We start from the raw sequence: 64,269 nt of genomic DNA, 5'->3' as shown, positions 1-64,269 counted from the left end.
ACTCATGAAGCAAAGAGATATTCTGACTTGGTACATAAGTCAAAGATTTCAGAGAAGAGTGTTATTGAGAAGAAAGAAAGGCAAGCACAATATAGGAGGGGTCAATTTGAGGCTAGATCATCTAGACAGAGGTTTCAGGGATCTCAATTGAGCGGAGTTCAGGGTAGGCCACAACAGAATGTTCCATTTGGTGGTCACCAGGGGAGTTCTCAAAAGCAACAACCTAGACAACAAACCAGTGTTTCCTCAGGTAGTGGTACACGAGATATTACTTGTTTCAGTTGTGGAGCGAGTGGGCATATGGCACGAGATTGTAAGGGAAAACAGCAAGAGAGATGTTATCGTTGCAATCAACCTGGGCACAAGATTCGTGATTGTCCTGTGACATCTGTTGTTTCTCCATCGGTGGGTAGTGTGGCTAGTGGCAATACAGCGTCATCCAGGACTCCTCAGAGAGGTGGGGGATCTTCCAGTGGACCTCGCACTCAGGCCAGAGTATTTGCTATGACTCGGCAAGATGCTCAGGCGACACCTGATGTTGTTACAGGTACACTAAATGTTTCTAGTAGGGATGCACATATTTTAATTGATCCCGGCTCTACTCATTCGTATGTGTCCCTATCATTTGGCATGTGTTTAAATCAGCCCCTTACATTATTAGATCATTGTTTATCTGTGTGTACTCCTATTGGGGAAGTGGTGTTGGTAGATGTGACATATAGGGGTTGTGTGGTACGTGTGGGTGAAAAAGAATTACTTGTGAATTTAGTGCCTCTTGACATACATGATTTTGATATAATATTGGGCATGGATTGGTTGGCGTCATATCATGCTTCTATAGATTGTTTCAAGAAAGAGGTAATATTTCGGGTTCCTAATGAAACTGAGGTTAAATTTTGTGGCGAGCGCAATGTTACTCCTACTTGTCTTATATCAGCAATTGAAGCCAGGAAATTGCTCAGGAAGGGTTGTGAATGTTATTTGGCGCATGTGATAGATACAACAAAATTAGAGATTAAATTGGAGGATATTCCAGTGGTGCGGGAATTTACAGATGTGTTTCCAGAGGAGTTGCCGGGAATTGTGCCGGATAGAGAGGTAGAGTTTTCTATTGAGTTACTTTCAGAGACTGCTCCTATATCTATAGCACCGTACCGAATGGCTCCTACCGAGTTGAAAGAATTAAAAATTCAGCTGCAAGATTTGCTTGACCGAGGTTTTATCCAACCTAGTGTGTCACCTTGGGGAGCTCCAGTGTTGTTTGTTAAAAAGAAGGATGGCACATTGAGATTGTGTATTGATTACCGTCAGCTCAACAAGGTAACAGTGCGCAACAAGTATCCCTTACCTCGGATTGATGATTTATTTGATCAGTTGCAGGGAGCTATAGTGTTTTCAAAAATTGATCTTCGATCAGGGTATCACCAAATAAAAGTGAAAGATAGTGATGTTCCAAAGACTGCTTTTCGTACGAGATACGGGCACTATGAATTCCTGGTTATGCCTTTCGGGTTGACTAATGCTCCAGCCGTGTTTATGGACTTAATGAATCGGGTATTTCAGCCTTATCTTGACTCGTTCATTATTGTCTTTATTGATGATATCTTGATATACTCACGAAGCAAGGAGGAACATGTGAAGCACCTACGCATTGCATTGCAGACTCTACGAGAAAAGCGATTGTTTGCAAAGTTTAGCAAATGTGAGTTCTGGTTGGATAGAGTGGTTTTCTTGGGACATGTGATATCTGGAGATGGAATTTGTGTTGATCCTGCGAAGGTGGAAGCTGTAGTTAAATGGGAATGCCCAACGAATGTCTCTGAGATCCGAAGTTTCTTGGGTTTGGCGGGCTATTATCGTCGATTTATTAAAGGTTTCTCAGCGATTGCTAGACCATTGACTAGATTGACTCAGAAAGCAGTGAAGTTTGAGTGGACTGACGCTTGTGAGCAGAGTTTTCAAGAGCTAAAGGCTAGATTGGTTTCAGCTCCAGTTTTGACTATTCCTTCTGGCGCGGGAGACTTTGTTATCTATAGCGATGCTTCACACCAGGGTTTGGGATGCGTGCTGATGCAGCGTGGAAAGGTAATTGCTTATGCTTCAAGACAATTAAAGAACCATGAACGCAATTATCCAACTCATGATTTGGAGTTAGCGGCAGTTGTGTTTGCATTAAAGTTGTGGAGACATTACTTATATGGCGAAGCTTGTGAGATTTTTACCGACCATCAGAGTTTGAAATATTTGTTTACACAGAAGGACTTGAACTTGAGACAAAGACGATGGATAGAGTTAATTAACGATTATGATTGCAGTATTCACTACCATCCTGGAAAAGCAAATGTTGTGGCAGATGCTTTGAACAGAAAATCTTCAGGTAGATTGGCATGTGTTCAATGTACTCGTGTTGATATTTTTACCGAGTTGACTTCGATGGGTGTGCAGTTAGCCATGACAACTACTAACGCTTTGATAGCTCATTTTAGAGTGAGACCTCTATTGATTGATTGGATTCGGGAGACTCAATATCGAGATCGAAAATTGAAGAAGTTTATCGATGGAGTGAGAGATGGGACGCGGACAGACTTTGTTATTCGGGATGGGTTATTGTTATTTGAAAATCGATTGTGTGTACCTAGGGACCAAGCTTTGAAGAGAGAGATTTTGGAAGAGGCACATAGTTCAGCTTATACTATGCATCCGGGTAGTACCAAAATGTATCGTGATCTTAGGGAGCACTATTGGTGGATTGGGATGAAGAGGGAGATAGCTCAGTTTGTGGCTCGATGTTTGGTATGTCAACAAGTAAAGGCCGAGCATCAACGACCCGCAGGTTTATTGCAACCTCTTCCTATTCCTGTATGGAAGTGGGAGCATATTACGATGGACTTTGTGAGTGGACTTCCTCGTTCTCAAAAAGGCTATGATTCTATTTGGGTGATTGTGGATCGATTGACTAAGTCCGCGCATTTTCTACCTGTTAATACCACCTATACAGTTGATAAGTATGCTAAATTGTATGTTGATGAGATTATCCGTTTGCACGGGGCTCCAGTGTCGATTGTTGCTGATCGAGATCCTAGATTTACTTCCAGATTTTGGCCGAGTTTGCAACAAGCAATGGGTACTACTTTGAAGTTTAGTACAGCTTTTCACCCTCAGACCGACGGGCAATCTGAGCGGACTATTCAAATTTTGGAGGATATGTTGCGTGCTTGTGTATTGGACTTCAAAGGCAGTTGGGATGCTTATATGTCGTTGATGGAATTTGCTTATAATAATAGCTATCAGACTAGCATTGGCATGGCACCATACGAGGCTTTATATGGTCGGAGGTGTAGAACTCCTGTATGTTGGAGTGAAGTTGGAGAAAGGTGGTTGTCGAAACCAGAGTTGATTCAAGTCACTGTCGATAAAATTAAAGTGGTTCGTGATCGCTTGAAAATTGCACAAAGTCGCCAGAAAAGTTATGCAGATAAGCGGAGGAGAGACTTAGAATTCGCAGTGGGTGATTGGGTGTTTCTTCGAGTATCACCATGGAAAGGGGTTATGAGGTTCAAAAAGAAAGGCAAGTTGAGTCCACGATATATTGGGCCGTATGAGATCATTGAGCGGATTGGGTCTACGGCGTATCGCTTGGCATTGCCACCGGAGTTGAGCCGACTCCACGATGTGTTTCATGTCTCCATGTTACGAAAATATATTGCAGATCCATCTCATGTGTTGACTTCTGAGCCGATAGAGCTAAAAGAGGATCTAACTTATGTGGAGCAGCCAGTAGAAATTTTAGATCGCAGAGATCAAGTTTTGCGCAATAAGACTATTCCATTGGTGAAGGTCTTGTGGAGGAGTCACGCGATCGAGGAGGCAACTTGGGAGACTGAGGAAAGTATGATAGCTCAATATCCACATCTGTTTCCACAAGGTAAGTGAATTTCGGGGCGAAATTCTTTTAATGGGAGGATAATTGTGAGATCCGACTCTTATTTTATTTTATTATTATTTTTTTTTAAAAAGAAAAGGAAAGAAAAGAAATGAAGTAGGCTTATTAAAAGTGAGTTTTATTTTATTTATGTGGGTTTCCAATGTGATTTCCTAGAACTATTGGGTTTAAGTTGTAAAAAAAAAACAAAATGGGTGTGCTGGTGTGCACGTGTTTGATAATGGAGCTGCTAGGGTGCATGTAACTTATAGATAGAGAGAGCAGAGAAAAAAAAAAAGAAAAGAAAGAAGAACTAAACGGAAAAAAAAAAAAAAAAAAGATCAGGAGGAAGAAATAAGGCGCAGAGGAAGGGAAACGACGAAGGGAGGATTAGCGTTAACGGAAGTTCTAATCTTGATGGGTAACTCTTCGTCTCTTTTGTTTGTTGTTCAGTTAAGGTATCTCGTGGTTCTTGGGATTTCGATTAAAGTTGGTACCCTTGAAACAAAATTGGAGTTGTATTTCAGTATTTTCTCCATGTATGGCTCGAATTGGTGACTGGAAGCACAAAATTAGGCCTTAGGTCATAAAGCTTGTTGTAATTAGGGCTGAATTCCTTGTTACAGGTTGATTAGCTTAGGAAATTGACTGAATCTGTTATCCTATGTATGAATTTTCTTGTTAAAAATTGTACCTATCATGTTATTAGGGCTGGGAATGGTTTTGGGTGCTAAAACTGTGAGAATTGGGTGTTGGAATTTTGTATTAGTTGCTGGAAATTCATGTCCTGTGCTGAAAAATGAATTTTAGATTGCTGAAACTGTGTTAGAATGCTGAAAACGGCTATTTAGGAGCAGGAATTGTGTGCTTGACGCTGGAAATTACCTCTGTAACTGCTGTAGATAATTGATACTTGCTGAATTTCCTGTTAAACTGTCAAGCTTTGAGACGGAATGCTAAAATTAAATGTAAAAGTGCTGAAACAGCTTATAAGTGTTGAAATATTCATTTATGGTTGTTATAGCTTGAAATCATGTGCGACACTTGACTATGGGAAGGAGTATTTGAGTTATTGTTTGTTATTTCCTTTCGATTTGAACTCCATATTCACATGTGTGGATTTGTGTGTTCCACGCCAGGTTCGGAAGCGGCAACGAGTACCGTGGCTCCACGTAGGGAGTGAGCTCGTGTTGGTACCTTTTTGACTGGACCTCGAGGTGGGTGTTCTTATTTTTAATAGCGGAAGATGAGACACGGTGTAAAGTTATTTTTCGTATTGAAATGGTTAATATTTGGCTTGAGCTCCTAAGCGAGAATATAATCGTAGCCTTAGTGGCGTTATAATATGGCCTTAGTGGCGTTATTGAATATTGCCTTAGTGGCGTGAATAAATATTGCCTTAGTGGCGTGACGACTATTGCCTTAGTGGCGTAAAGAGTATTGCCTTAGTGGCGTTGATATGAAATTGCCTTAGTGGTGTTGATATGAAATTGCCTTAGTGGCGTTATGAATATTACGTAATGGAACGTTATTGTGGGCTAAATATTCTTGCTTAAATTGTTGGATAGCCCTTGTCTTTATTGCTTCTCTTATTATGGATAAGTACATTCACTGAGCAAGTTGATAGCTCACACCCCCACAGTATTTTCTTTTCAGGTGCGTGACGGCACGTGGGTCCACTGCAGAGTCTAGACAGGAGTTGTGTATATAGAAGTCTAGCTTTTTGACTCTTTTGATTATGTGCCTATTTTTGGTGGTTGTATATGTTGTAAATATATGTGGGCACGTCTTGTATGACAGTTATTTCCGTATATATGCAAGTTAAGTTTTTTTTTATGAGCTGGACACCTAGCTGGTGCTTTTATTTACTTTTTGAGCAGGGCCAAGACGTGGGTCCATCCCATTCGGAAAATAAATTTAGTGTGGTATTTTTCGGGATGGGGTGTGACAGATGTACCATATTGATCGTGACCATCTTTTAAAATTTTAAGGATAAAGTGCAAGATTGAGAACATATTTTAAAACTGGCTGCAAATAAAACACTCAATATCTTCCGTTTGATACGCCTGAAAATTAAAACAGAACAACAACACATAAAGAACAAACTTAGCTAGGGGATGATCCCTGACAACTGCTACTCCTAAACGTCTGTGGCTAACTTGTCTAGAACCTCGGTCAGGGAAGAGTCGTCAGCGTCACCAGCCGAGTCTCCTACTTGATTACTATTTTAGCAAAACATTCAACTACTCGATTTCCTTCTCCAAGACTATTGGGAATTTTCAGAAGGTCCTTCATTGATGAGAGTCACTGCCATCTAAGAATCTGATTTTTGATCAACAACATGCATTTCATGTCCAAATCACCAAAAGTTCTGCTTCTAGCCTGGTACAATCTTCGAGAAGCTCATAAAATCCCAACACCCATAGAGCTCATTCCTCTCGGATTACCCCTTCGAAACCTGCTTGGCTTGAAACTATTTTGGGCTTTGCCTCAACTTCTATGGATGGATAATGGGATCAATCTTAAAAGATTAGTCGATGTATGCATAAGCTAGTTCGGACATTAAAGTTTAAAATAAAAAACTTTTACAAGTTCAAAATACACGGAAGAGTTGGACCAATATATAGCACGAGACATTTCGAATGATGCTAACTAGGTAATCAAACCGGCTTGCGAGATTTGAAGAAAATGGAAAAGACATGTAAAACCTCTCCTCCCTCCCTTGTCAAAAAACCCTTGGTTGGATTGTTAAAAGAGGAAGGCATTTGAGAGAAGTCTAAAGACATGTTTTCCCTTAAATCTCAAGGATGCAGAGAGATTTTGGGGGAGCAAAAGATATGAGACAAAACACTCTCTTTTCTAAAGAGGAGTGCTAGGTACAAAGAAAACATACCCTGAAATTACCCCGAAAAGATAAATCAACGGTACAGATAAATGTTGGAAATTCATACTTTTTTACTTGATCGACTTTTAAAAGACAACAAAATTAGTAGAATTTCATACTATAACATGACTAAAATCTTAACCTGTATTTACCCAAAAATAAAAATCTTAACCTGTGACATGACTAAGATGACGATTAAAAAAAAAAGAAGAAGAAGAAACGTGACGAGAAGAAAAACGAGTTTTAGTATAGCAAAAATGCTATGTCCGATTATTTATCGACCCCATTTGGTGCTCACCTGTGGTCCCACAAATGGGTCGAGGCGTCTGTTTGTTCAAAAATAATAGTTTATTGTGCCTTGGAAAAGATAAGTGCTTGATCAATTCGTACAATTTTTTATTCAAAATTCATGATCAATTCTTTCAATTTTTAGTTCAAAGTTCATACTCAAAACTTCTGACAAAAAAATGAACAAATTGATCAAACGCTTATCGCGATCATATGAACTGATCTTTTGGTGAGCACATTAAAGCATTTTCCCAACAAAACGAATATCTCGAATCATTAATGGTTCGGATTTAATGATAGCTAATCTCTTGCCAGAGCAAACCCGAACCATTTATCATATAATGTGTGCTCCTGATTTAAACTGTCCTTCCACTCAAAATTACTTGGAACGAAAGAATCCAAATGGATTGAAAGGAATTCTGCTTAATTGTCAAGCCAAAACGCCGCAACTTAGGCACCCCGTCTATCTCTATATATGTCACTCCTAGAAACAAAGAGTCACAACTCCACTCTCAATTCTCATTCCAAACCCCGCGAATCTGAAAACAGGTCTCTCTCGTTTAGTTCGTGCATTTTCTCTCTCTGTTGTTTGGTGTCATGGGTTTTTAATGGGTTTAAGGATGCTTAAGCATAGCCAATCGAGAAAAAAAAAAAAAGAAAAAGCATAATATATGTGGTTCTTTTAAACTTATATATATAAATTTGGAACTTATTTCGGTAATTTTTTTACTTTTCGCAACTTTTTTGTTTAGCTTTTTGACGTAACTTTAGGGGCTAATTGTTCGTCTCGGACGATTCGAAAAAGTATAAAATTATGGACGGATGTTGAAAAAATTCAAATAAGATGGCATTTAAGCTCAAAAAATAGCTGTTTACTTTTTTCATCTTTAGTGATGTTTTTTTGGCTTTTGCTCATAATTTTAAGGGAAGATCTTGAGTGAAGATACAGGAGAAGGCGAGATCCGTGAATGGAGATAGAGAAGAAAATAGGGGATATGTAATCATTAATCCTTGTAGCAGCTTGTGTGTGACATCAGGTCTACTTGTTTATAAAACTGTAATCATGCGGTGGCGGTGACAAGTTATATAAATGATAAATTCTTGGGGAGATGTAATTATGAAACTCCTTTGCTTATGAGAATGATACAAAGATTATGAAGAGGATCCGATGATTGCGGTTGAAGACCAAGAATTTACATTGTTGTAGAGAAACTCGTTTGCCACCAAGTTTATATTCCCAGAGCACCAAACAAAAGACTAATGTAGCTGCTGCCCAACCTTTAATATCCTCCACAATAGCATAAATCTCCCACGGACAATTAGTAGACGAGCCATTGATGCAATCAATTAGAGCTTTACAATCTGATTCAAAAATTACCTCTGTTAGGTTTAGTTCTCGCGCCGCAGAGCATGCTATACATAATGCCCACGCCTCAATAGAAATAGTTGAAGACCCTGTAATTCTGCCAACCCGCCACCATAGAGCATGATTAAGGGTGCTAATTATCATCTCTGTTACGTCTGTTTTTCTTTGTTCTCCACTCGATTTTTCGCTTTCAAAACTATTTAATGAGGCGATTATCCGTGCAGGACCTAAAGTGGGCTCCGTTTGCCGGTATGTGCACCGTTGGTGTCCTAAATAAATTGAGCGGCTCCTATTATTTATATGAGATCCGTTTCAAAGGACCCTGAACGGGTCCCACACAATGCGGTATGCATTTGATTTACACCAAATGGTCCATATTGCTCCCATACTAGAAGTTTTGGATAGTTAGAGCATAGCAATCACCAGCGCATGATTCTCCCACGTATTGCAATGTTTTGATAATGTCGCACGAGGAGATTGGCCGGTTTGGAGGAAAAGTTGGATTTCCAAACTTTGGCGGAACAAATTTATTTCCTAAAATAAGATATGGAGAATAATAAATATTAAATAGTACTCCGTAGTGTTGCTGGAGTATGAATAAGGAGAGTACAATTTCACTATTCATTTTAGTATAAAAAAAAGCATACTCATTAAAAAAAATAAGACATACAACTCGTTAAAGTCACAGATGGGTTCCACATTAAAGTCACAACAGGTTCTTCGGGCACAACATGCCCAGATCCGAGGGTGCTATAGTGCACACCTCGCACCAATTCGATCATACTTCTCGACAATAAAATAGCTCGAATTAATCTGAAATATAATGTGGCGGGTGCACTGCAACGGCTACCGTGTCCAAAAATATCTTCCCAATAATCGCTGGTGGTTGCAAGTTGTACGTGGCTCCCGAAAAATCTCTCTCTCTGATTGCTATTGTTACCTGTACGTTGTTAAAATATCAGAGAGATTTTTTCTGTCCCACCTGGTACGCTTTTCTATCATCAAACACCCCACGCAATAAGTTCATACAAGAAATTATAACCACATCAAATGCACAAACACTTACGCAAGTGATGGCCTACATACAATAGTCGATACTAATAACAAAAATGTTACTCACACATTTTTTATATTTACATTGATTTTTTCACGTCTCTTTTCACAAGGAATGATGAACCCCTTTAAATAATGTTGTGAGTATCACCATCACTTATGAGAACAATATAAAAATAGATGTAAACTTAATCGTGTGCTGAGCACAGCTCTACTATAAGAATTTCGAAAACCACAAACGTATCCCAAATGGAGCATTCACACATATACTTACATGACTGGCGGGCGACACATTGCTCGATAAGGCTCCTACCGAAAATTCAAAACTATACATACATACAAAAACACAAGCACTTACCGAGGGGTGGGCCTCATACACATACTACACCACACGTAAATTTAGTGTCAAGTCTTGCGACTAGCGCTGTCGAGTGACCTAAGAGGCTAGGACACCATGTGACGGTGTGGAGAAATTTTTGGATGCCGGTACCCTGTCAGCGATCCGGACCATCCAACGAGTTTTGGACGGTCTGAATTTTAGAAAGAAAGTGGTGGGGTGAGGAGAGATACAGAAGGAATAACTTGGGAAAGTCCAAAACACGTTGGACGGTCCGAATCGCCGACGGATACCGCTCGGCAGCACCCAAAAACTTCTCGTGAGCATTACAATGTGTATTGGGGGTACTGAAATTTTTTTCCTTAGTGGGGTCATCAACGTCATTTTCATATTGGAAAATTATTCCGTCGAAGCTAAATATAGTTAGTTACGACGGTTCCTCATTTCATCCACCTTCGATCGATCAATCATTTTCAGCTCATCGATTTGGAAGCTACCAGCACCGATTCATCATCGTTCCATCACCCTGACGCATCTAGGGCTTCCTATATTACCATTTTGTCTTTCCAATTCCATTCCGTGTTCGATTCTTTTCACTAGTTTCATGGAGATTCAACCCCATCCTGGCCATTTCAAGCTATGGAGCGAATTGGAGCTGCACGAATTCCAACACAAGTTCGTTATCAAAGCCGTCGAATCCACCGATCAAGGCTTTGCCATCCGCCGGTCCGATGGCACCGTCGAGCCACTCAACGGTTTGTTTTTTTCTGTCACTTTATTTGCTCAGGAAATGCGCGAAAAGGACAAAGAAAGCTGAAACGATCTGAATATGCTAGAAGTTTCCTTTATCTGTATTAATTTCTTTCTCGTAGTTTGGCCGTTGGTCACATAATCTCCGCTTGTGCTTTCAATCCTTTCTCTTGCTGAGTTTTAGTAATTTGAGATGTTTTTGAAAGATGGTTTTACGCTCGCGCACGCCCGTTAGGTGACAGTGGTTTGGCTTTTTCGTTCGTGAAACTTGAAAAAGCTCAACCACAGGAATTTCTATTTTTCGGTATTTTGCAAAATTGGAATGATTCATGTGTTTAATTATTAAAGGTTGGATTTGATAAGTATTTTAGTGCATATGGAGGCTTTTATATGTTTAACTGTCTGTAAAGTAACAAGGTTATTGAAATGTAATTGTAATTGTAATTAATTGAAATCGGCGAAATTGATGTTGAATATCTATTTCCTCTCTGATTTTGTGTTGTGCCAATAATGGGTAACATGTTATTTTATGAAAAAAATTATTTCAATAGGTTACTTTCACTGTAATGTGTATATATATGTACTGTGCGCATGTGTTTACCTAGTACAGATCCATGTCATGCCATTTTTTCCCCCTTTATCTTTTAGTAAAAATTGGTCGAACAATATATATGGCTCTGGTATCCAATAGTATTCTTTAGGAAATTACACATTTTTTGAGGATTTCCAGCTGGAGATAAGGAGCTTTACATATCTGGTCTGGAAAATAATTATCTTTCCAGGCCTTTCCTATGTATCGTCTCATGCACGGTGCACCATACTCATTACAAATAGTGGGCTGCATTGAATAGTCGATGTATTGTTATTGGTAGTTCATGAATCTAATATCTCATTAACTGCAACAGGTGATGATGTTTCTACAAATTCTCGAAAAGTGTCTACGATATACGGCGTGGTTGGAACTATTAGGTCACTTTCAGGTAATTGCTGAACAATTGGCTGTATGAAGTACTCCAGTCAGTAGGATTGAGTGGTTTGATGCACATTCCACAATAATATTTTATGGTGTGCATCAGCATGGATTGCTGATTTGGCCTATAGTTGATGTCTATAACTTCATGGCTTGAAAGAGTTCTGCCAATTTAGGTGTTTGCAAGTAAAGAAGTTTAACATGCAAGACATATGGTTGCATGTTTCTTGTCTACATGGAGGACTTGTCCTCCAGAAGTCTAAGATGTTTAATTGATCCCATCTGTTGATTTGACGAGAAACTTGTCATCAGTGTTGGAGCCAGAAATTTTCTCCAGGGCTCAAAAACATAGCCTAACAAGTTACAGAGAAAAGATAGCTTAACAATCTACCGAGAAAAGATGGCTTATAAGTAAAATATCTTATAATCAAAAGATGGACAACCCCTTATTGCACCTGTAGAGTCTCTGATGATATCACAAACTGCTATCAGTTTAAGCCCACACTAAGTAGGATTATGACAGGTACAATGTGCACATTCACAATAACAGAAAAGGTACAAGTAGGACCACAAAAATGGTATGAGGTTAAAAAAGAGAAAGAAAATAGAAGTAGAGGTAGAAAAGTGTGAGAAACAAAATGTTACCAAGAATGGAGATAATATGAGGTACTGAGGGGGATTTGCTAAGAAAATGGACACTTGAAATGAGCAGTGTGCATGAGTTTTATTGAATCCGTATTTTGTTAGAAAAATCGTGGCCAGAAAAGAAACCATGTTTAGCTGGACTGGAGTCGGGAGTAAAGCTAAAGTGTAGGTAGAAATGGGAAGCAGTAAGACATCATGTTGTGCACTTGTGTTGTTTGATTGTGTTTTAAGGCACCTTGTAAATTTTGTGTAGCGACGCATGTGCTGGTGATAACTTCTCGGAAAGAAGTGGGAAGTTATGTGGGTTTCCCTGTTTTTCGAGTGATGTCTATGAAGTTCTTGTCCTGCAATGAGGCTTTGAGACTTCCAAACTATCAAGAAGTAATTTTCTCTTCTTGTTTCTTTTTTTCCTCTGAATTTCTGAAACGGGAGTTCATGAGCCACCATTTGAATGGTCAAAAGTCCCATCATCACCGACAACCTAATGAAAAATTCTTTTGTGCAGAAAAGGGATGAGGCTTACTTCAGGACCTTATTAAGAGTAATAGAATCAACTCCGGGTTTGTATTATTCATACGAGACAGATATAACCTTGAGGTATGCAATTTTTACCATAAGTCTGCTCTTTGTGCTGTACTTCAGATCATCTCTAGTCTCAGGTTGTTTTATCTTCTATCCTGTGTTTGAAAAATGTTTACAGCTTGCAGAGAAGATTCAAGTTGACTGAAGGGCGAATGAGTAAACCAATTTGGAAGCAGGTTTGTCTGCTTAGTGGTTTTCCCAACTAGTTTCATTTACTTCTAGTAACATAAGACCCGATGCATCTAACCGTTGTACCAACGTTGCTTCCAAATTGCATACCACACACCTTTTCACAAAGGAAAACAAGTCTATTTGGGCCAAGTTATTCATATAGTAGTAGTTTGACAAAGTTGCTTGACTACATCTTAAAGCTGTAAATGGCAGTTGGTGAAGAAATTAACTTGTTCGAGAAAATTCAGGCTCACCATAATAAAGATCTCTTTATTATTCAGGATTTGGCTAATTCCCCCATTGTTTTGAGATCTGTAAGAGCATCTCCACTCCTTAATCAAATCCTTACTCAAACCCAAATTTGAGTAAAAACCACCAAAAGTGGAGCTCCACTCCTTACTCAAAGTTATATCAAATATAAGTTTTACTCAAATCTTTCATCAAATTTGATAGAGAACCAAACCTTGCACCAAATTTCAAAGGGCTCTTTTTTGCTCACTGCTATTTACATGTTGCCATTCAAATGAATTCCCTGCAAATTAAACTCCCAGCCCAACCACCAAATATTTTTCAGTGAATGCACCCCTGCTTTTCCAACTACTATGTCTTCAATGCACCCCTGCTTTTTCAACTACTATGTCTTCAATTCCTTCCACCAACCCCCGAGTTGAACTTCACCTCTGTGAAGAGTATACTCTTTGGCGGGAAGAAAGTGGGAACATAGGGAAATTTTTTGGTAAAGGCAACACGATGGAGGGAAATGAAGTGGAGGGAAGAAAGTGGGAAAGTTTTGGAGGAAAAGTGAAATAACTACTGTTTTAAACAGATTTGGGTAAAAGTTGCGTTTTGCCACTGGGAGTAGTACCAAATCAGGTTTTTACCCAAATTTTTACTCAAATTTGAGTAAATATTTGGGGAAGGAATGGAGATGCTCTAAGAGTATCAATTATGAGGGGACAAAAGCAACTGAATGTCTTTATAACTTTATATATCCATTAAGGAGTAGGGGTAGGATAGCGTGAGGGGACAAAGTTATGTTAGTGCATGATTTAAAACCTTGTCAGAATGCACGCTTCAAGAGTTGGAGATGATGGAAGGATATTTTTCTTCTTGTCCAGCAAGAATGTGTTTTGCCAGTTAATGGTTATGAGGGGACAAAAGCAAAGAAAGTAACTTTTGGGATGTTATGAACTAAATTAATGTGATATGGAGGCATAATTTCTCTTCTCAGTTCTCACATGGTGCTGGCCCCAATTGATTGGGATGCAAGGCTCGGTTTGGTTTGGTTAGGTTAGTTCTCACATAGTATCTCTTGCCCTGTTTGATGGGTTATCAGCTATGGGAGCAAATATTATCATCCATATCTAGGTTTTATTACCAAATACCAAGTAACACTCCGACCCCTTAGCATGAACAAGATTGAATTGTGAACCCAGGTGTCTGTAAGAAGTTTAACCTTATTCCTATGTGGCTATATTTCAGTGCAAGTAAGTTGCCGCCCTGTTTTCTAAACCTTGAGTTAGGATTGGAAAACATTTTAAATAAATGGGTTCTGATTGTCTATATATATTTCAGGCTGACCCCCGATTTGTTTGGAACAGAAATATTTTGGAGGAGCTTATTGAGAATAAGGTTAGACATTCATTCTGTCCAAAAGTGTGGCATTATCTGTACATTCTTGGAAGTACCTTTCTTTCGTAGTATTTTGTTCTTTAGTTTAGAAAAAATAAGATAGGTACTTGTGGGACTGATATCTAACATGGTCTATTTGGAAATCTGAAATGTTATCATCTTTTTCTTTCTCTGATATGAAATATTTTTTCCTTTACAGCTTGATGGGTTCATCATTCCTCTGATACAAGGGAATATCCTTAAACTTTTAATTGCTTCTCTGTGTGTGTGTGCGCGCGCGCGCTTTTGTTTTAAGTAGAGATGCAAGAGTAATTATGGATTATGATGTTTTCACTTAACCAAGGCTTAAGCTTTCAGACGGAACAGCTCAAGCTGAAAACTTCACCGGCTACAATTATATTAATTTCTAGGAGGTGTACACGAAGACTAGGTAGGGCAATAGCAAAACTGTTTGCTTTGGTCCTACTCATATGAATATTGTCAAACAAGTTACTTACCAATTGCTGAAAGTAGGGACCCGCATGTGGAGAAGAGGGTCTAATCTTGAAGGAGACACTGCAAATTTTATTGAAACTGAGCAATTGTTGGAGTTTGAAGGTTTTCGGTCTTCGCTTTTACAGGTACTTCTTCTACCAGAACGTCCGGAATTATGACGTCATAGAATGATTGTACCTGTTAATAATATTTTGAGCGGATGAATCCACTGGCATTTCTGTTTTCTGTACCATGTCAAAAGTACATTTCTGGAAACTAAATATTTTAAGCTGAAGGTAACATTCATGGCATTTTATTTTGTGCTCCTTGATTTCAGGAGGGTAGTCTTCTCTATTGCTCTATTTTTGACCCCCAGCCAAGATGTAGACATAATTAGTTCCACCTAAATTTGCATGTAGTCCCGCAAAAGTGCCCCTTGGATGTTTCGTTATTTGTGTTTCCAGTGAAACTAGATATGTATGTGGGAATGCTTTACTTTGGTCAAGCAGTCGAGGGCAGTATAGGAAGACCAATCTTATCACGTTACGTTTGTGTCTTCCAAAGAAGGATGGACTTTTAAAGAGAGGGTGTCATGAGCGCATGGCAGAACAGAAGGATTATTTGTATGTGCAAGGAGATACATATCTTGCTTAGCCAAAAAAAAGAGGAGATACATATCTTAACCTGAAAAAGCTGTAAAGTGTTCATGGTTCTTTCTTTGAGTAAACATAGCTTGGACACCACTAATGTGAATGTACTCCATCTCCAAGGCTCTAACATCATTTGTGTGGCTTTTAGTTCTTACTTGTCTTCCTAAGATGGACAGCTTTTGCTTCCTTCTAGGCATTTCTAAAATTCACCTTTAGGGAAGGATTATTGGCAGGGCAAAACTGATGTCACCAAGAAAAACATGGTAAATGGTGTCTTAATAGAAATCTATGCTTAGTCATAGTTGAGAATCTTGAGAAAGATACTTGTGGATGGAAAAGGTAAGTTAAATGAATATTTTCTTTGTGGAAACTAGAACAAGCCACAAGTCCTAGCAACCATACTAGAATCAGTTCTATTCATTAGCACTTGTTCCATAACTCCTGCAGAACATGGGGAAAAAAAAGACATAAAAAGCTACCATATACTCAATTTGTTTGCAGTCTTCAACCCCATTTGTATTCCTATTTCCTAATATTGAGGGTGTAAATTATCAATGTGTAATAGGTACTTCCTTATCACCTTTCAGATTCGAGGTTCAATTCCGCTTATTTGGGAGCAAATTGTTGATTTGAGCTATAAACCACGACTTAATGTTATTGATCATGACCAAACAGTATGTATTTCATCTGAATTGTGGCTCTTAATATTTGAGTTGTGTAGTGATGAGCATCTAACTCTGTTTCTCTGCCACTAGTCAAAGGTTGTGGAGCGCCATTTTCGTGATGTTACACAGAGATATGGAGAGACGATAGCCATTGACCTAACTGATAAGGTAAGGAGTTTTTATTTTCTTTCCAGCACTAAAACACATTAAGCTGGGGCCTGGGTGGAGTTTCCATGTGTTGTCAACGGTCTTATATGCAATCTGAGAAATCGAAATGACAGATAATAATGTCGTTCATTTCTCTACTCTGTTTGCTATATACAAGAAACTCTATGATTGTTCCTTAGGAAACAGACATAAATGTAGCAACAATCTTCACAAGACTTTGCAGCAGCTTTGACATTCACTGCAGGGTTATGCTTAGCTGGTCGTTTGAATTCTGATCTGGAAACTATGCGCACTGCTTACAATTTTACGCAAAGCATATTTTGTTTTGTATTATCCCATCTGCAAATATTTCATCTTTATGTTATCCTATTATTGTAGCATGGCGATGAGGGTCAACTGAGCGCAGCATTTGCTGCTGAAATGCAGAAGCTGCCAAACGTGAGGTGATTTTATTTTCATGTGTTATATGAAATTCTGAACTAATGACGATTCTGTTCCACAAACATCTTAGATGGGAACAGAGAATATCCACATTGACTGGTGTTGCTCAGACACTCTGATATTAAATACGAAAAGCTGCACAAATAGTATAGCTGGATATGATGTGCAAATATATAGCTGGATATGATGTTATTAAAATGCCAAATATCTGAATGAGAGGGATTAGTCGCTATATGTCCACCTTTTTCTTACTTCCGTTAATCTTATTATGTTTTCTGATGGACCTTGTGTTCCCCAAGTGTTCAACACATGTTAAGTGTCTGACCATATATGGGTTTGACACGTGGCTGAAACAGACACGGCACCTGCTTTAAAGTTACTCTCTTCTCATCTCTTTGTTGGAAGTCGTAGATATAGTTTGCACATATATGTTAGTGTCATAAATGTAAGTAAATGTTGGAGGTATTGAGCACATAGATGACATTCATTGCAAATATATATGCATTTGATTGCCTTGGTATAGTTGTCCATCTGAAGTTGAGTATCAAATGTTGCATGTTAATCTAAATGATAAGACAGCAGTATCTTTTAGCCTTTTCGTACGTACTTAATTGAAAATTTAATTTGTACTCCTTGTTGATTCAGATATGTTTCCTTTGATTTTCATCACTATTGTGGCAAGGCAAACCTCGAGAACATACAAGTTCTCTATGACCAAGTCTCCGAGGATTTTGAAAAGCAAGGGTAATCAACTGAACCACACATATGTTTTCTTATGTTAAAACGTCGGCTGAGTAAAATCTCAATCTCAAAATTCAGGTATTTGAATTCCATAATTCCGTTTTTAATCATCTCTATTCCAGCTGAGCAGATATTTCCTCGTGGACGCAGAAGGAAAGATACTATTGGAGCAGAAAGGGGTTATCAGATCTAATTGCATTGACTGCCTTGATCGAACAAATGTTACACAGGTTTGAGGGACTGTACCTGTGTTCTTGTTTTTTTCCTCAAGGACATGGGAAATATAATGAAAACTTGAAGCACGTCAAACTGTAATGTTGGGATTGAGTGTCTGTTGAAGAAATGCCAAGTTTCCATTTCTTTTTCATTGATTTTCTCGACTTTTAATGGTTTACTTCTTTTTTTTACACAGAGTTACCTGGCTCAAAAATCTTTAAATGCACAGTTGCTGAGGCTTGGTGTACTTTCTTCCGAGGAGGGCATTTCCATTTTCAGTGAAGATTTTGAAATTTTCAGAACTCGTAGGGTCAAGTATTCCTTTGTGTAGTTCATAGTTGATTTTTAAGCTTTCTTCTTAACTTCATCTTTTCTGATAGTGTGGGTGGAGCAAGGTGATGAGATAAGCCTGGAATATTCCGGGACCCATGCACTCAAGCGGGACCTTGTCCGGTAAATCTTTTCGATAAACTGAGAGTTTATGGAGTATAAACTGAGAGTTTATGGAGTCTAAACTCATTTGTATCCCTTTGTGATGCATAGTGATCCCCAATTGCAGGTATGGGAAACAGACTATGGCAGGACTAATTAAAGATGGGATCAGTTCAATTTCAAGATATTTTTTAAATAACTTCCAAGATGGTGTTCGGCAGGCAAGATTCCTATAACCATTTGGCTATTAACTACCGATTGCTACGACGGATGTCACTAGATTCGAATATGCTCATCTTATGACATTCATGCTGTTTCAGGATGCAATCGATCTTGTAAGTGGCCACTATACTGTCAACATCAACAACCCTTCCCCATTTCAGCAAAATGGATTTGAATCATTCTCTGTAAGTAAATTTAGCTGCATCTAATATTTGATTTGGTTCAAAGTGATGGATTCCTGCCATTTGAGGGGATTTCATGTACTGCCAAAATGTGCTTTGAAAAGATGTAACCAATCATAGTGCCACCTTAACATTCAGTCAGAAAAGAGAAAAGTATTGTAGGCCATTAAACAATCCTTGTTTCGATACTGATAATAGCATCAACAACCTGGTTGTGTTAGATTCAAAATGAAATTATTGTAGGATAGATGAATGGCCAATTGGTAGAAAACTTGGCTCAATGATGTTGAGATTATTATTGTAGATGTCTAGATGATAATGCACTAGTCCTAACTTTGTTCAGGACACTAATGAGTTCAGTTGACTAGAGGATGATTTCGGGTTATCGAAGACCAGAAATTTGTTTTTGGAGCCCCCTGCTAACAATTGCTTAAATTTACAGAATTTGAAAGATCTGATTCGTCTGTGTTGTCATAGTTTGTTCATTGGAGGATAAGTTGATATTTGTATGACACCTTGTTGGACTGACATGGATCAACTGCAAAAATTGCAGTATCTCCCAGTAGCATCAGCTCTCATAATTGGAGGATTAACAGCGACCTCAGTCTCGCTCAACCAAGGTATTACCAGTTTTACCATCGTGGTGTACTTTAAAATACATTTGGCACCCATGTAGCATGGACCCAGTAACCGATACCAGAAGAGGGTGAGAGGAGGATAGAAACTTTGCCGTGTCTGATGTCATTGGTATCCTATTCTTGGATTTTGTTGTGGTGGGGTAAGTTCGAGCGGCCGCGTACTTGTCCAATTGATTGGCATTTGCCAGTGTTCAATCTTCTTTTCCATTTGGTGTTCCATGGGGAAAATCTTTTTGTCGAAATTGCTTTTTGTTTTTGCAGCTGGACGAAATGCGCAAACTATTGTGTCTTCAATAATCTGTGCCGGTGTAGCTGCTGGAATGATGGCGCTGATCAAAACTAATGGAAGGCAGATTTGTTCTAGGCCTCGCTTGTGTGGCCTTCTGTAACGACGAAATCTCCGACACAGAAAAAAAATAAGAATGGTAGAACAAGTACAATCACACATCACAAATAAGTAATTACAAAATCGAAACGAAATCTGATTCTCTGAATACATGTATCTCCAATTAGTTGCAGGCAAATTACCCTCCATTTGTATTGACGAAATTACCCTCCAATTAGTTGCAGGCAAATTACCCTCCATTTGTATTGGCAAATTACACTTGGGATGTCTACAGTATAAATCCTCTCGAATTATCTTGAACTTTGTAATATTTTCATGTAAATTCATAACGTCAATGCGAAAAATCCAACATAAAGTTTTTACGAATTTAAGGTTTGTGTGTGTAAATTTATGTACAAATGTTATACTCCTGCTCCATTGTTGTATAGAAGTACCAGATTGACGTTATAAATTTTTGTAAATATCAGAGTATCGAACTCGAGACACGTCCACATAGGAGTGTGTAAAGTATCATTTCCTTATATAGAGTTGTCCCAATAAAAGTCTAGTGTAAGTTGATAGTTACTACTGTTTAGATGAAAAGGTTGATATATACGGCGTAGTAAAGTAATTACTGAACTTCTAAAACTTATATAATGACCTTATATTAATTTCCAAATTTTGTAATGTGTTGCAACTTAATTTCCCATCCTCCACTATTAAGTCACGGACAGACTCTATGCCGACACCTAGTGTTGGTCTGTTTCGGCAATGTGTCTTTGAGCCTGTTAACGTGGTGTACTTTTCGCAGTAGCTTGTGTATTTGATATAATAGTTTTGGTTTATTCCGGGTTTCAAAAGCCCGAGTGTTTTTTTTTCTCAATCGGCAATGTTGTCATTTATTATTGCATAGTAATTGTTCATATCTAAAGGCATGGTGCAATGCTTTCTAAACATAGTCTAAATGAAGTATCAAACTTCACTTTTCCGAAATTTTTGTGTGTGGATACAATGGTTCTTTTTAACGCCATCTCACATGAGGTGAGTTCCGGATATGCGTATGGTCCCATCTCATGCGAGAAAAGCATTACAAATAACTGTGAATTAGAAAAAATTTCTTTCTCCCAACAAAATCTACTTCTCAAAAATTTTCGTTTTAAGAACAAGCTTCAAACATGGTCCATCTAATCAAGTTCATAAAATCGTCTAACACAACAAATGTTACCAAATATGTTTAATTCTGTTAGTTGCATTTAGGGATAGCAACAGAGATATTAATAATGTACAGTATAATCATACGGGATTCTAACTCGAATTCAATTTTTTTAACGTTCACTCACTCAAAAGTGACACATCTACCGCACTTGTTTTTTTAACTAACCTAGAAAAATAGAAAAGCAAAATAATTTCAAGATTACATATATCCAAGTAAGGAGCAGAGTTTGAAATTCTGTTTACCCAAAAGGCTCCAACAAAAAACCTACAATCTTCAATCTCAAACTCCAAATCATCTAAATTAACAACTCAAGTTGTATTGAACAACAATTTTGTTCTGTTACCTATTACTCCCTCCGTCCCTTTTTTTGTGTCCAGTATTTCATTTTGGGCTGTCCCTTAATAAGTGTCCATTTTGTAAAGTTAGGGGGATAAAAGTTGATGTATTGTCTATTTTGTCCCTAAAAGTAGATTTTATTTTGAAAAGTTAGTGGGTAAAAGTGTAATGATGATGGGTAAGTAGGGAAAGTGGAGGAAAAAGTTGATGTGAAAGATGTAATGATGATGTCTTTTTAATAAGTTGGAGTTACGAAGCAAGACACTTAAAAAGGGACGGAGGGAGTAGTTAAAAAGAAACAGAATCTAAGGCGAAGAATTACTATTGGCTTCATAGAATTACACTTGGCCTCGAAAAACTACTCATGGCCGCAAAATATTACTCCTGTCCGCGAATAATTACGCCTGCCGCGAATAATTACTCTTACCATGAATTACTCTTGGCTGCGAAGAATTGCTCTTGGCCGCATGCTTCTCGTCGCAACCTAACCTCTTAGAAAGGTTCACACCCCAAGCGTAGGGCTAGGTCGTTGATAGCATATAAACCGGAAGACCGGATCGTTCCCACAGAGAAATCTTCTTTAGCGAATTTGGAATAGAAGTTGCTTAAAGATTGCGGCGTTCAAGCGGCCAACTTTAGAGTTTTGATTCGATTGATGAAATTAAACTTGGAAATAAACTAGGTTAAGATGGTCGAGTCAAAGGGATTGATTTACCCACGACTTAGCCATCAAACGGTTTCTTCATCTAACTCAAGAATGGACCGAAACCGTCCGGATCCACTAGACGAATTAAAAGCTGAAGACTACTTATAACTTAATTCAAAGCTCTAATTCAAATTGAACTCATTTAACGCAAGTGAGAGACGAAAAAAGATCGTTCGCACGCGTAGGATTATCAAGCTCGTAGCACAAGGCGATAAACTTCATTGATCAAAGAAGCCACCAACCCCATGATCAAAGCTAGAAATCATGGGTTTAATTCATTCAAAACCTTGAGATTAAGCTAAAGTTAAGAGAAACCATTTGATGGACTAATCCATAGGGTGAACCTCACCCCATGACCGAACCGATTAACTACTCACTCATAATAAAAAGACTAGAAAGCATGCTAAGAAAGGTAAATGTAATTAACCGATAGAATTGAAAATAAACTTGATTTATATAGAGATCTATACAATAGCTACAACATTAATAAACGACAATTTAACATAAGACAATTACCTTAAGGAGTTCTTGAAGGAAACACAAACAAAAGCTTGAAAGACTAACAATGGAGTCCCAGGAAGAAAGAAAAGACTTAGGCCTAAAAAAACTAACTAATGGCCATCCTCATCCATAAATGGCATACAAGACTATTTATAGGCCTTACAAAATCAGCCTTACAATGGACAAAAAGGCCCCCAAAATATCCCAAAAACATACTAGAAGTAGAAACTTTCCATTTATGGAAGGTTGAAATATTCAGCAAAAAAGGTGCTGGCCGAAGGGCATTGGTACCAATACCTAAAAAATGAGGTATTGGTACCAATCCAACTGTCTTCTAATTCGGCATGATGGTACCAATACCTAAAAAATGAGGTATTGGTACCTCTGTGTGAAAACAGCAGAACAGGGTCAGCTTGGGCCATCATGCCTTGTCGTGCCCCGACGGCCTTCCGATGCTTCATTACATGATCAACGGGACTTGGCGGAGGTATCCCTAGTGGCCTTGGAGTCTCGGATACCCTCGAGGGCCATCCTCGATGCATATGCCTTGCTTAAACCACTTTGGCACGTTCCTTGCCAACCTTGACCTCCGGCCAATCTCCGTGGCTTCTTGTGGCACCGTTAGGCTTCGGTGACAATGAAATGAGTACCGGCGGGCATTTGGACACTTGGTTCATCCCGGAACGTTTATTGGCGATCAAAACCGCCTTATTAGCACGTTTTACCTGAAATACACAAAAACGTACCTTACGTGCAATATCGCATAAAAACGACAATATATATGTACAAACACAACATACTAGAGGACTTAAGCACCAAGAATATGCATTATTGGGTGCTTATCACACCCCCCAACTTGAACTTTGCTAGTCCCTAGCAAACTAAAACAAAACGTATTTAACTAAACTATGCAATCTTCCCAAAACGAAGATACGAAAGCTATGCTCAATAAGTACAACTAGGCAAGAGTCCAAAACACCCCTTCAAATCTGACCATATGTAATCCACGCACAAACATGCCATGAACTAAGATGAACAAACTATGCCATATTAGAATAGTCAAGCATGCATGCACCACAATGAGTTTCAACTCTAAAACTCACAAGGATACGCTCTTATTCAACTTTTCACACAATGAGATACATGATACATCCCATGACAAGCGCTAGCGAGTAAATGCAATAGCCAGAGACAAAAAGCTACGCATGCTATCAAAGAAGCGCTAAGAATGAAAGGAAAGCTAACGATTGACAAGTATGGAAAGACTAGGAATATCAAAACTTAAGTAATAATAGATATCGACCATGCATCAAACGGAGTTAATTAGCATACAAAAGATCAACGGAGGACTTTATTAGCTTATAACGACCTTGGATACAAAGGGAAAGAGACTACAAAAATATAGTGGCCATATACTTGCATGGTTCATCTACCCTTGGCCACTACCAACCCTAGACTACCCAAGGCATGGCCACATATCGGCCAAACACCAAACAAAGTTATGAAAAAATAAAGAAAAACTACTACCACCGACTCAACAACACATAGTCGTCATCTTCATCCGGCTCCTCATGGTATTGAGCCTCGAGCTCCCCCTTTCCATCGGACTCTTCCTCATCCGGAATGTAAGCTAACCCGGAGGTCACACCAATCCTCTCATCATAGTATTCAACCCTCTTTCGAATATGATTTTGCTCTTTAATAGCATTTCTTTGATTTTTCTTTGAGGAATATGGTCATTTGAATTGAAATTTGTAGTGAGAGAGATTGAGGAGCCAATTTTGAGGGCTTTGGAGAGGGAGATGAAAATTTGGGGTTTTACCTTTTGTAGTGGGAGAGGAGAGATAGGGAATCACATATCAATTCATTGCCTTTTGCATCTCAACCACTTTATCATATTCACACCATTCCAAACTTCCTTGAATCTTTGAAAATCATTGACACACAACCCTCCAAACATCCGGTTGCCTAGGTTTGAACAATGGAAGAGACTCGGACTGTGGTTCAAAACAAGGACGATGAGACTCTTATGTGGTTTAATCAAACAAAAATGCCTTGAATCATTTCCTAAGTACGCTAGCAACTCCAACAAGATGCATGAAGGATATAAACACTACTTAAGCATGCACAAAAGGTGTTATTTACGCAAGTGCGGAATAGGAGAACGAAAAGCATGGGATGCTTATGAAACGAATCTTTACTCTAGTGATGCATAACACTTGACTTGACTTTTAGGCTCAACTTGTTCATCAACGTTCATGTATATGCATATGACATATGTTCAAACATATAACCAAATTCGATGGGATACATGACTCTTGCCATATTGACATAATTGAGCATAATTAAAGTATCTATCAAGAGAAATTACTACTAAGAAGGGAAGATTGCACAAAAAATTTAAAATTTTACCAAAAACAGAAAAATGAGACAAGTCTCATAAACATATATATAACATATATATCCCTCCCCCCAACTTAAACGATGCTATGTCCTCATAGTATGGAGAACAACTGTATTGAGAGAAGAGAACAAAAGATTGTACCTCCGGGGGAATGTCAACCCCCCTATACCTCGACCAAGTTGGAGGCTTTCTTGTCATTGCTTCCCTTCATCATTGGCACTGCTCCAAGGCTCACTCTTTCGGCTCCTTCATCGGAACCACAGCTAGTCACACAAGGTCATCGCCGAGGCTTTCTTGGTCTTACAACCGCGACACGTAATCGCACCCATGCTTAGGGCTCCTGAATGCCTCACTCACCATAGCTTTTAGACCTAAACCACCAAGGCTGGTGTGGTAGCATGCTTACCCTGCAGAAGACTTAAGAACCAACTACCTACTAAGAAGCAAAGACATTAGTACCACCCGGCTCATGTTATCCGGCCCTAACAACTGACAAGTAAAATTAAATCCACCAAATCGTCACGTGATTGAACGGGTACTACTTTTCTCCCCATTTCTCACTCAAAGCATCGTAGAGCAAGTCATGCAACAACTTCAAGTTCGAAACGGGTGGCTATACCGGACCATCAAAAGAGCAAAAGAAAAGAGATAAAGAAAAAGAAAAGAGAGAGAGAAAAAGAAAGAGTTTATGTACGTTCAGCCAAACGCGGGCTTCGAACATTTATCATGCCAACTAGAGCTAATAAAATGAACATAGCACTGCACTCCACACTCTGCCTCAAAAATTGAATTCGACCATGCCACAAAAATAAATACTTTGAGTACCGCAATTGCCGAATTTGCTTAAGACATTTAAGTTCAACCAAGTGCGCATTCCAAACTAGATTGATTTTCAACGAGTTGACAAAATCTACAATGTAAGGATGGTAAATCAAATCAAATTCATCAACACCAACAAAATCAATCAATTCGACTTTTAAAAACTCTTGCACTTGGGGAGACTCGATAGGAGAGGTAGCATCGTCTAGACCTGAGAGTATTGGATGGTTCAAAATTTCTATGGAAGGTATCTCCTCAAAGGAAGGAGACAAACTCTCGGGTCTAGACACATTCTTCCCATCCTGCTCATTCAGCAGAGCATTCAAGAAGTCTACCTCCGCATTCGTTTCCTCAAAAATGAGAAATTTCTCCCCCGAATTGTCACACAAAGGGGGATCAATAGGGGGAGAACACTGGATATCGAGCTCATCATCCGGCACATCACTCCATGCCGACTCTGCAGAGCTTTCACAATCTAAACAAACATTTTCAACAATGCTATGTGGCTCAATTTCCTCTTCCATGACATTTAAGGTGGCATCTTCAACATTGACATCATTAAGACAAGATTCCGAATTTTCAGCTAATTTATCAAAGTAATCCCAACTCTCATTAGCGGTTCTATCCAAAAAGGCACCATCAAACATCCTTTCTACAAGCTGACGCGTTGTAGAATTTAAACTCTTATAGAAAATGAGAATAAGGTGTCTTGTTTCATAGCTATGTTGCGACCAATAAAGCATGAGAGATCTAAAGCGCCACCAACAACATGCAAAAGACTCTTCATCAAATTGATAAAAATTTACGATTTCACATAGTAGCATATGAGTCTCATACATTGGGGAAAACTCTTTGAAAAATTGTTCTTCCATATCTTGCCATGTAAGTATTGATCTTGAGTTCAAGGAATAAAACCAACTTTTAGCCATGTCTTTCAAAGATGATGGAAATATCTTTAATAAGACCTCTTTATCGTTCATGCAAAGCTCCTCGAGTTCTATGATGTGCGCACGTGGATTGTCAGAGGCTAAGCCATGAAAATGGGGTAACACTTGAAAGATGCCCGACTTAACATTTAAAACATTGGCAGAAGGGGTGACTATGCAAGAGGGTGTAAAAATTTGATTGGGATAAAGGTACTCCCGCATAGTCTTGGGGACTATTTCCTCATTTGCCGCCGCCATTCTATTAGATAGATAAGACATAAAGTAAACAGACTAGAGGGGCTATGCCGCCACCTCTTTCTCAAAACAGTTCCGTGGGGTTAAGCCACCGCCACATATATACACAACAAAAGAAAAGGCAATTGATGCTCAATCTAGCTTCGTTACACCTCAAGTCGAATTGGTGGCTCGGTTAGAGGTATCCGCTAAATCAAGTTCAAAATGCACAAAGGAAAAATAAACGGAGTACTTACAGTGGTTTGTCGAACCTCCAAATAAGCTATAATAAGACTTCCCCGGCAACGGCGCCAAAAATTGCTTCTCGTCGCAACCTAACCTCTTAGAAAGGTTCACACCCCAAGCGTAGGGCTAGGTCGTTGATAGCATATAAACCGGAAGACCGGATCGTTCCCACAGAGAAATCTTCTTTAGCGAATTTGGAATAGAAGTTGCTTAAAGATTGCGGCGTTCAAGCGGCCAACTTTAGAGTTTTGATTCGATTGATGAAATTAAACTTGGAAATAAACTAGGTTAAGATGGTCGAGTCAAAGGGATTGATTTACCCACGACTTAGCCATCAAACGGTTTCTTCATCTAACTCAAGAATGGACCGAAACCGTCCGGATCCACTAGACGAATTAAAAGCTGAAGACTACTTATAACTTAATTCAAAGCTCTAATTCAAATTGAACTCATTTAACGCAAGTGAGAGACGAAAAAAGATCGTTCGCACGCGTAGGATTATCAAGCTCGTAGCACAAGGCGATAAACTTCATTGATCAAAGAAGCCACCAACCCCATGATCAAAGCTAGAAATCATGGGTTTAATTCATTCAAAACCTTGAGATTAAGCTAAAGTTAAGAGAAACCATTTGATGGACTAATCCATAGGGTGAACCTCACCCCATGACCGAACCGATTAACTACTCACTCATAATAAAAAGACTAGAAAGCATGCTAAGAAAGGTAAATGTAATTAACCGATAGAATTGAAAATAAACTTGATTTATATAGAGATCTATACAATAGCTACAACATTAATAAACGACAATTTAACATAAGACAATTACCTTAAGGAGTTCTTGAAGGAAACACAAACAAAAGCTTGAAAGACTAACAATGGAGTCCCAGGAAGAAAGAAAAGACTTAGGCCTAAAAAAACTAACTAATGGCCATCCTCATCCATAAATGGCATACAAGACTATTTATAGGCCTTACAAAATCAGCCTTACAATGGACAAAAAGGCCCCCAAAATATCCCAAAAACATACTAGAAGTAGAAACTTTCCATTTATGGAAGGTTGAAATATTCAGCAAAAAAGGTGCTGGCCGAAGGGCATTGGTACCAATACCTAAAAAATGAGGTATTGGTACCAATCCAACTGTCTTCTAATTCGGCATGATGGTACCAATACCTAAAAAATGAGGTATTGGTACCTCTGTGTGAAAACAGCAGAACAGGGTCAGCTTGGGCCATCATGCCTTGTCGTGCCCCGACGGCCTTCCGATGCTTCATTACATGATCAACGGGACTTGGCGGAGGTATCCCTAGTGGCCTTGGAGTCTCGGATACCCTCGAGGGCCATCCTCGATGCATATGCCTTGCTTAAACCACTTTGGCACGTTCCTTGCCAACCTTGACCTCCGGCCAATCTCCGTGGCTTCTTGTGGCACCGTTAGGCTTCGGTGACAATGAAATGAGTACCGGCGGGCATTTGGACACTTGGTTCATCCCGGAACGTTTATTGGCGATCAAAACCGCCTTATTAGCACGTTTTACCTGAAATACACAAAAACGTACCTTACGTGCAATATCGCATAAAAACGACAATATATATGTACAAACACAACATACTAGAGGACTTAAGCACCAAGAATATGCATTATTGGGTGCTTATCACCGCATCAAATTGCACTTGGCTGCACCGAATTACTCTTAGCCGTATCGAATTACACGTGGCCGCATCGAATTGCTATTGGCCGCATTGAATTGCATTTGGCAGCTACGGATTACTTTTGGCCACGTTGAATTGCACTTGGCCGCATCGAATTATTTTATGGTCTATGCGGCTAAGTGCAGTTCGATGAGGCCAAGAGCAATTCGTATCGGCCAAATGCAATTCGATACGGCCAAGTGCAGTTCGATGAGGCCAAGAACAATTCGATACGGGCAAGAGTAATTCGATGTCGACTTCCACTGGCCTTCACTAACGTGAACTACTGGTACTCACCTTCGTGAACGACTTCTAGTTCCCCTTTCTTTGTTTTTTTTTTGAAGGGCAACTTTAGTTGGTCTTTGACCGAACCCTTGACACTAACCCTCGCTACGGACAATGTCTGGACTATAAGGAGAAGGCTTAGTATCTCTTAGTAACTCAAATCTACCCGTCGATTCATTCTCACTACTGGCATTCGCGGGGTCTTGGAAAAGGCACCATAAGAGTAATTTGATACGGTTAAGTGCAATTTGATGCAGTCAAGAGCAATTAATGCGACCAAGAGCAATTCAATGCGGTCAAGTGCAATTCGATGCAGCTACGAGCAATTCGATGCGAACAAGTGAACAAGTGCAATTCGATGCGGCCAAAAGTAATTCTCGGCCAAGTATAATTCATTGTGGCTATGAGTAATTCATTGTGGCCAAGAGTAATTTTTTGCGGCCATGAGCAATTCTTCGCCGCCAAGAGTAATTCATCGCGGCCAGGAGTACTTCTATGCAGCTAGGAGTAATTCTTTGCGCCCAAAATAATTCATTGCGGCCAGGAGTAATTCTTTGCGGCCAAGAGTAATTCTTTGTGAACTTCTAATGCCAGCCATTGGCTTCAATAGTTGAGATCGAGTGTCATTTTTTGTATCCCCGAAATGCTCCCCTATATATATATATATATATATATATATATATATATATATATATATATATATATATACGGGGCGGTTCCAGAGACATTTAAAAAAACCCTTAAAAAAACACTTCATAGTTCCCGATCGAATTTTGATGATCTGAATCGCTCAATGTGATCAGAACGTGATTTTAAGGGTGTCCGCGAGAAATCAGCAAAAAAAAGATCGGGAAGGGCTTCATCCGAACAGTTTTTTATTGAACTTTATTGAACGGTCCAATGAAAAACTACTCAAATCAAGCCCTTCCCGGTTAGTTTTTTTGCTAGTTTCTTACAAACACCCTTAAAATCACGTTCTGAACACATTGAGCGGCTCGGATCATCAAAATTTGATCGGGAACTATGAGATTAAGATTTGGAGGGTTTTTTTAAGGGTTTTTGTAAGTGTTCCCGAAACCGCCCGGATATACGTATATATATATTCTTCAAATTAGTAAAGAATCTAAATAGTTTTGATATTCTTCTCTCTCTCTCTCTCTCTCTCTCTCACTCTCTCTTTGTCTTTTGAAAAATCACAAAGAAATTAATATACAATTGTTAGGAGTAAATAAATCCACATGGCAATTGTGTAATATATGCAAAAAAATGTGAGTATTTTACTAAAAGGAGAAGAATGAGCCTAAACCATTGGATTAAAAGTAATCATCCTTTGCAACAAACTTGTCTTTTGTTAAGTATAGATGAGCCCTACACCCTTGTATTATGTACTATAGAAAATTAAGTTAAATAAAAAAATTAACTCCAATGCAAAAACACATTTTTTCGGATGTGTGTGTGTGTGTGTGTGTGTGTGTGTGTGTATATATATATATATATATATATATAGAGAGAGAGAGAGAGAGAGAGAGAGAGAGAGAGAGAGAGAGAGAGAGAGAGAGAGAGAGAGAGAGAGAGAGAGGGAGAGAGAGAGAGAGAGAGGGAGAGAGAGAGAGAGAGCGAGCTAAACGTATGTGAGAGAGAGAAATATATGTGAAAGAGAAAGCAATGTTGGATTCAAAATTGGAATCCGTTTTGAAATTAACATATGAGGGAGAGAGAGACAGCCCTAAATCACTCACGATAATTGTTTTTTACTGATAATTATTAGGAAAGTATGAAAAATTTCGAAAATAAGAAATCAGAATAAGATTAGGAAACATTAATTTTAATTTTTTTTCTTTCATCCTTCTTTCAAATATTCATTTTTTCTATGTATATTTTTAGTCTTACTACCGTAAATCTCATCTATAGAAAAAATATGTATGTATCCAAAAGTCCAAAATATAAAGAATTCAAAAACCGTTGCTTCTTCATAGTATTATACAGATAATAGAGGAATCAAAAGAAACTTCCCTAAGCCCAATTCGGAAAATCTCCTTGCCAGGACATAGGGGACTTGAGAGATAAGGGCATACTTGGCACACAGTGAGCCGCCCTATTACATTTACGCAAAACAAAATTGAAAGAACAAGAATTAAGTAAACTAGCTAAATTAAAACAATCACTGATGATCACTTCCAGATTTGCTTTGACGTTCACTCTTCCTTTAAGCATTTGAACAATGTTCTTCGCATCCCCTTCTATGAGATAATCACCTGTCCCACGGACAGTTGCAATCGAGATTGCACAATGGAAACCCAAAGCCCTCGAGCGTTTGAATGAAAGCTTTCCGGTGTTTGAATGAAATGAATTGCCTATTGTTGAGAAAAGAAAAAAAAATTGCATGAAGGCTCCGTTTGTTCGATGTAAAATGTTTTACAATGTAAAATATTTTTTCAAAAAATAAATTTCAAACTTTTATTTTTCGGTGTTTGGTTGGCACTTGAAAAATACTTTCAGAAAAAAAGAAAATAGTGTAGAGAGAGAGGGAGGCTTAAACGGTGGTGAGATTTGAGAATATTGGAATTGAACTTGGGTCAGGATTGACGATTGAGGAAATTGAGCAGTGAGAATTGTAGTAGAAGACTGCGGGTTCATTCAAAAAATAACTTACAAAAGATTTGAGGATAAATCATTTTCATCTAATTAATGAAAAAAAATTTACATGTAAAATATTTTCCTCATTTTTTACATAATCAAGCACCGAAAAATAGATAAAAAAATTTACCAGAAAATATTTTACGCTTAAACAAACGGAGCCAAAATCAAAATCCCATTATCCTTCCAATTTTGTGGGGCAAATTTCTATTGAATGTTTAGAAAAAGAGGCCAAAATAAAGAGGTAAAGCATTGGAGATGCGGGGTATCGATCCCCGTACCTCTCGCATGCTAAGCGAGCGCTCTACCATCTGAGCTACATCCCCAGTTGTTCTTCCATCTTTTAAAAACATATTTTAAACTGAAAATTTTCGGCGCCCTTGCCGGCCGCGAAAACGAGCCGTCGAATCTCCCTCACAAATCAGCGTCCATTTCAAGAAAAAAATAAATCTACATATTATATGCACGTGTATCTCAGCGTAACTAAGACTGGTAACAAATTAAGATCGATCTCGTGTTTGCTTATTAAAAAGTTTGTACGAGATAGGTTTGCTATATAAACAAAATATTATCCCGTACTACGTTTTAAGCGTCTTGAAAGTTTGTTAAGTTTTCAGAAATACTTAAACAATCCATTACTCAGATCGTTTATATTTTGTTGTAAAGACTTTGAGCTACTCGAGATTGTTAGCGTTTAGCTCCGTTAAAGTTAATTTAAAACTGTCTCTTCTAATAAATAAGTTAAACTCGAAGATGTTTTTAATGTTTATTAAATTTTCATGTAAAGTTTGAACAATTAATTATCAACTCGTTTGACTTATTTTAATGAAATGTTTATGCAAGCACTATTAGATTAGATGACAAAGTCAAAACATATCCGGCAAAAAGTGATGTTTGAATTATTTATCACTTATTAGTGTCACACATCCGGCAGAAGTATATAACATTTAAAAAAAAACTATGGATACATAACCATAATGGGTGGGTATCAACTATTAGTTGTTCATTAAATTATTTTTAAATTTAATCAACGTCTTAGATTATTTTTTGAGCTCCGAAATAGACTCTACACACTTATTTGTGCACTGTAGATAGGTATCGGTAGTTGAGTTTGAAACTTTGAAGTAACAAACATCCAAGATTTAACAAGTTTGAAGATATAATCAAGTTTTAGGTGATTAGGTAAAATCTTCAAATTTTGACTCACTCTTCAATTTTTATTCTTTCCTAACCAATTTTATTCCTTTCCCTTGGTTCCCACTTCCCATTGACTTTCCTTTCCAAAATACTTGACTAACAGGTCTCTGTGTCTAACTGGATAGGTACTTATTATGGGTTTGTACAAAAAATGTACATACTCTATGCGTGTCAAATGCCTCGGATCTCACACTGATAAAGATGATTCAAGACGTTCTTTTATAGAGAATAATATTCACCCGTAAAAGTTCAATTCAATAAGACACCGACAAGTGCTTCATAAAATATTTTCTCTTTAGTTTAGATTTCGTAATCTAGAATTTGGATAAAATTTTGAACGACTTGATCAAGCACTTATTTATTATTATTATTATTATTATCATCTGATTGAACTTATTTTTACATTATTAGTGAAAAACTTATTCTAGACAAAATGAACGTCTTGGATCATCTTTGTGAGACCTGCGATCAGCCCCACCTATGGAATCTATACATTTTCTCTACGAATCCATGGTACCCTTGCATGTTTTGATCTTTTTCTTGTTTCTATTCTCTTGTCATTTTATGTTGACTACAAGGAGCTAGTACTAATATTCTTAGTTTTCTTCACTACTTGATTTTTAAAACCTTCCCATCTTGTTCTCCTACATTTTTTAAACCAATCTCATCATGAGCTCATTAGCAGAAGAACTAGATGAGATGTGGCCAAGAATTTTTAAAAAATTGATTTAAGTAATTGTGACTCAATTATTATGTAAAAAGAAAATTCTTATTGAGATAAATAAACATCTAAAATGGAGTGAGTAATACTCCCTCCGTCGTAAATTGCTGAATCCATATGAAAAAAGACGTGTAATTTTGATATCAAATAATAAAATACTTTCTCACATTGTTTTTTGAATTTCTTTGTTCCATATTAAAGAGCTCTTGAAATACTTCAATTTTGTGTAAAAAAAAAACTTGAAAAAATGATGCTTTGAAATACTTTTAAGTTTTGAATAAAAAGTTGCCCGATTTTTTGAAAAATCAAATACTTCCACATATTATTTTCTGAATTTCTTCGTACCATATTAAAGAATTCTTGAAATATTTTACTTAATTTGGTGTAAAAAAAACTTAGAAAAACTGCTTTGAAGTATTTTAAGTTCCGAATAAAAAATTCCACGATTTTTGGCAGGGCGGACAATTTGGGACGGGAGTAAGGTATAGTATATATAAGTTGGAAAAATAACGAACTGGAGAGGCTCACAACAGAGCAAAAGGAGGTTTGACAGTTTTGGTTTAAATTTCGAACTTGGAGCTGTCATCATCTCTCTCTGCAAAAATCCGCCATGTTTGCGAAGCGATTGTTTCAGAAGGCGATCAATCACTCTCCGGTACCAAATTCACGAGCTTTGATTTTCTTCGTTTCAAACATTTCATATCAAATTTGCATCACATTAATCTCTCCCGCTGTGTGTGTGTGCGCGCGCGTGTCTCAGTTGCATGACCTAGCTATCAATGGCTGCTTTCCATTGATGTATGGAACGGTCGATTAGTGTAGCTAATTACTGGTAATTTAGGTGTTTTGAACTACGTATAATTGCAATTGGAGGCTGAAATTTAGGATGAGATGCTTTTGGATTTAAATTCTAGAGCTAAGTTATGTGTGCAATCCGTTAGGGAGATTTTTTTTTTTTTCTTTTAGGAGAAACGGGATTTCATTTCATTTTCAAATGTTGAAATCCAGCTCGAATGATATTCATAGTACAATGGGATCGCCTTGAAGAGGGAGGGGGAAGGGATCACTATAATTCGAAGATACAAACAATAAGCACTAAACCACAATCTGCTAATGCTGAATTAGTAAGTGCGATTTGAAGGTGAAGTTTCAGATGAATGCTTTGATAGAGAATCTACAGCTAATCTATGGGCGATAAACTGGTTTATATACGAAAAACGCAATTTTACTGGTTCTTATAGAGTTGTATAGAAACTTTTTTTCCTTTTTTTGTTAAGGGACAAATTTATTGGAAAGGCACCAAGAACCCATGAATAAAAGAAAGCGGAAAATTGCAAAAAGCCAAATGGCCAACTACACTAAAACGAGACCAATCATTGCAAAAACTCCATATACCGCTTTAAAAGCATAACATGTCTAGGAATTGATTAGGGGTTGTGTTGCACTCCCTCGACTCCTCCCTCGACTCCACACTAAACAAACCCCCGAATCTTCAAATTTGTTCACCAAAAATATACTTTGTTGAGCTATATGTATGTTGGCCGGCATTGGCATAGGCCCACCAAGCAACTGCCAAGGGCCCCTAGTTTTGGAGCCAAATAGGGCCCCCAATTCAGTAAGTATAAGAAATATTGTTACTCGAGATTTATCTCAAATGCTAAAACATGGCTTAGTGGTAGGAAAGAAGTCACCTGCTAGCGCCTTGATGCTCGCGTGTCTCTGGTTCAATTCTTAATGTCTACATTTTTTTTCTTGTAGGTATTAGGAGTATTTCATGTTAGAATCGAATTTATCCAGTTCGTAGCACTCCAAAGAACCTGTGCGTGCGTGCACGGTACCAATGCACCAATGCAATAGCTGCTTATACAATTGGCATAAAAAGTTGTATGTCAAACGAGAAATTCCTCCTCATATTGCAACTACATGTTATTTCGTAATGGAAGCATCCAAGTCCAAACTAGTTGGCAAGGAGTGGAGAGGCCGCCCAAGCTCATATACTAGTTTTGGAGGAGATAATTAACCGATGTGGGATAAACTCCAACACTCCTCTGCACGTGCGTCCCCTGACTCGCACGTGGAGAGGTAAACAAACGATCGATAATACTTGGACTGCAACAAACAACGGTGCACTTATGGCACAAACAAGGGAGAACAAATTCTCCGAAACCCTAGTTCTGATTCCATGTTAAAGCATCCAACTCCAAACCAATTGGCAAGGAGTGGAGAGGCCGCCAGGCTCATATACTAGTTTTGGAGGAGATAATTAACCGACGTGGATAAACTCCAATTGATCATATTTTTGCGGGTTATAAATCCTTATCCCCATAGAGGACCTAAATTACTAAATATAATACTTCCAAATGAATTTTTAGGAGTGGTACTTACTTTCACAAGTTATTTGTTTCAAATAACCTTGTAAGTACCCTTCCTCATCGTGTCATTGATAAGATAAATGTGATAAGAAATTCAAAATTGTCGTTATTATCACTTTCATAAACTTAAAACCTTTTATATTGAACTGTTAATATCCACCACACGGGATGGTAGCCAAAATAGCAATGGGTTACTCCCATTGGGTTTGGCTCTCATGTGGTCATGGGTTCGAGACGTGCCGACACCCCCTTCGCTCTTGTTTGAATCCCATGATCGACCTATTGCCTTCTGCAGCCTAGGTGGAGCATTGTACACCTATGGGTTCCAGGTCTGCAGGTCTAGAGTCCCTATGGCCACGCCTATCGAAATGGTCCATATTTCTAAAAAAAAAAGGAAGGCCCCATTTTACAATTTTGCCTAGGGCCCCGAAAATCTCAGGTCTGGCCCTTACGTTGAAGATTAAATTTTCTAGTTTTAAAGTTTGTGACTCCACCCACTCTCTAAATCATTCATTTACTAATTATCTCCTTTTCTCTACATCAAATCCGAGAATAATGGAGGGCCCCACAGTCCCACCATTTGAAGAGCGAGGTTCAATCGGAATATTTGAAGAGATAGAAATGCTCAGCAAACTGTTGCTCTCATTTGGTGTCTGGGATGGAGCAAGTTTTGTCTATCTGGCTCTTCATAATTATTGAGAAATGCTTTTTGAAAAGTGGGGTTGGAGATGCTCTTAGTTATATATTTGCTTAATGTCTTTGGCTTTTGTTCATGTTTTATAGTTACTATCTTGTTCCGTTATCCGACTTTGAGGCCTTTCATTTTTTCTTTTACTCATGTGATTCTAACCGCTATTCAGTGGGGCATTAACGTTATATTTGCTTGCCATGTCCTCAATGTATGCCTTTTTCTTTTGAGTTGCTGTTTCGATCTGATATCTTGTCCTTTTCAGTTGGAACTATTCATATAGGGTTTTAACAGTTGGTTTTCACCATTTCTGCGTTGTCCAACTCTTGATTTGTTGTGGTGAAATATCTTTTCATGTCAGAATAATGTGCATGGACCTGAGATGTTAGCGGACTTGGATATGCAAATAGCTATACATTATGGCATACCGTCTACGGCATCAGTTCTTGCATTTGACCCCATCCAGAGCCTACTGGCCATTGGGACACTGTAAGTACAAACCTTTATCGAGGAATTAGAGCTTGGATTGCAATATTTATTGTTAATTTAAATGCCAGATGGACAATAGTGTTTATATTGCTTTATGCAATTTTAATTTTTTTTCCTGGTCCTTTGCAGGGATGGTAGGATAAAAGTTATTGGTGGGGATAATATTGAAGGACTTCTGACTTCTACAAAGCAGTTGCCTTTTAAATACTTGGAGGTTTGTGATGATGAGTAAAAAGAAAACTGAATTCCCACGCTTTCAGATTGCTGCATTGTCTAGTTGGAGTATTGTTTTCTCAAGGGAGGCCAATAGTAGACCAAGGTCTAGATAAAAGTTGTTGTCTAACTTAGAACATGAACTTTGGAAATTTCGAATTGCATGCCCAGGTAAGGAAATGGCCCTGAGGAGATGTGAATGGAAAAACATTTGTCAGTGACTCATTGGAAATTAAACCTCTTGTATTTGATGAATCGGTTTTTGTAGGAAAAAACTTACATGCTAATTCATCTTTAGACTAGGAGTATTATGTTCACTTCTTATATTGCAAGAGGACAAGCATGCTTGGAAAGTTTGCTATCCCATAAAATTAACTTGGTCAAAATGTTCTCCTCTCAAAGTAAATGCCAATCTCGGATAGCACGTCTCATATGAGAATATATCTGTCGCAACAATGTACAACGTCAAGCTCCAAGGCACCACCTTTAAGTTGAGACGAGGAGGAGTTGGTCTTAGTACTTATTGATGTGTTTGACAAATTAAGCTTCCCAATTGGGTTTTATACGTTGTTCATTGATGCACTGTAACCACTCCTTTACTTCTGATATCTGGATTTGCAATATCATGGTAAATTGATGGACCATATACTAAGTGGGAACTGGTTATGCATTTTGGCTGTTAAGCTATTATTTAAGCTATTCCATTTTTTTGCGACACATTTTACGTTTTGAATTTTTAGCAAAGACATTTAATTATCTTATTCTTTTGCAGTTTCTACAAAACCAAGGGCTTTTAGTGAGTGTTTCTAATGACAATGATATTCAGGTACCTATCTTCTATCGACTGTTTAGTTTCTCTAGTGTAAACATATGAAACAGTGATGTTGGTGACTAGGGCTGGAAACGAGCTGAACTTTGGAGTGGTCAAGTTAGGCTCCGTGGGAACTAATTTGAACATTGAGCTTGGTTTGAGCTCAATTGAGCTTATATAAATGACCTAAACTCCATCTCGAGCTCGAAAAGCAAAATTAAGATATATTAAGTTCGCATCAAGGACAAAAAAGAAGAGTATGAACAATATGGAAGAGAATTGCTTATAGTACCATCAAATTTCATCAACTAAATATGCAAATTTGCAACAAAAAAAAAAAAAAAAATCGAGCATATCCAACAAGATTTATATGAGTTGGATTTGGAGTACATTGATTACTTGAAGTAAAACCTTATCAAAATAACCTTGTGTTCATGAGCTTATCTGACCTGAGCTAGGGTATACTCAGGGGCTTGATCAGTAAATGGGCCTAAAGTAGGAAAATGGAATTATGTGCTTAAATGTGACCTCTTTCCCCCCAAGGGAAAGCCCTTTCCAGATGGAGTAGTTCATCTCTTTCTTGAAAGGCCACGTAAGGTCGGATATTGGCACATTAATCAAACTGGAGGGAATACCTTCAGTTAGCCCTATATTGAATTTGTGTTGGTATATGTATATTTTAACTTTTGTTGCCTTGGCTTGAGGTGCTTCTAAATTGTTTTGTCTCCTACCTAACTTCTACTCCTATTTTATGGTAATGATAAGAGCATATCCTTACTGTTCAATGACCCCGACCCCCCTCCTCTCTCTCTCTCTCTCTCTCTCTCTCAGGTTTGGGATCTAGAGAGCAGGTGTATTACTGGCAGTCTACAATGGGAATCCAATATAACTGCTTTCTCTGTAATCTATGCCTCCCATTTCATGTACTTAAGACAATAACTTTATTTGTTACATTTTTTAACATGATCAGCTGATGTGGCTGCAGAAGGAAACAATGGTATATGCTCAATAAACCTTTTCTGCTATTGCAAAAACACAGGTATATTGGAGATGAATATGGGAGGATGTCTGTACTGAAGTACCAAACCGAGGATGCAGGGCTTTTAAAATTGCCATATTATGTTTCTCTGGATCATATAACAGGTACTGTTGCTTCATAGGGTCATTGTAAGTTGCTTCTCATGTACTTACAGAGAGTGAATCATTTATGGGTGTTTGTGATTTGGCTTATAGAATGTTTGTATCATTGAGTAAAATTCCACTTCCCATGCAATTGTTCTTGCCTTTGTTTCCAAATCCTAAAATTTTCAAGAATCTAATTTTCTTTGAGTTGCCAAACAGAAATTGACCACAATCTCCTCAAAGTTCAAAGAAGCAAATGCATGTTCAAATCAACTTTAACATCCATTCAACTTTATCCAGGGCTTCAGCTTATGTTAATTCAGCTGTAATGTTTTCCTCTGTATCTAGACCATATACTCCTAGTCCATACTCCATACAATTGGGCCTTGTTTTTCTTCTCTTCCCTATCCATTTAGCCTACTGGAAGGGCGTGTGTGTGTATGGGACTATGGGGTCATAATGTCATCATAACTGACAAGCTAGGTGAGTCAAGCCCAGCATTTTCCATTATGCATGGCAGTCAGTGGGGGCATATCTGCATGACATCATGATAGGTCAGCACTTCCAATCTACAATATGTGAAGACAAGATTTCTTAGGATTTCATTCTCCCAAGTTTCAACAGATTACCCAACTGTTCTAATATGCCAGAGACATAATTTAACGTGCCATATTATAACAGATTGCTCAACTGTTTTAATATGCCAGTGACATAATTTTAACGCTGCTAGATTGCTACCAGCATATACCAAATAGCATCAGTACAGGAGCAAGTTGTAGCTCTATCATGCAGAGATTAATGACTGCATAAAGTTAGTTATGGGCATTTGTTTTACTTTCTTGATGAGATCAACATCTTATAAATGTCACGTTTATCCTAGTCTGTAGTAGATAACTAAGGATTAAGAAAGATCCACTATATACAAGAAGCATAAAAAATACAATACCCAGCTTTTGATCTTCTTGTGACCATAATTGGCTCCAAGTCAAATTAAATCCCACTTTGTTGTGTTATATACAGAAGCAGCTGACATTTCAATTCCTGACGACCAACCAATTGTTGGAATTCTTCCCCAGCCGTGTTCTTCTGGGCAGAGGCAAGATAAGAACAATGCTCAAAAAGTTTCTTCTTTTGTTGTTCCTACTTATCTTTATCAGTGTTCATTTTTTTAATCTTTTAGCAAATATCTTGCTATAAGTCCTTGAAAGGGATAGGTTAGTAGTTATAACTTATAAGAAAAGTATACAACTTCAGACACTCAGGCATGGAATGCATTCAGATGTGGAGTCATTTCTCTGTAAGTGGTGTCACTCAAAAGCCATTACGCAAAAGAAACCACACATGGAAGGCTGGGCGCTGTTCACTGTGTTGTGCTGTGATGGCTTAATCACATGGACCAAAAAATGACTTTTGCTTGTTGTTCCAAGGAACTCTTACGAGTCCACAACAACCGAACTCTATGTTGCAATGGCTTATCTTGCTGGTCTTTTGCTCGTTGTCACTTGAAATATCTAAACTCTCTCTCTCTGTGCAGAGTCCTGATCGCATATGCTTGTGGTTTTCTTGTTCTGTGGGATGTTGTTGAAGCCCGGATTGTAGTTGCTAGAGGTGATAAGGTTCTTCAATTGAAAGATGGAGTAGTTGATTCTCCTAACCTTCCAGGTGATGCATCTGAACAACATTTGGAGGAGAAAGAGATAAGTGCACTTTGTTGGGCATCTTCCAGTGGCTCCATTCTAGCTGTGGGTTATATAGATGGAGATATACTGTTCTGGAAGACATCCAGTGCTGCCCCTAGTAAAGGCAAACAACCTGAAATATCAGCCAACGTTGTTAGGCTACAACTATCTTCTGCTGAGAGTAGGCTGCCTGTCATTGTCTTACACTGGTCTGCAAACAGTAATTCTCATAGTGATTGCGATGGCCAACTCTTCATCTATGGTGGTTGTGAGATAGGATCTGAAGAAGTTGTAACTGTGAGTCACCAAATCAATAGCTGTCATTCTATTCATGCTTGTTGCACTTCTCCTCTTTTAATTGTTCTGACTTCTGAGAATTACAATTGAAGGTATATTATGATTTGATTTCTTTAACGTTGGAGTTTCGACCTATTGGAAAGGAGGGAATTTTTCTTATGGGCATGTTTTGTAATTTGTGATTTAGAAGGTTGTTCCTCTTGTTCTAGTTCAGTCATTTTAGGTTATTGTCTCTGTTTGTCTATTACAGGTTTTGAGTATTGAATGGTCATCTGGGATGGAGGCTTTAAGATGTGTTGGTCGAGTGGACCTCACACTTAATGGTTCCTTTGCTGACATGATTATCTTACCACCTGCTGGGACAAGGAAGAATAACAACTTTTCCCTATTGGTGTTGACAAATCCTGGACAACTGCATTTTTTTGATGATGCTAAATTTTCTACTTCAGTATGTCAGCTAGAGAAAAGAATGTCTGTCGCTGCTGTTGAATTTCCTATGGTTGTACCAACTTCTAATCAATACCTGACAGCTGCAAAACTCAGTTTTTTACCCTCAGATGGAAACTCATGCAATGCTCTGTCAAAGGTAAAGCGTTTTCTAAACATGCGCAACACCTCCATCTTTGATTATTTGTGATTGTTAAAGCATCCAACTCAATAACAATTGGCAATGAGTGGAGAGGCTGCCTAGGCTTATATACTAGTTTTGGAGGAGATAATGAACTGGTGTGGGGCAAACTTCAACAGTGATCATTAGTTTACTGATTTCTGTTCCATCATTCACTAAAAATGGTTTTTTATTAGATAGCGTCACTGATGAAATGTGATCCAAATTCGACGCCGGGTGGGGGCGCAAGGCGGCTGTTGACTGGAGGCATAGCTAACCGATCGTCCTTTACTGAGGGTAACAGGATTCAGAAACTGTATGTGGCAGGTTACCGAGATGGATCTGTTCGGCTATGGGATGCTACTTATCCAGTCTTAAGCCTTATTTATATTTTAGAAACCGAGGTCAGAATTTGATTTATGTAGAGATATTTACATGGATGGACATTTATTGTGTTAGATTTGGATAGACAAGTTTTCTGGTCATATGAACGTGGTATTTTGCAGGTCAAAGGTATAAAAGTAGCTGGTTCAAGTGCTTCAGTGTCAAACATTGATTTCTGCCCTGTCACTCTAAGTTTAGCTGTTGGCAATGAATATGGTCTGGTAAGATATGCGTACCAATTAGATCCTTCTTTTTAGGGTGAGTACTCGTCATTTGTTTCTATTCTGTATTCCTTTTGCACATGTATAGGTTCATATGTATAACCTCAATGGCGGTTTGGATGAAACAAGCTTTCACTTCATTACGGAAACAAAACGTGAAGGTGATTCTTAAATTCTATGCTTCTTTTATTTGTGAACTACTTATGTTTCCTCTACAAGATGCTTTTTTCCATGGACTCAGCCCTAAAATAGGATTTCACGATTTGGGGGATAAGCCCTTTTCTTCCCCATCCTACTCTTTGGAAGTTGGAACCATTAATTCTTGGAATTGTAGTGATAATTGGACAATTCATATAGAATCTATTACAGATATTGAAAGTGGTAATTTGTATATAATTAATGTTGTACTTTCTGATAAAAAAAATACGTACTTGCTCCTAGATGATAAGCACAAAAATAGTTAAGTTTCATGTCGAATGTCAAGATTATGAACATGATGACAGCTTCCAAGGACTGGAAGTTTGTTGGTTTCGTACAGTGGGTATATTCCGGTGTACATAATTCCTCGCGGTTATAAATTGTCAGTCAACTAATAGCAAGTTGCAACTAATGCGGACAATAAAGTTAGCTTCCTGCGTAATGATTATATCCTTTTTGTTTAGATGGACTACTAAGACTATTAATCCAGGATTTCATTAGAATTCCCCAAAAGAGTCCGGATCCCATAACAGAATTAAGTGTTGTGTTAAGTAGTTTATAAAAAAATGCTTTTATCCACATATTTGTATTTGCCCCTCCTTTTTGTTTTAGTGGAATAGTTTTATATATTTCTAGTTAATATATTTTTAATATTAACTCGATTATCTAAGTCATTTTTTTGATGACTTTTTTTTGTTCAGTTTAAATAATAATGTTGAGATGCACGTGTGGTAAGACTTTGTGAGAAAGAATTAGACACAAATTTTCGCTGGAAGTGAGAGAGATTAGATCAAGGTGCTTTGGACATGTCTACTATAGATTAGTCGATGCGGCAGTTAGGGAGATTGATATGTTTGGGGTAGATTATAGCAATAACGGGAGGGCTAGAGCAAAATTGACTCTATTGGTGGTAGTTCGAAGACACCCGTAGGCCCTAGGTTTCTTGGATATCATGGAACATGATGCTCTTGACAGAGGTCAATGGAGAAAACTAATTAATTGATTGCGACTTAAGGCTTGGTTTGGGATAGATGGGTAGTGATAGTTCATCTTAAACGCAGAGGTTTATGAATGCCTATGCGTAAATAATTGTCATCAGCTATACTAGTTGATGGCATGTAAGCAAACACCAAGGCTCCTGCTCTTTCTTCTTCTTTTTCTTGGAGAGAGAGAGAGAGAGAGAGAGAGAGAGAGAGAGAGAGAGAGAGAGAGAGAGAGAGAGAGTACATATCTATTCGCCTTTGCACTTTGATATTTTGGTTGTTGGATTAATTCTGCTGCATATATCCAGATGAACTGGTGAAAGTTCCATTATCTTGACATCATTCATGTTCATTGACAGTTCACAATTTGCCCCAAGGCGAAAGATATTGTTGTCAAGCTGTTTTTTGCCTTGTCAATTCTCCAGTTCAAGCATTAAAATTTACAAGTTGTGGATCCAAACTTGCTGTAGGTTATAATGGTGATCGTGTAAGTATAAGAGGCATCATTCTACTAATGCATTTGTCTCTGCTTCCTTCCTTTTTCTTTCTTGATAGTGATTATGGATTCTGGTATCTCTATTTCAGGTTGCAGTGCTTGATACGAGGTCATTTTCGGTTTTGTTTTTAACAGACTGTTTGTCTGCCACTAGCTCGCCCATAATTTCAGTGGCTTGGACGTCGTTTATTAGAAGCCCTAAGAACTCAGGACCCAAATCTCTAGACAAGTCCCAAGAGGAATTAATATTCATGCTAACAAAGGATGCAAAAGTTTATGTCATTGATGGTGTTGCTGGTACCGTGATCAGCTCTCGTCCAGTCCACTTAAAAAAGCAGTCCACAGCAATTTCCATGTACGTTATTGGCAAGTATGAGACAATGTCTAGCCAAAGTTGTGAGGTAAGTTTTGTGAATCCACTGTACTCAGAGGGCAATGCACCAGTCTCTGGTTCATCGAATAAAAAGCAGCCACTGCAGGTGCCCAACAATTCCACCGGCATTGATGAGCCTTCTCTAGAAACTACTTCCAGTGAAAATTACTCATCAGAAAATGCAAAGTTCAGCGGAAGTTCAAAGGATTCAGTTGTTTTGCTTTGTTGTAAGGATACCTTGAGCTTGTACCACACAAAGTCTGTAGTTCAGGTGAGTCCATTTCCTTCTTATTCTCACTCCCAAGTTAGCAATCTATGTGTGCAATGCTGAGATATTTTCTTTCAGGGGGAGAAAAAATCTATCAGCAAATTGAAACTTGCACAACCTTGTTGTTGGGCGGCAACTTTCAAGAAAGATGAGAAAGTTTGTGGCTTGGCATTACTCTATCAGACTGGAGATGTGGAAATCAGGTAAAATTCTAGTTTTTACATATTTATGCTGGACTTGTGATCTCTCTCTCTCTCTCTCTCTCTCTCTATATATATATATATTATATGTACATCTGTGTGTGTGCGCGTGCGCGTGTCATTGTCTATATAGATTAGTGTATTCGGCTAGAATTCTTACTGTAGATGATCATACAACTACCTTTTTTGGGCAGATCTTTGCCATACTTAGGATTGGTCAAAGAAAGCTCCTTAATGTCAATTTTGAGGTGGAATTACAAGGCAAACATGGAGAAGACCATGAGTTCTACAGACAATGGGCTGATTTCACTGGTAATGCTTATGTAATATTCCCACAAACTATAAAAGGACGCAAGTCATGTCTTATACGAAGCAAAATTTGAAGAAAACTCCTTGTTGCATTAGGAAAGTTTAGCAACAATTGTGTTTTTAATGCTGTTTATTGTCCTTGCAAGTCTACTTCTCTTCTACATGGAACAATTTAGATGATGATATTTGTCTAACGATGAGTTTTTTCGCAGGCAAATGGTTGTGAATTTGCTGTCCTCTCTCTTTTGGGATGTGAAAATAATTTCAGGTATCATTTTGTGCTGGTAGCTAATGCGGTTAATTGTTACGTCATCCAGTCAAGTACACTACTGTGTTGAACAAGTTAGGTGAAGAAATATTCTTAAAGTGATACATTTATTTGGTGTAGAATATCCGAATATCTTCCTTCTCTTCATGACAAAGTCCTTGCAGCTGCGGCAGAAGCTGCCATTGGTTTGTCTTTGAATCAGAAGAAAAAACAGGTTCCTATGAATGACACCGGTTCCTTATGATATGCATCCTACTTTATTCTGTGGTTTGCAAGTTTCTTATCTAGTTATCTTTACGCTACTGTCACTACAGGGTACTTCCCGTCGGATTCTAGGTGGTATTGTGAAGGGTTTCAAAGGGGGGAAAGTGGGCGATAGAAATGATGTGACTTTCCCTTCCAAATCTTATTATAGAGATCTAGATGGGGTCTTTTGGAGGAACCCATTCCCAGATCCATCTTCGGCTGTTACACAAAATCAGGAAGTTGTGGAAGTCAGCATAGGTCTGGTATTTATCTCTATGTTCACGAATCTCTCTCTCTCTCATTTTTGTTTCAAATCTCAAACTGTTTTTTTTTTCTCTGTTACAGATGATATCGAAATTGACGAACCTGTACCGGTGGCATCTACTTCAACAAATAAACCAGAGAAAAATCAGAAAGGTAAAGTAGAAAGACTATCCAGGATGTATATTGTGACAAGTAAAATTGATGGATGACTTCTATCCGTCATTTGCTTTGCAGAAAAGGGTGGTGAAAGAGGAAGATTACTTAATGGAGGGAGTGCTGATATAAAGCCCAGACTTAGGACTCCGGAGGAAATCATGGCAACATATAGAAAAGCTGGGGTAATTTGCAGTTGGTGATTGTGATATTTGTCACCCCTCCCCCAGAAAGTAAACAAACATTCTTCCAGTTGCTATTTTTAAGTTTCTTACTAGTAGTGCTATTTGATCCAATGAACCAGGATGCCGCTTCGGTGGCTGCGCAAGCAAGAAACAAGCTTCTAGAGCGCCAAGAGAAACTTGAGGTGAGAGAGCATATTGAAATGCCCTAGTATCCATTCAGTTACATTTTGCGTAGTCAGGTCCTGTAGGAGTCATGTTGAGGGAACAACCAAGAAAGTGAGGGAACTAATGACTAACACTGGTTCTGTTAATGTTAGTGGAAGAGAACTAGAGAAGAGAGAATTATACACAGATGCCAGCCGTGCCCATGGTAATCGGTTCGGCCTTGAGCCTATGCTTGGGTTCTTGGAAAATGGGTCGGTCCTGGTCAATTTTACACCCCATTTGCTCTGGTGGGGTGGCCTTCAGGCAGTGAATAATGTGGGGATAATACTAATGGCAGAGTGGTTCGAAGATGCATGGCTCGGTGTGTGTGTGTTTTTGTGAGAGAGAGAGAGAGAGAGAGAGAGAGAGAGAGAGAGAGAGAGAGAGAGTCTTAGTTTTCTTTTCAACCAACGTTGACAATTCAGACCAAACACAAGGTTATTAACACCTTCATACAATTATACAAGTACTCATGGTGGGTGTTGCTCTAAACGAATTATTGTTTTTTCCCAGAGGATTAGCAAGCGAACTGAGGAATTGAGAAGTGGAGCTGAAGACTTTGCATCATTAGCGAACGAGCTAGTAAAGGTGATGGAAAGTCGGAAATGGTGGCACATATGAAAACAAACCTTCTTACAGTTTTGGCTTGTTTGTGTTCCTCTATTGTGATTTCTCCTGCTTTGTGAATGTCGGGACTTTAACCTGTCTTTCCTCGGAGAGTGGTAGGGTGTCCATGAAGCCACCTTCACCGGTCTTTCCTCAGAGAGTGTCCATGAAGCCAAATACGACAGGAGATTTTCCCTTCAGGTTGATAAATCATTTTTGAATGCTCGAGTAGAGAGGCCGTCACAATTTTGTTTTTAGATCAAAAGCAATACTACTTGCTTATCTGTATCCAATTTTTTCCCTTCTCATAGGCAAGTTACTGTTACTCTTTATTCAATATTTTTGAGTCACAGCGATCCAAATCCAACAGTTTGATAATGTTTAATTCTCACCGATTTCCTACTTGTTAATCTAACTTCTACGTTTTTCTTTAGGATTTTTTCCCGATTAGTATTCCTAATTAATTCAACTAGGCTCTTTTGTCCTTATATTAAAACTCTTATGGTTTGCTAATTCATACTGTCCTTTTCCTTTTCCTTGATTTTTTTTTTTACCAATATTGTATACATGAGTTTAAAGTTTAAAAGAGATGCCAACTGAGCTAGAATCCATTGGCGTCCTTTCCCATGATTACTCTCACTATAAAGGTGCTTTATGCATCAAGCTTCTTATTATTCAGTAGAAAACTTGAATTGATTTGGTAGCTCCAGAGTTATAAACACAAACATTATTTGAGGACATGTTAAATTGTTATGCTTAAACATTTTTTCCCTTCTGTCATCGATTCTACATGTACAAGTTTTGAGTAGTTTAACGAGTCTACATGACTTGTCTTGCGGTTGATGAACTGCTCCAGTTCTAAGAAAACAAAATAAAAATGAACTGCTCCACCACGAGAGAAGGACGAAATGCAGGGAAAGAATAATGAAACTAAAACAAGCACAAGAGTAGAAGGGGAAAAGTAAAGACTTGATATCTATTAAAAGACACATTCCCACATCTAATATTTTGCCTGATGATGAAGCATGTGTTAAATATACAATCAATTTGGTTTATTCCACTAGCAAGTAATATGAAAACGAGCGAAGTCTTTCTCTGGATCCCAACGGTACCCTCCCAAATCCAGTAACAAAAACCCTAACCCCTTTTCGCCGTGTCCCTTTTTCCTAGGGAGAACTATGACCAGAAAGCTCCCCTAACCTGTCTGCCAACAAGATCCTTCAACTCGATTTCACCAGGGAACCTCCGCTCCTTTAGCTTAGAGAAAACCTGTAATTGGGCAAGATAAAACAAGTCAGTGCACCAATGGGTGAGAGAAACTCTCCACAAGAAACAAAATAATGAAAATAAACTCCAATGAAGGCAGTTCACTTCGGACTAAATCTCCCCAAGTCTTTCAGCTTACTTGTCATAAAATTTCGTGTCAGTATATACTATATAACACAGGTAAGGAACCAACTCACGAGGAAGCACATTGACACAGCTATCCGAGAAGGTATGATAGGCAGAATGCAATACTTGCTTCAGAAGAAAAACAAACTATATTTTCAGATACAAGAAAAGGACATATCCTACAAGAAGGAAAAAGGAAAAAAGGATGAAAAATCATACAGACAACAGGTGCAAGTAACTAAAATTGCCAAGTCACACCAAATTTCAGCAGAAGGATAAATGCTCTTGGTTAATGAGAACTTCAAGATGGCAAACCATTACAAGAAAAATAAACAAAGTGGAATGGGCCAAGCAATTCGCAACAGGTGCTTTGCAATGGTAGATAGACCATGGAGAACTTATTAGGAACCAGTGCAGCACAGATAACCAAAAAAAACCAATTCCTGGGAGTTGGATTCAAAATGCATAAAGCACGACCTTATTGAAAGGTAGTACAAATGTATAAGGAAAAAACCTAGTGCACTGTCTTAGTTTGGTAAGGTTGTTCCATGCACCAGGTCAATGATCCACATGCATCACATTATAGGTCCTGCAGATCAGGCTGCTAGTCTTCCACTATTGTAGTTCTTTTAAAGATTTCCCTCAGGAAACACATTTAATCAGCTAGAAGCTCACATCAAGCACACATAGCAAGAGAAAAGGACTTACCAATTCCCCATTGCAGTACACTTCAAAAGCGCCAGAACTTTGCAGCATGGATTGAAGGAAATTTCCAAGAAGCCAAGTAACTGAAATTGTTCCAAATCTATTTGCACGAAGGGAGAAGTACCAAGGAGGGGGAGCCACAAATCCCAACCTGGGGAAGATATGCTCACCAGCAACCACGACACCAATGATTCCAAATTGAACCACAGGTACAACTTTACTGAGCAGGCGTTTTGGTAGAGGAGGGGGGTAATTTGCTAAAACAACATTAACGCCAGGAAACGCAGTTTCCAACATAGTTTTCATCGTAACTGCATTGCCTCTGCCGAATTCAATAGGAAACAAGTTATTCCAAACAAATCAGAAACTAATGTTCATTACAGTACCCTATTTATAACGAGGAGATCCATATTTCTAGAATCCAAGAACTGATAATGAAAAATCATCCGCAAGCAAATTTAGAGAAACTTTGGGTTCACAAAAACCAATCCAGACAAGCGGGTGCAAAGGTTTCTTGAAACCTATTGGCCAAGACGCAAAGCAACTTGAATACACAGGAAAATTTATCTCAACCTATTTAAAAAGAGTTAGAAACTTAGACACCTGATTCCCTTTCTGGACAAGGGTCTTATTGAGATTACTGCTCATTTTAATTTGTGTTTATTCTTCTTACCTTACCATAACAAAGATGGACCAAGGGGTAGCCGTAGGGGCAATCGCTACCCTAATGCTTCTGAAGTCTCTGACTATATCAATAGTTGAGGGTTAATGTTCTTATCTCCAACCTATATAGGCTCATGATCCCTTCAGTTTCCAAAAGTTTGTGATTGTATAAATATCCATCAGCAATTGTTTATAATCATGGGTCCATCCCTGACCATAACTGTCCTAGAGGAACTTCAAATGAACCAAAACAAAAAAACCTCAGTCGATCTATCCACCACCAACACGAACACACTGACATGAAAATCTTAAAAACTAGAGGACAGAACACGATGAGGACACACTTAGGGAAAAATATGTTTCTGTTTATTACTATTGGGCCCAGAGTGCGGATTTGGTTACACTGTGCCACTACCTGTGACCACTCTAAAAACAGACTTGCGGGTGCGATGTCGAATGCCGTAAAAGACGTAATTGAAACCCTCTTGATTGGTTTTAGGATCACCGATTGGTTTTAGGCGAGGTGATTGGTTTTAGGAGAGACGATGAAAAAGCGGTCTTACAAGCGGTATTAGACATAAAGTCATGGGTTCGAGTCGCAGGAGCGTCATCGCGAGGGAGGGATTGTTGGGCCCAGAGTGCCCCCATAGATTTGGTTACACAATGCTACTCCGTGCGACCACTCTAAAAATAGACTAGCGGGTGCAATATTGAATGCCATAAAAGACCTAATTGAAACTCTCCCTAACACCAATTGGTTTTAGTCTTTAGGAGAGATGGTGGAAAAGCGGTCCGCCAATACCTAGCTACAAAATTTAAAAAATAAAAATAAAAACAAGCCCCCAATTGCAATAAACTACCATATATGCCAATTTTCACATTTATCAATACATAAGTCACAAAAGCAATCTTTGTATCATTCACACGTGTCTTCATATTTAATCAATCATTATACATTGCACGAAGAGAAGACTCCATGAATGTCCATGTATTGAGAGTGATCCTAACTTGTTCTAGACTGTCCCGGTCCTCCCATCGTGTCCAAATGAAAAAGTTGAGAATTAACACTTTTGATTTGAGAGTCACACACATCTCTCTGGAAAGTATTGGTGTCGGCCAAGTGTCCGAAACTAGTACATCACTTCCAAAGTTCCGAAGAATTGTCCTTGCTACATAGAACTCAATCAATTCCAATTTCCAACGCCACCAACAATCGTCGTCCTGCGATTCCCTTGTCAAGAAATCAAAACCACACTCACAACCGATCCTAGCCAATTAATCACTCCATGGCTCAATTTTAAGTCAGGGTGCGTAAAACCAGGCAACATTTGGAAACCACATTACAAAGGAACCAAATATGAACAATTGAACACAAACAAACACATTTATGTGCAAGTACTGCAAGTAGAGTAAAATAAGGAAAGAAAGACGAAACCTGTAGGAACAAGAAGAGCAGAAGTTGATGTTGACGGTGTTTCCAACGCCAATTGCTCCAATTCCGCTTGATTTCTGAAAAAAGCACAAAATTCATTATTTTAGATTTTTTTTTCTTATAAAACAAAACCCATCATAGATTTCCTAGTATAATCTCGTCAAAAAAAGAGATTTTCTTTTATAAGAAAAACCCATCATAGATTCTTTTTGACAAGAAAACCCATTATAATTACTACTAGAAAAAGCTAATGAAAACAAAACGAATTGAGTTATATTGAGGAGCGTTAAACGAGATGAGGTTGAAGATGGTGATTACCTGAGTGGGAAAATCTAGGGTTTGTTGAACATCAGGCTGAGGGTTTGTTAGGTGAGGGTGAGGGTGAGGGTGGTGGTGGTGGTGAGGGTGGTGGTCGGGTTTGGGAGGAGGTGGTGGTGGTGTTGATAGGAAGAGGTTGAAGATGTCTGAACAGAAGAGGAAGAGTGGTAGACCTAGCAACAGAATCTGAGCTCGATCCATCGGAGGAGAGAGAGAGGTCAAACGAGAGAGAGAGAGAGTGTGCGTGTGCGTGTGTGTGTGTATGTGACTATGTGCGTGTCTATTTTATGTCTCGAGTATAAAAGCTAGCCAGGCCTGCTAGGCCCGTTATTCGGCCCGATCCAAATCAGGCCGAAGAAAAAAAGAAGTAATCAAATAGCCCAGGCCCATCCTTATCATAAGTTTATAAATTGGGTAATAATTTTCACATCACATCGTTCATGAATTGAAAAATTTTATAAACATATAGATCAAAGTTGAAAAAAAATTCATTTGACGACGAGAAAGACCCAAAAAAAAGTCGGTCTTTTTAGTGTCGATTGTTTTTTTGGGTCTTTTCGTTGCCGTTTATTAAACTTGTTCAACTTTTATTTCTATACTTTTTTTGATTCTTGTTGTTGAAAAACTTAACGATATGATGTAAAAATTGATCCAAATTTAATAAAAATTAAGAGAAAATAAATAAAAAGTAGGAAAAAAAAAAAAAGGCAAAGGAGACCTAAATACTTTTGAAGTAAATTACACAGTTTATCCTTGAGATTTCTGATAAACACATATACTCCTCTTCTAGTTTGCACTGCACTCCCCTATCATAGTTGTATGTTATCTTTGGCTAACGAACAATGCGAGGCTGATATCCCTATTGTCCTCAACTAATCACCGAATACCAACCTATCCCTCTCCATTTTCAAGACTTCAATAATTGTAACACAAAAGTCAAATCTAATATATTTTTGGTTTGGTAAGTACGAGGGGGCCTTCGGGACAACAGCATTCAGTAACGCTCAATTTTACCGTCTAAAAGTGTTTTGAACGGTTCAAATTTTAAAACAACTTTTAAAATCAATCCGAATAATTGATTGCCGAAACGGACGGTGAGATTGAGCGTTGTTGAATGTCAACATCCCCCAATCTGGTAAGTACGCGAACCAAATTTGATCTAACTTGAAGCAATTCTACTCTTTAATCGTATCTTTACTCATATCCATATTCTTGAGTAAAAAGTCTTAGAATCCTCTCTGTAAATTTACTCAAACTTTAACAAAAACGCATGTGAAATCTAACTCCGACACGCTCCATTGCCATCTCTACAAACATGTACGCTATATAGAGTACAACCATTACAAAATTTTAGTTCTTTATTTTCGTAAAAATATATAATGTTATTTTCCTGATATATACGTAGCAATATAAAAATATAGAGTACATACCATGGCACCTTCACGAGATTTTCCGTTTAGTATATGTTGATATTATATGCATATGACACCTAATAAGGTCAAAGTGCCAGTTGCTTGGAAAGACTTCTAAAACTACAGCATATTAATTGTGAGAGAATAACCTGTGTCGTAAAGCGCGAAATAAATATTTGAAAAACAAAAAACTTAGCGGAACGGGGGCAAAAAAAACAAAGACTTCTAAAACTATCATGGTGTATTTTCCTTCACAAAATACAGTCATCTATAATCTATATGGTTCAATTAAACTTCACAAAGACATCTGGTTATCAAAAACAGAAAAAAAAAAAAAACCCTTCAAATACAATCTTCATTTGCACAAGAATTGGCAGCCAAGCGCGTCATTCTCATGTTTCGGTTCATTTTTTTTGCTCCGCAGAGGTCCTGAGTATTGTACATTGGTTGCACTTAGTGAGGTTTAAAAGCCTTGTCAAATACTAATACATGGTGCCTACAACTTCGCTATCACCTCACTTTGCCGAAAAAAAAATCATACCATGATGGTAGTATTTAAGTAAAATATTTTATTTTTATATATAGGTTCGTTGTCGAAAAAATCATTTAAAATTTTATATACCCGTTCCGTTAGGATCATCTCCATGAATTTAAATCATACGTGATCCATGTCTTTTTACATATATAAGAATTAGAATTGAAAATTATACTGTGGTTTGTGGATTATTCAAAACTACTTATACAATGTATATGTTACAATAATCATTCACATTCCCATATTACCCAATCTGAGGATGTGATAGAACTTTTGAGAGGAGAGGAATGCCCCCATACGTACACATTCAAGAGGACCAGATGTCGATCCGATGTTACAAATTTTTTATGGCCCGGATTTAATATTCATTAGATTTTTATAATTTCATGGACGGTGGGATATATAATACCGTATGTAATATCATGGTGGGGTATTATACATATATTAGTCTCATCGCTATTAGTTCGATGTGATTACATATCCTATGAGATTGTACAACTATTTACTATTAGTCCCGTCAAACAAATGGATCTTTTACGATAAGGAATCGAATTGCATGGCAGGTAGCCAGAGATCCTAATAGGTTTATAACCAATGATAATATACTATCAATACTACCCTTTAACATGCCCTCAACAAAATCATAGATTAGTATTTAGAAAATAGATGGCGTGTACGGGTCTTTATACTAATTAAGTCAAATTGGTCCATAAACTTCAATTTTCTCAATTGTTTTCCAACAGTCCCATCTATTTAATTAATTTATTGACTAGTTGAGAGTATTAATTTTCTTCTTACATTCTAACTAATCTCCATATTGAATTTAAAAATAATAATCTACATTTTTTTTTTGTTTTTTGGATTGTCGTTTCAAGCATTCCTTCGATCCGTTGGACTTTTATGTCGGGACATATATGCATCAAATAATAAATACTCCTGATCTTTAGGTGCATGGTCTACGGATATGGAGAAAGAATGAGGTTATAAAAGCAAAATAGATGCGCAAAAAAATTTTCTATACAAAATATGGCTTTATGTGTCGTTCTTTCTTTTGCGCATGTTTTACGTTTGTATAACCTCGTTCTTTCTCCATATCCGTATAACATGCACCTAAAGACCAGAATATTTATTATTTGATGCACATATATCCTGACATAAGAAGTCCAACGGATCGAAGGAATGCTTGAAGTTTACTATTTCAAAAGTATTATTATTGCCACATCATTCTTGACGAACTTTTTTGCATGTTTTAATTATACAAGATTTAAATCATTCTCTTGCTTATAGTAACCCCTAATACATATAAGAGTATTAGGGTCTGGCATAGAAAATTAATTTCAAAATATGAATTCCTAATTATCAGACAAAATTAAGTTACACCATAAAATTAAATTAAATGAATTCAAAAGGTGTGTATTGAATATGGGCAAAATGAGTTAGGTAATTGTATAATTATAGCATGAACAAGAGCTAAGCTAAGTTTGGAGAGGCAAACCTCAGGCATAGCTAGCTTCTTTAATTTCTTCTTGCTCAACCACAAGAAAAATAAACAAATTAGGGCTGGCTAGAACTAGCTAGCTGACCAAATCTAACCATCTCTCCTAAGCCTGTTCAAGAGTTCTGTCATGAGGGCATCCCTCCTATCAGCCCTAGCTTCCTCTCTCACTCTTCTTTGCTCTTCTCTCTCTCTCCACATCCTCTCATTCACCACCCTCTCGTTCTCCAATGCCTCCATCTTCTGCCTCCACTCCATCTCCCTCACCTTCCTCTCCTCCTCCCTCGCCTCGAACGCTTTCAGCCATTCCATCTCCATCTGCATCTGTTGCTTCATGAACTCCTCCAACACCTCTTTCAAATCACTGATGTTTCCGCCGGTACTCCCATGAGTACTAGTGCTGCCACTGCCTTTGGTTACCTTCCTTTTCTTTTTGCTTCCAATATTACCCTTCTCCCTATCGCTCTCTTCGTTCTCATCTTCGTCTTCCGATGATAGAAGCATCCCTGATGATCTCTTCTTCGACCCGCTCGCTCCCCCTTCCGCTTCCATCCACAGCATTCGCTGCATCCTCGCGCTGAAAATCGTCTGGAGCTCGTTGTAAAATGGAAATTGTAGACGCATACCTTCTTGTTCCATGGTTTCACATCCCTAATCACAGCAAAAGAAAAAACCCTAGATTACATCAATTCCTTGTGCACCAAATTTTTTTAGACTAATTTCAGGGCATACTCAGAAGGCTAACACAATGTAATAAGAGTGTATTAGAAAGAGGGGGGGGGGGGGGGGGGGGGGGGGGTGGGGGGTGTGGTGGGGGGAAATTTCGCTGTTCAAAAAAAAAAAAAATTGTACGTACATAAACAAAACAATGATGATGTGGTGAAATTTTATTCGTATCATTTAATATGTCAAATAATCTAAAACAATCGCGTATGTTATGCAAAACTAATTAGGTGATCGATGAGGCTAGCGTTAGGGCACCACATCACATTCGTACCCACGAAACATTAATTCTATTCAAATGTTGTCACCCTGAATTACTCCGAATCCAAAATTTTGCGCCTAACTTTTATCGATCCAGAATGATTAAAAAAAATATTCTGGTCCTTTCATTTCAAATTAAAACAACTGTTATTTAATATTAACAAAAACAAACCAGTGCTTGAATAATACTATAGCAGTGTTTTCCAAGTAAAATTTGAGTTCGGAATCATTTTGATCCCAATCAAACTATTTATCATAGATTGCTGTATATATGTAAAAAAATAGTCACACATATATTGAGTTCTCCTTAAAAAAAAATTGCCGATCAAAAAAATATATATATACACACGCACATGAGAAAATCTTGTTTATGGAGATGCTGTAAACAAGTGTGTTTACAACACTCAATCGTAACCGTTCAAGAGTGTTTTGAATGATTGGGATGTTAATGAAACTTTTTCATGGAAGAGTTAAACTTTTTCCTGAAAAAATTTCATTAAAATCCGAATCGTTCAGAATACTTTTGAACGGCTGTGATTGGTTGGCTCCGTAAATAAGTATATCTCCACACATATATATGGTAAGATTTACCTTATATCGAGTGACGAGGTTTTTCCATTTGGACTTACACTGCTCTGTGCTGCGGTTGTAGCCCCTCTCCTTCATCTTCGTCGCGACCACCTCCCACAGAACCTTGTTGCGTTTCGTCTCGATGAAGGTCTGATCCAGCTCGGCCCGAATCACCAGGAAGTCCCTCGTCTCCTGGATACTCCATTGAGGGAACCTACCGTCTCCCGGATCGATGTTCGCCGCGATACGGTGGTGAAGACCATCCATTGAATAACTCAGGATTCTATATATGGAGAGAGAGAGAGAGAATTTGTTTTGACGAGTAGGGTTGGATGATCGATGATCGAATGGAGGGGAAAAGATGGGTAGAGAGAGAAGGAGGAGGATTTATATGGAAGGGTGATGTGAAAACAAAGGTGGAAATATACTAAATAGTCAAAGGGAAGAAATGATGAAATTGCTTAGGTGTCAAAGCCAACGTCGTATGGTTTGTTCAGATTTCAGAAAATTTGAACCATTCTTTCTCTCTGTTCCGATTACAGAACATTTGAACCATTCTCTCTCTCTCTCTCTCTCTCTCTTATTTTTTTCCTTTCATGGAGCAGGAGTCCCTCGAGACTCATCCATCAACGCGCAAACGCAAGCACCTCTCTCCCTCTAGATATCTCTCTCTTTCTCTCTCTAAATAATGTTGTAGCTGTAGAGAGAAAATCAAGATATTGACGTCCACATTTGTTCCCATTGACCATGTTAATATTCCGTCACGCTTACGAAGGACTACGGGGTTGGTAATTGCGGTTTATTCTATGTCACAAAAATTACTCCTCCCGTTCTAAAATCTTTGAAATTTTTTGATATTTGTACTGTTCTTTAAACTCCTATATTTTTCAATTTGAATCTCCAGAAAATACATAATATAAATATTGTTTCATAATTCTCGATTAGATCCATAATACAAAATTTTTAAAATTATGAAAAATATCATAAATTGAGAAATATAAGAATTTAAAGAACGGCGCGAATATCGAAAAAATCCAAATAATTTGGGATATAGTGGGAGTATTTTACAAGCTCTCTGCCCTTTTTCTAGTATGAAAATGCATAACATGTAAAGTATTAAGATTATCGTACATCTACAAAAAAAGAAGAAGTAGGAGTACTTTTCATTTAGGGTTACGTTGGTCACTCCTTATCTTTTATTGCGGCGCTGTTTGGAATGAGATTTTGATTCTACATATATAAATGAAAAGTATATAAGCATTAGTAGAAAATATAGAAATTGCGGAATTTTTAAAAAAAGTAATCAGAATAAATACATTTGGACGCACACGCCATAAAAGCTGTACGTAACTATTTTACTATACAAGAAAGAATATTATTCGTTAGCTAGATTATTTTGGATAAGGCTCGTATATGGACAACACGCTGTAGAAGCTTTAACTATTTTACTATATAACGTCGATTCTAATATATATATATATAAGAAACACGTCATAAAAGTTGTATATAACTATTTTACCATAAAATGCCGATACGCTTTAGAAGGATCCCTGATAGGTAGAATATTTCAAGTAACATGTAGGGCTCACATATGAGGTAACCAAACGCGTCGTAATAAAAATTGTAACTATTTTTTCTACATCGTATTTGTTTTCATATATAAAAGAAGAGAATTTAAGGCCACACTCTAGTTGACAAAACTAATGGTTCATAATGTTCGAGCTTCTAATGTGACCATAAAAGTCCTAATAATAATGGTATTTGATTTTGCTTGACTTCCATGGATTTTGAAAATCAAGAGTGAGGATACATACTTTAAAATTACTTTGGATTTTGTTTGGTGGGTGGTCTGTTTAATTTCAGGATCATAGGATGATAAAAAAAAAAAAAGTGACCATAATTAAGCCCCATATATCTATTGCCTCTTGAGTGTTACTCATGGAAATGAAACATAAGTATCGACTAAATTTTCCCATTAAAACTTTATTGCCAGTGATGGTTGAATTAGGTCCTCACAGATTAGTCCATGTTGCACGTAAACTGCTCCGGACATTTTGAGTCATCGTATAACAAGATCATACCGTCTGAACTTATATATAGCTCAACTCCTAGAAAGCTGGAACCAAGAATGGAACCAGGAGGGGTTTAGTGGCAACCAAAACAAAAATTTTAGAAAATGTAATTATTCTATATATAAAAAAAAATTATCCCCAATTTATATAGGGTCATCACTGCTAGGTTTTTTTCCTTATTTTTTATTATATACTAGTTATAAATCTTCTATTTTTTTTTCAAGAAACGGGAACCAAAAAAGTATTCCAAAACTAAATTCAATGAGCCAATGTGAAATAATATAAATGATGATGTGTAATTAAGAAAAAAAAAAACTCCACATTTTAACCCTAAAACAACTTAACCTAAAAATTAAGGAAATTTAATTATAATGCCACTCCCAAAAAGGGAGTAAGGTTATCAATTTGAGAAATTCATATAAATATCTGGGGAGTGGCATTATCGATGTCCAAAATTAAAGTTAGTCTTCTTTTGTACTCCGGTCATGTGCAAATGACAAACATCGTTTACTTTAATTTTTGTTATGTTATTCTAATTTTTTTCTGGAGTCGATGACTATTAATATTGTAATACATCTTTTTATATTTGTAATATACATCTCGTCACTGCTATGATAAAATTTTGGTTCCGTCTCTGCATATAACAAGATCATATCATCTGAACTTATATATAGACTCAACTCCTGGAGAGCTGAAACCCATACAATCGAAGGTAGGACTCATACATAGCAGTTGAGCTAGAATTTTGATCTGAGAATGGCGGAATGAAATAGATAAATTTTTATTCAAAAAAAAAAATTGTTGTTGATTAGTACTAGATCATTTTGGTCTTAACAGTCGGTTTTCTCAGTCGAGTTGATCGTCCACACGGTTTCTGACAATATAACATTGGCTCCACGTGGTCTCCATGCATGGCTTCCACGGGCGTTTAACGAGGACCCCACCGTTTCCCCCGATTCACACCCATTGGCTTTCTGATTGAAAAGAGAATACGACTACAAAGCTAAGAAATTAGAGAGGCAGTAGTGCACCCGTCGCACTACATTGTGTAGTCGATCCGGCCTTTATCTCAGCATGGATGGTTCGGTTTTAATCCGATCTCTTATAAATCTTAGTCGTCTATTATTCGGATGAAAATTCGAACCGTCCATTACCGAGATGCTCTCAACTGCGCCTCTGGTCTTGAAATGGAAAGCCATCACTCAAGGCACAGGAAGAGATTTGGAAACCTCTATCCGTCTCTCAAGACATTTTCAAGACGGCCGGTGCGCTACAGCACCCCGGGTCTACAAACTACTACCACACACTTACCTATAGAATTACACAAACTATCTCATATTATTAAATATGAGACCCACACGCGTTGCACATATAACGGATGTGTGGATCCATGTTTGATGTGAGAAATTGTGTAATTGTGTATGGTTAAAAGAATTATTGATGACCACAACCATCCAAAAACAGATTCCAAAGCCGCATGTACGATGGGTACACTGGGAAAGATGGCGGGGGATGTATCTGGTCCTTATGAATGTACTCATATCATGGCACGGCTGATGGCTTTTTCCTCTTACCCATAGATTTCGCTAATGCCTCGGGTATGATAATCCTAAAAGCAGAGTATTCACGGAGGAATCACGACATTAGTCACATAAATTGTTGGTTTTCACTCTCAAATTTTATTACATGCTCTTCTGCGATCTCAATTCGTCTTCTCGTAGATTTTAGCACTTTGATATGTGTTTGTGTTTCAAAAACACTATCTCGCTCGCGCTCGAGTTCACAATTTCGTTTACTTATGTGCACGCGAATTATGTGATTTGGATCAAGACCTCGTTACTGGGAAAAAAAACAGAAAGGGGGGGCCTCCCGGCCACTTTTATCAATTGAAAAGTAGGCCCTTAACTTTCTAGATTGGTCGTGATATGATAAAATACTAAATTGATGTTACGTAGACTTTCTCAAGTTTCTTCTTTTAGTCTTTATTATTTTTTGTTTTTTTTCTTTTTTTTTTTTACATTTTCATATTTAGCGATTCTATAATACTATTGAACTTTTGATCCTGTTCTCTTGTTGATCAATTTATCACTTATTACTCCTTATCTCTTTATCTATTTATCTCTTCTCGTCATCCAAAAATCTCCATCAAAACGTACTTTTACCAAACAACCTCTAATGGATGATAGAGGGGTGGATTTCGCTAAGATTCCTACAAGGGTCGTAGCTTATTAACCGGGAAAATCCTATGTGTACCGACCATTTTTGGACCGAAACCGTACCGACGGCCGCGCGCGGCCGTCTCCGGCCACCGGACGGCCGATCCGAGCCGTCCAAAAATTTAAAAAAAAAAAACCGAGGGGCCCTGCACGGGAATCAACGTCATCCGATGTGTGTAGGGTGCTTGATCTAAACACCCTATTTTTCGTGTATACATATATACACGAAAAATAGGGTGTTTAGATCAAGCACCCTACACACATCGGATGACGTTGATTCCCGCGTTGGGCCCCTCGGTTTTTTTTTTTTAAATTTTTGGACGGCTCGGATCGGCCGTCCGGTGGCCGGAGACGGCCGCGCGCGGCCGTCGGTACGGTTTCGGTCCAAAATGGTCGGTGTATATAGCAGTACTCTATTAACCGTTTAATCAGTCAGCGTACAAATAGGAAAACCAAACATGGAATAAAAAATAGACCCATATCAACTTATTTCTCCCAAGATCCTTATCTCCTTCCCCGCCCGTCAAACGGGCCGCTAGGTGATCAGAGTACGTCTCTCAGCAAATCCGAAGAATTAGAACTTCTTTGTATAACCACAGATTGCGAAGTCTGCTCCTTGTGAAAGACTTGCGTTTGGAATGTTAAAATTGCACGCGTTGTCCGTCTATATGAATTTGACCAAGGCGAGGAATTCTAGTTGATCAGAAAAGGTTAGGAATTCTTTGTCCTTTGCAGAGTAGTTTCAATTTTTTGGGCTCAGGTGGGAATGCCTTGATTTGGCCCACTTTCTCAGGCAACTAAGTGGGACCTGCACTAAACCCGGCCCAAATATAACTATCACACTGCGAAACTTAACGGCCAAGTTTGTTTGCCGCGGCCCTCACCGACGTTAAATCATGAGGCGTGATAGTAACAGCAAAATCCCACCTTAATATTATGGGAAAAATGAAGGCTCAGGACGTGTTTTAATAATTAATATATATTAATTATCAAAACATGTCATTGGCCGTCATTTTTCTTAATATTAGACATTTAGGCCCCGTCCGCGAGCTGACGTAGGACAAGATTGGGGTGTTTCTATATTTTATTTTTAGAATAAGATTTTTTCTAGGAATATTTTCGTTTAGATTAGAATTATTAACTTTCCGTATTCGGTTTGATTTTAATTTCTACCTTTATTAGGATTCTTGGTCTACAAGAATTAAAATTTTATTTAATTAAATAGAAAATATCTTTTCTTTAATGCCGCTTGTTTTGGCATGTTTAAGATTTCTTTTACAGTAAGATTTCTAGAGTTAGAGTCTTATAAAAATAACTGTAACCTATTTAATTATTAAGCTTTTTATCAATAATATTGCAGAGTTTTCTCCTTCCTCCTTGTGCGCAAGGTTTGCTCATGGACTCGAGTTGTTTATCTCGTTTGGATTAGTATGCTGACTAGTGTCTCGTGAATTCCGTTGCGTCAAGTGGTATCAGAGCCACACTTTTCTTGGTTCGATGGCACCAAACAAAGTTGAAGACACACTCATTGACGTTGGTCGTGGTGAAGGATTTAACAGGACTCGCACCAAGGGATTTGCCCATGATCAACCTGTTAAACGCAAAGTTGATAGGAACCACGTTGAGGGATTTGCCGACAACCAACCTATTAACCAAAACATCTCCAGAGGATATTCTTATTATCATTATGATACTAGGAATAAATTTGAAGGCGAGCTATTCAAAAACCATGATGATTATCAGTTGATAAAGCGACAACCAAATTTCAGGTATTACGATAATTTGCCAAAATTTAGTGGTCTTGAATTTTTTGAAGATCGTTTGGATTGGATTCTAGACATCAAAGATTCCTTCGAGTATGCAAAAATTCCGACAAAACAAATGTGGAGGTATTTGTTAGTGAAGCTTATGGGTCCAGCGCTACGATAGTGGCTAGATGTGCAATTTCTAAGAGATTGATTGGGTAAGCGTCGAATTCATGCATGGTACAGAATTAAAAAATGTATAATGGAGAGATTTTTACCATGGAATTATGAGCAATTGTTGAAGGAAAAATATAGGTCAAAACAGTATCATGCATAACAAATTATTGTAGAAGCCGTGTGAGAGGTCAAAATTGAAGTTGAAGATCAAGACAAAATTAACATCGATGCTTGTGTGCAAGAGGATACTGAAATTATTTCGGATGCGATTGAGTAGGAACAAAAGAATATTGCATCGGAGGTTTGTGTATTTGGGCTTGAAGAATCATCCACAATGGAGTTGACTACAACACTACAAGGAAATATATTTGTTGCCGGAAATCAATTTTGTGATGAAGGAGTGCCAACTAATTGTGGTGTACATGGGTGGTCGATGGGTCATCTCAACATTGATAAGTCTCTTACTTTTTGTGGCAATAATCCCCAATGGAAAGAACATATGGCAGTGGCTACACCATGGTATAACCAAATTAGTTCAATTTCAAAGGTTTTGAATTACGGTCCTCAAATTATAGAAGTAACAACTAGTCTTCTTCCTAATATGTGTGTTTTTCGAAGGAGTTATGGATGGTCCCAATAGTGAAAAGGAAGGGTTTTTGAGTGATGATTTTGATGTTATTTTGCTCACAATTGATGGGTCAACCAATTTTAAGATGGGAAAACATCGAGAGAACCCGCAAAGTCAATATGAAGTTTCTGTGGTTGATTTTATTGATGTTGAGAAGTATGATTTGATTTCCAATTCTCATCTAGTGGATATTGTCAACAAGCTGAAGCATGAAGGGAGGAGATCTTTGCATATTTATATTTTTTTAGGAATCATGATTGGAAGATGACAGTACAATATTTTCGAGGTGAAGTTGAGTGGAGTTCATTGTTGAAGTTGAGGTTTGAAAAAATTAATTTAAAGTACAAAATTGATGCGGACAAGCGCCAACGTGTGAAGAGGTTTCGATCGACAAGAACTCAAGGTCGAGTTCTTGTGAAGAAAATTAGACTGATGTAGGACAAGATTGGGGTGTTTCTATATTTTATTTCTATTGCTTTAGAATAAGATTTTTTCTAGGAATATTTTCGTTTAGGTTAGAATTATTAACTTTCCGTATTCAGTTTGATTTTAATTTCTACCTTTATTAGGATTCTTGGTCTACAAGAATTAAGATTTTATTTAATTAAATAGAAAA

General features: G+C 38.0%; 4 protein-coding genes and 1 non-coding gene across 8 annotated transcripts; 2 read left to right on the top strand and 3 right to left on the bottom strand.

The window, feature by feature from the left end:
• The first annotated feature begins 10,251 nt into the window (after positions 1-10,251).
• LOC131326026 (phosphoinositide phosphatase SAC8) lies at positions 10,252-19,849 on the top strand. The gene is made up of 20 exons (XM_058358572.1): positions 10,252-10,605; positions 11,506-11,580; positions 12,469-12,596; positions 12,721-12,812; positions 12,916-12,973; positions 14,544-14,600; positions 14,800-14,833; positions 14,950-15,030; positions 15,114-15,220; positions 16,312-16,398; positions 16,480-16,557; positions 16,936-17,000; positions 17,644-17,742; positions 17,870-17,969; positions 18,152-18,260; positions 18,336-18,408; positions 18,515-18,608; positions 18,708-18,794; positions 19,345-19,411; positions 19,691-19,849. Exons 1-20 carry the CDS (start codon positions 10,455-10,457, stop codon positions 19,816-19,818), a joined length of 1,770 nt encoding a protein of 589 aa, XP_058214555.1. The 5' UTR covers positions 10,252-10,454; the 3' UTR covers positions 19,819-19,849.
• Positions 19,850-32,008: 12,159 nt separating this feature from the next.
• On the bottom strand, positions 32,009-32,081 carry TRNAA-AGC (transfer RNA alanine (anticodon AGC)). The gene has a single exon. It is a non-coding gene; the product is annotated as a tRNA-Ala (tRNA).
• A 2,019-nt stretch (positions 32,082-34,100) lies between these two features.
• Positions 34,101-47,742, top strand: LOC131326025 (uncharacterized). Of its 4 annotated transcripts, XM_058358569.1 has the most exons (25): positions 34,101-34,149; positions 34,191-34,213; positions 34,278-34,328; positions 37,095-37,222; positions 37,352-37,436; positions 38,208-38,261; positions 39,078-39,169; positions 39,286-39,389; positions 40,389-40,464; positions 40,903-41,344; positions 41,595-41,930; positions 42,149-42,355; positions 42,458-42,556; positions 42,645-42,717; positions 44,097-44,224; positions 44,323-44,877; positions 44,953-45,077; positions 45,269-45,386; positions 45,596-45,651; positions 45,772-45,865; positions 45,966-46,155; positions 46,243-46,314; positions 46,396-46,499; positions 46,619-46,681; positions 47,217-47,742. In XM_058358569.1, the coding sequence occupies exons 3-25, from the start codon at positions 34,284-34,286 to the stop codon at positions 47,322-47,324; spliced, it is 3,354 nt and encodes a 1,117-aa protein (XP_058214552.1). In that variant the 5' UTR covers positions 34,101-34,149; positions 34,191-34,213; positions 34,278-34,283; the 3' UTR covers positions 47,325-47,742. The 4 variants fall into 4 exon arrangements, with proteins under 4 accessions (XP_058214552.1, XP_058214553.1, XP_058214551.1 ...); XM_058358570.1 differs by lacking the exon at positions 34,101-34,149 and having other exon boundaries at positions 34,191-34,328; positions 44,323-44,634; positions 44,713-44,877; XM_058358568.1 differs by lacking the exon at positions 34,101-34,149 and having other exon boundaries at positions 34,191-34,328.
• A 515-nt stretch (positions 47,743-48,257) lies between these two features.
• On the bottom strand, positions 48,258-52,087 carry LOC131326032 (selT-like protein). The gene is made up of 4 exons (XM_058358579.1): positions 51,820-52,087; positions 51,505-51,578; positions 49,410-49,728; positions 48,258-48,578 (listed from the first exon to the last, which is right to left on the bottom strand). The coding sequence occupies exons 1-4, from the start codon at positions 52,018-52,020 to the stop codon at positions 48,486-48,488; spliced, it is 687 nt and encodes a 228-aa protein (XP_058214562.1). The 5' UTR covers positions 52,021-52,087; the 3' UTR covers positions 48,258-48,485.
• Positions 52,088-55,158: 3,071 nt separating this feature from the next.
• LOC131326031 (trihelix transcription factor GT-3b) lies at positions 55,159-57,440 on the bottom strand. Its single transcript, XM_058358577.1, has 2 exons — positions 56,837-57,440; positions 55,159-55,912 (listed from the first exon to the last, which is right to left on the bottom strand). The coding sequence occupies exons 1-2, from the start codon at positions 57,080-57,082 to the stop codon at positions 55,355-55,357; spliced, it is 804 nt and encodes a 267-aa protein (XP_058214560.1). The 5' UTR covers positions 57,083-57,440; the 3' UTR covers positions 55,159-55,354.
• Positions 57,441-64,269: the final 6,829 nt, after the last annotated feature.

This window comes from Rhododendron vialii, chromosome 5a (genome assembly GCF_030253575.1).
Source record: "Rhododendron vialii isolate Sample 1 chromosome 5a, ASM3025357v1".
NCBI classification, from domain to species: domain Eukaryota; kingdom Viridiplantae; phylum Streptophyta; class Magnoliopsida; order Ericales; family Ericaceae; genus Rhododendron; species Rhododendron vialii.
The sequence above is the reverse complement of the archived record's forward strand: the minus strand, read 5'-3'. Positions and strand labels throughout refer to the sequence as shown.

Bases quoted from the DNA above. Each gene is read 5' to 3' on its own strand.
- LOC131326026 (XM_058358572.1), top strand. From the start codon at position 10,455: ATGGAGATTCAACCCCATCCTGGCCATTTCAAGCTATGGAGCGAATTG. The intron at 16,558-16,935 runs GTAAGGAGTTTT...CTATTATTGTAG, and splicing joins CCATTGACCTAACTGATAAG to CATGGCGATGAGGGTCAACT. The intron at 18,409-18,514 runs GTAAATCTTTTC...CCCCAATTGCAG, and splicing joins CTCAAGCGGGACCTTGTCCG to GTATGGGAAACAGACTATGG.
- LOC131326025 (XM_058358569.1), top strand. From the start codon at position 34,284: ATGTTTGCGAAGCGATTGTTTCAGAAGGCGATCAATCACTCTCCG. The intron at 39,170-39,285 runs GTACTTAAGACA...GCAAAAACACAG, and splicing joins ATCTATGCCTCCCATTTCAT to GTATATTGGAGATGAATATG. The intron at 41,931-42,148 runs GTAAAGCGTTTT...GTTTTTTATTAG, and splicing joins CATGCAATGCTCTGTCAAAG to ATAGCGTCACTGATGAAATG.
- LOC131326032 (XM_058358579.1), bottom strand. From the start codon at position 52,020: ATGGATCGAGCTCAGATTCTGTTGCTAGGTCTACCACTCTTCCTCTTC. The intron at 49,729-51,504 runs GTTTCGTCTTTC...TGAATTCGGCAG, and splicing joins TGCTCTTCTTGTTCCTACAG to AGGCAATGCAGTTACGATGA. The intron at 48,579-49,409 runs GTAAGTCCTTTT...GCCCAATTACAG, and splicing joins TGTACTGCAATGGGGAATTG to GTTTTCTCTAAGCTAAAGGA.
- LOC131326031 (XM_058358577.1), bottom strand. From the start codon at position 57,082: ATGGATGGTCTTCACCACCGTATCGCGGCGAACATCGATCCGGGAGAC. The intron at 55,913-56,836 runs GTAAATCTTACC...TGCTGTGATTAG, and splicing joins ACCTCGTCACTCGATATAAG to GGATGTGAAACCATGGAACA.